This window comes from Tiliqua scincoides, chromosome 1 (assembly GCF_035046505.1).
Source record: "Tiliqua scincoides isolate rTilSci1 chromosome 1, rTilSci1.hap2, whole genome shotgun sequence".
Taxonomy (NCBI): Eukaryota; Metazoa; Chordata; class Lepidosauria; order Squamata; family Scincidae; genus Tiliqua; species Tiliqua scincoides.
In genome coordinates, this window is record NC_089821.1 from 283,413,112 (window position 1) to 283,466,003 (window position 52,892).

The 52,892-nt window shown below is 42.4% G+C and overlaps 2 protein-coding genes across 11 annotated transcripts; one reads left to right on the forward strand and one right to left on the reverse strand.

The window, feature by feature from the left end:
• Positions 1-1,169: 1,169 nt before the first annotated feature.
• Positions 1,170-38,844, reverse strand: AREL1 (apoptosis resistant E3 ubiquitin protein ligase 1). 9 transcript variants are annotated; one of them, XM_066627137.1, is made up of 20 exons: positions 38,728-38,844; positions 28,904-29,149; positions 27,838-27,897; positions 26,885-27,111; positions 25,642-25,879; positions 24,890-25,059; positions 24,620-24,800; positions 22,202-22,449; positions 19,061-19,138; positions 18,455-18,596; positions 13,222-13,343; positions 9,918-9,993; positions 9,181-9,290; positions 7,734-7,913; positions 7,492-7,617; positions 6,718-6,847; positions 6,572-6,630; positions 5,035-5,124; positions 4,613-4,788; positions 1,170-4,193 (listed from the first exon to the last, which is right to left on the reverse strand). In XM_066627137.1, exons 3-20 carry the CDS (start codon positions 27,851-27,853, stop codon positions 4,091-4,093), a joined length of 2,472 nt encoding a protein of 823 aa, XP_066483234.1. In that variant the 5' UTR covers positions 27,854-27,897; positions 28,904-29,149; positions 38,728-38,844; the 3' UTR covers positions 1,170-4,090. The 9 variants fall into 9 exon arrangements, with proteins under 9 accessions (XP_066483234.1, XP_066483244.1, XP_066483272.1 ...); XM_066627147.1 differs by lacking the exon at positions 38,728-38,844 and adding an exon at positions 38,557-38,712; XM_066627175.1 differs by lacking the exon at positions 38,728-38,844 and adding an exon at positions 38,539-38,712 and having other exon boundaries at positions 29,037-29,149.
• FCF1 (FCF1 rRNA-processing protein) lies at positions 38,766-50,302 on the forward strand. Of its 2 annotated transcripts, none has more exons than XM_066627221.1 (8): positions 38,766-38,924; positions 40,788-40,855; positions 41,892-41,963; positions 44,252-44,400; positions 46,059-46,131; positions 47,408-47,495; positions 47,865-47,959; positions 49,892-50,301. In XM_066627221.1, exons 1-8 carry the CDS (start codon positions 38,922-38,924, stop codon positions 49,938-49,940), a joined length of 597 nt encoding a protein of 198 aa, XP_066483318.1. In that variant the 5' UTR covers positions 38,766-38,921; the 3' UTR covers positions 49,941-50,301. The 2 variants fall into 2 exon arrangements, with proteins under 2 accessions (XP_066483318.1, XP_066483310.1); XM_066627213.1 differs by lacking the exon at positions 38,766-38,924 and adding an exon at positions 38,932-39,032 and having other exon boundaries at positions 49,892-50,302.
• Positions 50,303-52,892: the final 2,590 nt, after the last annotated feature.

A 52,892-nucleotide genomic window follows, 5' to 3' on the forward strand; every position in this document is an offset into this window, starting at 1 on the left:
TCTTCTCCTTTTCAGGGGCAAGATGGCCAGGAACCCACATCAAGGCCCTCTCAGTAGTTGCATTGATTCTTGGAGCTTCCCTGGGCAGGGAACATCATCTCCGAACAGCTTTGTAATATTTTCATCACTTAATTAAAAGCTGGTTCTTTTGAGAGCTTTCTGGCAAGCTGTGCTTGTCATTAAGTTCATCACTGAGTTATGATGTATTTCTCTTACATTTGAGTTACTGGCTTTATTTTTGTTTCTATTCCAGCACTGATTTTTTGATAGAAAATAATTTTATATAAATTTTAAGGGCATTATTTGATCTAGTACAACAGAGTCTAAAACAGATGCATTGTTTTGAAAGTTTAAAAAATGTTAATGACCTAAACTTTAGGGGTTTTAAACCACATAATCAAGAAAATTTACTGGGAATTAAACTGTGGAGTGGTGAAACTACATATGGAATTACAGGTGACAGTTATTCCAGATTAAGCACGAACAATAACAACTCCTTTTTAGTCTGGAGCATCTGCACTGCCCAGGTAATTGCTGGAATAATCCCGATTTATTGCACAAAGCGAGTTTTTAACTTGAAACTTAGCAGACAGAGGTTCAACAACTCTGAAAAATTCAAGATGTGCAAGCATAACTATCTCAAAATCAGTTACAAACAATTTGTGCTCATCAGTCTTTGGAAAAGCATCTATTCTGATTGTTTTAGAGTACCACAAATGACCCTGCATGCGTTGTGGACTAGTGTTCTCCTCTCTTGCCTATTTTCCCCCTTTGAGTGCAGGAAGAGAGGATCAAAAACTTTTGCTTTTGAATTACATCACAGCTCTGCATGTTGTCCAAACTCAAGGAACAGTACAGAGTACACAAAGAGCTGTGGTTTAGTTTAAAATCAAAGGCAGAAGCTTTTGGTTCCCTCTTCTAGCCACTTGAGGAGAAGAGGAGTGGGTGTACATGAACCTCTGATTCTCCAGGGCTCATTCACAATCACCTGAACTGTGGGCTTACATGGTAGTATGAACCTACCCCTCAGTGTGTCAAGATACCAGTATTAAAAGACTCTGAGCAACAGTCATCACACCTCCAACAAAACCAAACCTTGTCAGAGCATGCCTGTAGGGGGGAAAAATGAAAAATTCAAAATGTCATAATTATGTGACAAACACACCATATTTTAAATATGTTATTTATTGTACAAACTATTTACAGAATAATCTATTAGAGATTTACTTACATAATCTTGCTGAACTCAGTTGGGAACTGGCTAGCTAGAAAAAAGCCCTGGCCTAGCTAAATTAATAGGTCTTGGTTCTAAAACATGCAAGATTGTTCTCAGATGCAATCCAAGTCGAAGTCCTGTGGTATCCATGGCAGCTCCAGGGATAGAGAACTATTCAAGAAAGTACCATTTGCTGGAAACTGATCCATCTAATGTAGGTGCAACAAACAAGGGCCAATGAAAAGGAAGAAACCTCTTCAGAACACGCACGCACGCGCACATACAGTATAGATGATTAAAGCAAAGCCTGTACCATGTTCCCATAATGGACTCAGGACAACATACGAGGTTATGGGGAGAACAAGCAATATTAAGGAAATCAAATTCTCTGCATTGAAATTATGAAGCCTTGTGAGAAAATGGAACCTGCTAATAACAGGGATGAATAGGAGAACATACTCAAGTGTATAGTTGAGCTAAGAACTAGCAGCATCCACCACTGTTCCAACTGTGCTTGTGTAAAAAAAGAAAATCCTTGGCATCTGTACAGCTGCAAAGAGGCAAGAAATGCCAAATACATTTTATTAGGAGAGTGGTTTCAAGCAGAGGATGCCTGCTGAATACCCAGCCACTCAGTCCTTAGTATAAAAACAGCTGAGCACTAGAGAGGATTCCTGAGGAAGATGTAGCAGAACCAACCTTGAGCTATGGCTGGAAACAAGACAAAGGACTGGAACAGCACCAAGCAGTACCCTCCACCCCGACTCCAACCACCAACTGGCTGTGCTACAAAGCATTGTCTCCTTTTGGTCCATGGATGGGTGTCAGAAGCATTCAGGAGTCCTAACTGCAATTATTTCAAAAGCCACCTTTTGTGCAATAAGATGGCATAAATTCACTTTTTCAAGGAGTAACTGCTTGAAGGAAGAAAAAAGGGTCTGCCATGAAAGAAAAATACAGTGGTGGTCTCTAAACATGTCTCAAAGGAAAAGAATCCCTGAGTTGTCCCAATACTCAGAGCGCTAACATTTTTGGCAAAACAATGGCTTGTACAGATGCATATCTATGCATTCAGGTAAAGATATATCACAACGGACCAGTTTAATTAAGTAAGTTTGCAAACCTTTTTTACCTTCTATTTTGCAAATAATTCTGCTTATGCTAGAAAAGAACACGGCAATTGGGGAGGGAGAGAAGAAGAGAGTCCTATCCATCCGTCATCTCAAGAAAGCTACATTACCAAACTATGGCAAAATTATCGGAAAAGCTGGCACAACTGTATTTTTCTGAAACACCCAATTGAGATTCCAGCCCTGGAAAAAACTCCCTCAATCCAGAAAGTCACACTATAGGCTCTTCTCACTAAGAAACCAGCCACCAATATCTTTTTCCTGACCAGGAGAAATGCACTTGGGGTGCCAACAAAACATTCACTTTTACAATTCAATCAGATTTTGGCGTTGCTGACAAAAACTGGCTCAATTGTCAGTAGGAATCCCTGAATTTCCACTCCTTTATTGCCAGGAAAATGGGAGTGGTAGAGAGGACAGTGTTAGAATTAAGAGATATTTAACACTTTCACAATGACAGCTCACACCATCTTCCACTTGAGATTAAAGAATGTGCTGTGTGGTATCTAGTAGGCCTACTTTGATACCTCTGCATAAGCAGCTCCAATTTAATCTTCAGCAAAATTCATGGAATGCTTAGGAACCAGAATGCAAGAGAAGGTACCAATGCCTTATTAACCATTTTCTGCCTGAAATATGAGACTTTTGATGCCATGTGGTAGAGGTAGACACCAGACTCTGTGGAATGGGAGACAGACTTGAAGTACATGGCTTTGTCCAATACTTATCACCCCACTGTACTTCTATACACATGTAGACTTGATGATCACTCCATTGCACTTTTAAACACATGTAGACTTGATGTACACAATAATAGCTGCCTCTTGGCCTACCTCCGTTGCTTCCAAAGTACCCTAAACGATAAGTGCTGGAACAGGCATTAGACCTAGACACATATATCCATCCTCTCTGAGAAAATAGCATTAGGATGGGTGGGCAACAACTAGTGTTTGTTAAGTTAATGAGCACTATCATAAAAATCGTTGCAGAGGAAGCTCTTTTTCTAGTTCTGTCATAGCCACTACAAAAGGACATCCTATTACCAGCTCCTGGTGGAGGTAGTACATTGTCACTGCCAGGGCCAGCATTTGTGCTCCAAAACAGAAATGCTGCCTTCCCTTTCCAGTAAGAACAAGTACTGGCAAGAGTGAGTTCAAAGTAACTAAGAGAGCTAAAAGCCCTAAAGGATCAGGTACTAAAAAAGAAAAAGGAGGAAGAGTGAATGGTTTTATGTTCTCCAGTAACAAACAAGTTAAAGGAGCATTATCTATTTGAAATGTTGGGCCAAGGCATGGAAAGGTATTAAGGCTTCCCATTTTCTGGGGATTCAGAGCTCCATACTCATCCATTTAACCCCAAAGTAACCAGAATACTGTATAAAATATTTTCTTGTACCAAATGGCAATTTTGTTTATGAGCTTCTTCCCTTCAGAGAATCAGACATGTCATGTCCTATGAAATGCAAGTGTTAGGCATTAGGCACCATAACAGATGCATCCCGTTGCATTCCATGTACCATGCTGAACTGAACCAGGAAGGGAAAGGGGCAAGATGGGCTCCCAATAAAGCACTAAAGACATGGGGAGGCCTCCATGTTACATCATGGATTGACTACATTCCTGTTGGCATGGTGCTCCCTCCTCTGTCTCCATTGCTCTTAGATGACTGCAAGAACGGAGCAGTGAAGAGGTTCTAGGCCTTAGCTGAGGAACCAAGGAAGCTAGATCGGCTCCTTCTGCTGCAGTCAGAGCATGCCAAAACCCTCACAGCCTTCACTGATGGCCAGCTGCAGCATCTTGTGCACCTCTTCATAGGAATCGTAAGTGGGGAGGCACAGCTGGTTAAAACTGAAAGAAAAAACAATTACCATTACATACCATGAAATGCTTGCTGCTCCTCAATTGGTTGGTTTATGGGTAACTTTATTGTATGTACATTTACCTTGGTTAGCCACCTTGAGTACCCACAGTAGTGTGAGAAAGGCAGGGTAAAAATATTATAAAGCTAAATAAATGCCCACACATACCCTTTTCCATTGGCTAAGAAATTATGAAAGCATGTGTGTTTTACCAAGAAACTGTTCAGAAACTGTTACCAGTGTTACTGTTTGGTCACCACTTATCTACAATGAGCAGCACAATAGCCTTAACAGAGTCTCAAAATACTAGAAGATAAATTAAGGGGACACTGCCCATAAGGGAGACTTGCTACAGACAAGTGAATCACACTCACTTATGCAGTTCGATAGTCCTTGATAGAAACTCACCAAGTATGAGCTGTTGGCAGTGTACTGTGTGTTGGAGCGGCAATGATCTGGAAAGATGGACAGAGTGCAGCAAATCCTCCAGGCGGCAGCTGAGAAGAGCCAGTGGTGAACTGCAACAGCCGGGCCAGTTCCTCCTGTGTGAAACTGGAGACCACAGTCCAAAACCACTGCATAACCTTAAAAATACAGTAAGAGATCAGGGAAGCAAAGATAACATTTTAGGGTGGAAAGTCCTACTTAAGCCCTTGCAAAACAAGCAGTATAGGAACATCACAGGCACCCAGTTACATGGACATAGCACAGAATGAATTAAAAATTGTATTTACTTAAATGATATATATCCTGCCTTTCCCTCAAAATATACAGAGCACTCAAGGTAGCGTACAACACAGGAAAAAAAGCCCCAGTAAAATTCTACTTACCTTCTCTCGGAAGTGCCAAGAACCACCCACTACCACAGCATGTGCTTTGAAATCACAGACACTGATGTCTCCAGTACCACACATAAGCAACTGCAAGAAAAGAAGTGCTGGGTTCTAGTTTTCCCTTCAAACCAGAAATCAGTTAGTTAACATAGTCCTGCACCCCTAGCCAGTGCTCAGAAATCTGAATTAGGGGTGTGGCTCTACAGTTCAATATAAAGTATGTCCTACAACTAAGTGTTTAAGTTACAAAGTAAAACAGCAGTCTCCTATTATCTAAAAAGGATACAGTGGAAAGAGAGCAGCAACATATTACTACAATATAAAATGAAAGACAACATCATTTCCAAGTAGCTGCCATTTCCACTGGTACTACCATACACTGGCTTAGGTGATAAAAGTCTAACAAACAGTTCCTCTGTACTGTCTGAGAGTATAGACTCAATGCAAGCCAAAAGTACCTAAATTAAACATTTGGGCAAAGCACAGCATAAACTTTCAGTTTTCTAGCTAAGAAATCCTTGCTCAGAAGCTAAAAAGAGCAGAAAGATATAGTACAGTGGTTCCCAAAGCTTTTCAGCTTCTTGCTCCCTTGACCTGCTGGGCCATTGGTCACAGTTTCCCATTAGGGCTACAATCTTATACACAGTATAGGTTTTTTCAAGATTCTGTGGCTCCCGAATTGGTTTCTGCTGCTCCCCAGGGAGCCACGGCTCATAGTTTGGGAACCACTAATATAGTATATGAAAACCAGGCTACTTCTTAAACAATTAAGCTTCACAACAAAAGCATATGCAAGTCTACTCAGAAGTAATTTCCATTTACCTCACTCCCAAGTAACTGTATAGAATTCCAGCCACAGACTTTCTGCTATAAAGCAGGATTAGGCATTTGGTGACTTGGAAAAGACATTTGAGTTGCCCTCTTACAATATGCAGCTTTTTAAAAAAAAACCCATTGGCTTGAACACAACGCAATCTAAGATATATCTCGAAAATGGCATATCTTCTACAGCTGTGCCTTCATTTTCAACATTAGTTTTATAAAAATCACAGCAAGATGACTGCTCCATACAACAACCCTATGAAGGCATTGCTTCCAGATACCAGGCTAGAGAAATAGTAGAGAAAGTGAGTAGTGATAATGGGTAAGGTAATCTCAGCTGAAGTAGTAACTTTAACAGGATTGGGAGGGAATTTTTGCAGTCCTGGGGCCATTGAATCATCTAATGGCAGCTTCCTTATAAAGAGGAGGAAATGAAGAGCAAATGTTCAAGGGGTTGGGGAGGCATACTGCATTCCAAACTGCTCAACAAAGCTTAAGTACCACCAAAGGATAGGTACACTCTTCTGAATCAACATTTGCCTTTGCTGTTGTTCAAAATGCTTCACCTGGTTTATGTGGGAGTCCCGTAACACTTTACACACATGTAGAGTTCAAGAAGAGGAATTCCAATTTGCCGCAACTATCTCACAATTAAGTATCCGAGAAAGAAAGAAGGCACAGCAGTCTTGAAGACAGCAACATCCAATCTTACCTCAAGTTCATTTTCATCAAAAATAGCTAGAAGGTTTTCAGGTACCAGTTCATTAAGACCTGAAAGAGAACAGCAGGATATATAAATAAGGCTCACAACAACCAAGAAAAGACATAGAACAAAACAGAAACCACAAATCACGTTACCTTTCAAGAAATGATCCACTTCCTCTCTAACCTGATTGGCCAGTCTGTATTGTGCAAGCAGATTCAGGTAGAAAATTTTATTCTCATTGGTTACTGGCACTTGTGCACCACCTGTTACCAGTTCAACCACCTAAAAAAAAGAAATAAAAACAGAGAAAGTTACTGTGGAGGTTGAAAAATTACACCTTAAATGCACAGAATAAAGAACCCTTCACATCTCTCTCATACTATTTAGTACAGGGGTCCTTAAACTCTGGGGTCTGCACCACAGATAACCTCAAGCTCATTTTTATCAAAGTCAAGCACTTGAGGGTGCATGAAATTCTTTTGTACAATGTAATCAAGTGCACAATGTATAATTTTTTTTAAAATTGCCTTGATGCATATTTTTTGGGCTGGTCAGGGACCATTTTTAAACATGTTTGAATTTGGCCCTGACTACTATATTTGGCCAATATATTTTCTTATTGGTCACAATATTTATTGCTTTTGGCCTCCTTATTGATTTTTCTTATGAAGTTTTTTGATATCGTCAGAAGGGAGCAATTTTGTTAAAGTTCCACTTTTTCCCATATATGCTCAAGGCAATTTCAGGAAAGTAGCACATAAATAAAATAAAACAAAAGAAATATGGGGGATACTTGAGCTGTTCAAAATTCTCCTGGAGGTGCACAATGCACAAAAGATTAAGAATCATTTATTTAGACCAGGCTCTTTTTCACATTGGACGGAAGGAATCTAAACTGCACCAACCCTACTAATAATATCTCTCACCTTCTCAAGCTGCCCCAATTTGCTGTATTTTTCTTCAGCAAATACTAGTTCCATCTCACTCATATCATTGTTCAGAATGAAGCATACTTTAGATTTATAGAACTCTGGATCATCTGTTTCAAAATACTGACAGAACAAACAGCACGGGAAAGAAGAGAAGAAAAATGAAATTTGGTTCTTGCTGTGGACCAATGTTTTGTAACACTGAAAAAAAACATAGTAAAAGCCAAGGGTGATGCTACCTTATAATGCATTCGCAGTCCTATGATCTGAGCCAAGAAAGATCGAGTGAAACGAGCTCTCACCAATTGTTTGTAGGCGCCTCCCAATGATGATTCGTAAAGACACTTTCCAACCAAGCGCCCTGCAAATTCATACACTTTCAGTCGCAGATGAGAAGGTCGGTTGGGATTTGGATGTACCTGTAAACAAGGAAGTTAATATCACAGCTATGGCCACAGTAATTGCTTTCAACTGGGGGTGAGGGAACTTGCACACTTCTTATACATTATATTTACATGCCTTCACATCTCTGGAATAGTGCTCTTGATCTAAACAAAGTGCAGACCTCCGTATAGACTAGAAGAGACACCTTTTGTATGACCATATTCATAAGAAAATAGGATAGGCTGCCCAATCCTATGCATGTCCACTCAGAAGTAAGTCCCATTAGAGTCAATGGGGCTTACTCCCAGGAAAGTATGGATAGGATTGGGCTGTTAACCATCTGAAAGCTGGGTTTCTGCACCCGTAGAGGCATAATATGTATAAATACATTCATGAAGTGCAGCCACAGAAGCATTCATGCACATTATGAGGACATATCATAGAGGCTTTGGCACAACAGTTTCGTTTAAAAACTGTAAAATCTGAACAATATCCTAGAGTCCAATCCCATCCAACTTTCTAGCCCTGATGCAGGTGCGTTGCAGCCCAAAGTAAGGGAACAAATGTTAATTTGAGGAGGCTTCTGTGACTACCCCCCAAATCACAGGATGCAGTGCATGCCCTTTTGGCAAGGCTCTATCACTGCTAGAAAATTGGATAGGACTGGACATTAAATCAATCAATGAATAGACTGTACATCCTGTATTGAAATTCTGTCTAAAGGACAAATACAAAAGAGGATGGAGAAGAGTGTAAATACTCCCACCATAAACCACGTTAATAAGAAAATATGATTTAATCAACTGATAAATGATTGTCTGAAGAGACGACACAAGCAGCCTAGGATAGTTAAAAATTTTCCTGCTTGATGATGTCACTTCTGGCCATGACATCACTTCTGGTGGGTCCTGACAGATTCTCATTTTGTCCTGGTGGGTCCCATTGCTAAATGTGTGAGAACCACTGCTCCAGCGGGATATCAGAGTGGCTCCCTTTCTGGTCGTATTCAGGTACAGACTGAAGACCTTCCTGCTTGAGATAGCTATTAGCTTTCTTTTATCCTGATTTTAGAGTTACTGCTGCTTGTATGATACTTTTTTATTGCTTGTATGATACTTTTTAGCCGCCCTGGGTCCCGTTAGGGAGAAGGGCGGGATAAAAATAAAGTATTATTATTATTATTATTATTATTATTATTATTATTATTGTCACTTTGGTAACTTTGAAAAGCAGGGCATAAATCTCATGAATAGTTAGATACAATATTTTATATTTCCACCAATGAACAGAAAAGAAACTTACCAGTGCTTGGTTGTTATCACTGAAGCGAGTAAAAAGTTGATTGGTAGTGTCAAATAAAACTTTACAGATCAATTCAAACCATTCTCTGCGAGGACCTCCCCAGTCCAAGGCTACAAGACAGAAAAGGTACAAGATCAGATTAGATCTTGAGGGCACTGTATATTCCAAGACAGTGGCAGGAAAACCACCATTTTCTTATATGGAATAATACCACTGCATACAGTTCCTGTGGAACAGTACTTGTCAAAGGAGCAATACATTTGTATTCATTAATCTTCCCTTGCCTGTTACTCTTTTGTATTGGGAGTCACTCTCTGTATTCAGGCAATTTAACAAAGACTGTCAGCTATATTAATTGGGTCAGAATCCTCCCCCCCAAAAAAACCCTAGACAAGCATATTAGTTTTTCTACATCGTTATCATACTTTGGGTTAGCAATACAAACTGTGCCCATGCTTTTTATTTGTAAAATAATTTTGCTTCAGAAAATAAATTTGTGAATGCTTGAGAGATAATATGCAAGATTTCAAGGCTTCCATAAAAGCTGTCAAGCATCCTTAAATTTATTTTCTGAAGCAAAATAATCATTTTACACATAAAAAGTGGGCACATGTTATATTGCTAATGAATGCCATGAATATTCGAGTCAGTCATGAATAGCACAGCACAAAGCAGAATAGTCTTTTTTTTAACATCATTCTCTCTAACTGCACTGATGCAATGACAAATTAGCTCACCTTCTTCATCCTGGAAAATCACTTCAAAGTTTTTGCTCCAGTCAGAAACAGAAAAATTCCGTGTTGCTTTCAGAGACTGGGAATAGGATGAAAAGTATAGCATCAACTGATGTTTGCGACTCTGAATGTAAATGAGACTCCGTAAATGTAAATGAGACAAGGTAAATGAGACTCCGAATGGGGACATGAGCAAAGAAAAGGATAAGAAATCTTGCTCTAGAGCTCCAAAAAGGGAGTTTATATAGCACTACTTGGTTTTATATCATCTATAAACCTTCTCACTCCACCCAAATCTTATCAAACCCAGTTGAAAATTTCTGACTCTTGCTCCTTCTAGATTTCCAGTTTGTTCTTGCGTCATACAGGCCAATGGGGATGACAAGGATGGGGAGCAGGGCCAGCACAGCCAAGAGGTAAGATGAGTCAAGCTAGCTGAAATGGTGGATGGGCGCAGGCTCCACCATGTGCCCACTGTCCACCTCCAGAGCATCCAGCCACCCCTGATCCCATCTCTTCTTCTTTCAGTACAGTGGGGAGGGGGGAGGGTCCTGTCATTTTGCTTCTGCCACTGCCTCCTCTTCTGGCTGGGTAGGAGGAGCTCTAGTCAGCTTAGCAGTGTTTCTCAAACTGTGGGTTTGACCACTAGGTGGGTCAAGAGCTGATATCGGGTGGGTCATTTCACTCATGGGTGGGTCATAGACACTCATTTCAATATTTTATTTTTAATATATTAGACTTGATGCTAATACGGTATGTGACTGCATTTGGGGGAATGTGACTCATCTGTACATTTAACAGGCTACCAGGTATATGCTTTTAACAACGATAGTAAATGGGACTTACTCCTGGGTAAGTGTGGATAGGATTGTAGCCTTAAATTGTTAAAAATTTTCCTGCTTGATGATGTCACTTCTGGTCATGACACCACTTCCGGTGGGTCCAGACAGATTCTCATTCTAAAAAGTGGGTCCCAGTGCTAAATGCGTGAGAACCACTGGCTTAGAGAAAGTGGCCATGGAAGTGAATGGCACTGGTTGACACACACTCCAGCATACAAAAAGGGGGAGGCAATTTTGTTTGTGTGCTTGCTGTTAGGAATACGGCTGTATGCAGGGAGGGTGATGAAATTTGAGAGATGGAACTGAACAGCCATTGCTGTTTCAGGTGGCAGATCAACTGGGACTGCCTTGATGGGGAGGAGGTGAGAGCTGTCCTCTTGCAGGCTGCTGGCTCAGTGTTGGACCCACAACGGGAGAGAGGTGATCCATGTACCAACCAGTCTTTCAATCTTCAATCAGTTCTTGCAAGATTTATATTCCTTATTAATTATCAGCCTGCTTGCCTTACGAATAAATTGTTTCAGGCTTATGTTCATTATGTATATTCACATTTTTAATGCACTGATCCCACAAGACTACTTTAGACAAAATTTTGGAAGTAACTAGAAGTACCTAGGCATAGTCTTTAGCATAGGTATTGTTGCATGGTTGGAGTCACAACAACAATCAGTGGGTTAGAAATTCCAGGCGGCCACCCTTAGCTCAGACTTTGCAAAATCAAATGATTTTAAGCCTTTTGCTGCTCACTAATGAGAGCCTACTCTCTGGCCACATTCACAGTAAGCTACAACTTCCACATCAAGAGTTTTAATTTCCACACTAGAAGTTTAATTCCCCTGATCTTAGCTGTCAGCAGCACTAGAGTTAGAACTAATTATTTTGTAAGACTGCATAATGACAGGGAGACTGGGATTCAATGGAGAATTATTTTAGGAATTAAAAATGGTTTTCACAATGAGTCACTGGCAATAAATATCTATTCTGAGCTGCATGAAGCAGTTACACCAACATTACTGTTCCAATTTGTGTTAAAGATAAATCCCTCTTGCATTCAAAGTACATCACTATTCATGATAGGATGATAGGAACTGCATAGCCACTCAAGGGTAAATTCTGCCAGGACTAACAGCCCAATCCTATCTAAATCCCTGCATAGAAATATAGTGGCGCCTGTGCAGCTACTGCTGTTTCCCACAGGAAAATTTTTGGCTGCTGGACATCTCAGGGTAAGTCCCAGCAAGTCACTATGTGTCAGACCCATGGATTCGACAGATTTATGGAGGAAAGGTCCATTGCAGGTTACAAGCCATGATGGGTATATGCAACCTCCTGATTTTAGAAGGAGACTATCTCTAAATGCCAGATGCAAGGGAGAAGGGAATAGCAACAGGATCCCTGAGGCATCTGGTGAACTACTGTGAGATATAGGAATTTGGGCTAGATGGGCCTTTGGTCTGATACAGCAGGGCTCTTATGTTTTTATGAACGTGTGCCAGCTTGATGTGGGCACAAGTCCATACTGATCTGTGCAAGTGCATTTGGATATGGTGTGCTAGTGCTGCAGATCCCGCCTCCTCCCAGGTCCAATCCACCCATCCTGTCCCATCTCCGCCACATGCCCATGGTGGACTTATCTGAGCTGACAGGTGTCCTGGCCACCAGTAGGATGGCTCCGGTCTTCCTGCCTGTGTGCCTGGGCCTTGCACTGTTGCAAAATGCTTTACAGTACGTTTGCAGCGGCGCATGCTAGTGGAATGAGTATTCTGCTGGTGCAGTGTTTAGGACTGGGTCGTAAGTGACCCTCAGTGTAATATGAATCAAATTAACTATTTCATTTATCAGTTTATTTAAAAGATTTATATCCCACCCTTCCCCCCACCCCGATAATGGGGCTCCCAGGGCAGCACTAAGAATGAGTCACCCTTCCACTGAGGAATGAGTAACCCTTTCCTTCTCCACTACTGCTGAAGTACAATTGATCCACACAACCAGACATGAGAGCGGAGTCTCTTTTGAAGAATAATTCCTTGCACATTAACCTGAATGAGAGACAATATCCTAGAGAAATATCTTAGTGGGGAAATTGTGAAAATGAGACACTGTTGAAGCCTTTGAGCTCAATTGGTTCATAAGCAGGGAGAACAGTAGCTACACAAACACAAAAATTCTACAAAGAACTACCACCACACAGACCAACTTCCCACTAGTCTTTGCTGAGATACAAAGAACAAATGATCTGCTTATGGCAGACTTCTTTGGCTGCTTTCCATGCCATAAGCTTAAGAGGATGGTACACAATTACATGCAATTAAGAATTATTCCCCTGACCCCATCCCATTCTCATCCCTCTGAAGCTAAGTGAAAGAACAAACATATACCCAGAAAAGAAACAATCTAGTCTCCTCAAAAATGAAAAACACATCATCTGCTACCCTCCAAGGGTTCTGCATCACAAACACACTCACCGATTCCAGAAGGGTGTGGCGGCTGACTTTCAGGGTTACTTTGGAGTGGAGTCTCTTCATGTGAACCTGACGCAGCTCCCTCTGAAAGAAGCTGACTTTGTCTTGAAAAGTCTCTGAGCCTCCTGAAACCAACAAGGGCTATAGGTTAGTGATCACATGCTTTGCAGGCAAACAGTTCCAGGTTCAATCTGTAGCATCTTCAGTCAAACAGGCTGTTCAATCTGTTCTAGACAGGGTCATATTCCTCCTAAAAGGTCAGATTCACAGCTTTGGGATGCTTGTTGCTCCAGGGCTTCTTCTAAAGACCCAGATGGCTACAGCCATCAGGAACACTTTGTACCAGCTTTGACTAGTATATCATCTGTGTTCTTTTTCTGAAAGGTCTGACCCAACCACAATTATTCATGCTCTGGTTACTTCTTCTGCAGTGCACTTGTATAGGTGTGTCATTGAATAAGTTTCAGAAACTTTAACTGGTCCAGAATGCTGCAGCCTGTCTATTATCAGGGACTACTGCTTGGAACTGTATTATCCCAAAGTTATAGAGTTGCATTGGCTACCTATTCATTTCCAGACTCATAAGAACATAAGAACATAAGAACAGCCCCACTGGATCAGGCCATAGGCCCATCTAGTCCAGCTTCCTGTATCTCACAGCGGCCCACCAAATGCCCCAGGGAGCACACCAGATAACAAGAGACCTCGTCCTGGTGCTCTCCCCTACATCTGGCATTCTGACTTAACCCATTCCTAAAATCAGGAGGTTGCGCATACACATCATGGCTTGTACCCCATAATGGATTTTTCCTCCAGAAACTCGTCCAATCCCCTTTTAAAGGCATCTAGGCTAGACGCCAGCACCACATCCTGTGGCAAGGAGTTCCACAGACTGACCACGCGCTGAGTAAAGAAATATTTTCTTTTGTCTGTCCTAACCCGCCCAACACTCAATTTTAGTGGATGTCCCCTGGTTCTGGTATTATGTGAGAGTGTAAAGAGCATCTCCCTATCCACTCTGTCCATCCCCTGCATAATTTTGTATGTCTCAATCATGTCCCCCCTCAAGCGTCTCTTTTCTAGGCTGAAGAGGCCCAAACGCCGTAGCCTTTCCTCATAAGGAAGGTGCCCCAGCCCCGTAATCAGCTTAGTCGCTCTCTTTTGCACCTTTTCCATTTCCACTATGTCTTTTTTGAGATGCGGCGACCAGAACTGGACACAATACTCCAGGTGTGGCCTTACCATCGATTTGTACAACGGCATTATAATATTAGCCGTTTTGTTCTCAATACCCTTCCTAATGATCCCAAGCATAGAATTGGCCTTCTTCACTGCCGCCGCACATTGGGTCGACACTTTCATCGACCTGTCCACCACCACCCCAAGATCTCTCTCCTGATCTGTCACAGACAGCTCAGAACCCATCAGCCTATATCTAAATTTTTGATTTTTTGCCCCAATGTGCATGACTTTACACTTACTGACATTGAAGCGCATCTGCCATTTTGCTGCCCATTCTGCCAGTCTGGAGAGATCCTTCTGGAGCTCCTCACAATCACTTCTGGTCTTTACCACTCGGAAAAGTTTGGTGTCGTCTGCAAACTTAGCCACTTCACTGCTCAACCCTGTCTCCAGGTCATTTATGAAGAGGTTGAAAAGCACCGGTCCCAGGACAGATCCTTGGGGCACACCGCTTTTCACCTCTCTCCATTGTGAAAATTGCCCATTGACACCCACTCTCTGCTTCCTGGCCTCCAACCAGTTCTCAATCCACGAGAGGACCTGTCCTCTAATTCCCTGACTGTGGAGTTTTTTCAGTAGCCTTTGGTGAGGGACCGTGTCAAACGCCTTCTGAAAGTCCAGATATATAATGTCCACGGGTTCTCCCGCATCCACATGCCTGTTGACCTTTTCAAAGAATTCTATAAGGTTCGTGAGGCAAGACTTACCCTTACAGAAGCCATGCTGACTCTCCCTCAGCAAGGCCTGTTCATCTATGTGTTTTGAGATCCTATCTTTGATGAGGCATTCCACCATCTTACCCGGTATGGATGTTAGGCTGACCGGCCTATAGTTTCCCGGGTCCCCCCTCTTTCCCTTTTTAAAAATAGGCGTGACATTTGCTATCCTCCAATCTTCTGGTACTGTGGCCGTTTTGAGGGACAAGTTGCATACCTTAGTCAAGAGATCTGCAACTTCATTCTTCAATTCCTTAATAACCCTTGGGTGGATGCCATCAGGGCCCGGTGACTTATTGATCTTTAATTTATCAATGAGGTCTGAAACATCTTCTCTTTTAACCTCTATCTGACTTAACTCCTCGGTTAGGAGGGGCCGTTCGGGCAGCGGTATCTGCCCGAGGTCTTCTGCCGTGAAGACAGATGCAAAGAACTCGTTTAATTTCTCTGCCATCTCTCCTTTTATCTCCCCTTTCCCTCCCTCACCATCCAGAGGGCCAACCGCTTCTCTGGCGGGTTTCCTGCTTCTAACATATTTGAAGAAGCTTTTATTATTCCCCTTAATGTTGCTGGCCATGCGTTCCTCATAGTCTCACTTGGCCTCCCCTATCACCTTCTTACATTTCTTTTGCCACAGTTTATGTTCCTTTTTATTCTCTTCATTAGGGCAAGACTTCCATTTACGGAAGGAAGCTTCCTTGCCCTTCACAGCCTCTCTAACTTGGCTGGTTAGCCATGCGGGCACTCTCCTGGATTTAGTGGAACCCTTCTTTCTTTGCGGTATACACCTCTGCTGGGCCTCTATTACTGTTGTTTTAAGCAGCCTCCATGCACTCTGGAGAGACTGGACTCTTTTTACCCTCCCTTTCAACCTCCTTCTAACCAGCCTCCTCATTTGAGGGAAGTCTGCCCGTCGGAAGTCAAGGGTTTTTGTTAGAGATTTGCCTGGTATTCTTCCCCCAACGTGCACGTCAAAACGGATCGCAGCATGATCACTGTTCCCCAATGGCTCAGTAACGTTTACATCTCTAACCAGGTCCTGCGTACCGCACAATATTAAATCCAGAGTCACCTGTCCTCTGGTGGGCTCCTTGACTAGCTGATCTAAGCCACAGTCATTTAGCACGTCAAGAAATCCGGTTTCCTTATCGTGACCAGAACACAAATTGACCCAGTCAATATGAGGATAATTGAAGTCCCCCATGATTACAACCCTGTCCTTCCTTGTCACCTCCCTGATCTGTTTCCTCATTTCAAGGTCCCCATCAGATTTCTGGTCTGGAGGACGATAGCACACCCCCAGTATTACATCGCTGCACAAGCCTGGTAATTTAACCCACAGAGATTCTACGGTGGAGTCGGACCCACCTTCAATCTCTACTTTGCTGGATTCTATCCCTTCCTTAACATAAAGGGCCACCCCACCTCCAACACGCCCCTGCCTGTCCCTCCTGTAGAGTTTATAGCCCGGGATTGCGGTATCCCACTGATTCTCCGCATTCCACCAGGTTTCCGTTATGCCCACTATGTCAATATTTTCCCTTGTCACCAGACATTCCAGTTCTCCCACCTTTGCTCGTAGACTTCGGGCATTCGCATAAAAGCATTTATACACGGAATGCCCCAGGATGGGCTGCTTATTCGCTCCTTTGTCCCCGCATCCTCTCATTGTGCCAAACCGTTTATCACATCCCATCACCCTACCTTTCCCAATTTCTTCTCCTACCCTGCCTTTGTCTTGTTGTTCTCTAACCTCCCCATCCTCATCCCATAGGGATGAGGAGTCCCGAACCGGATGCCCCTCGGCTCCTGTCGGCCTTCCCCCAGGGATCAGTTTAAAAGCTGCTCTGCCACCTTTTTAATGTTATGCGCCAGCAGTCTGGTTCCATTCTGGTTCAAATGGAGCCCGTCCCTCTTGTACAGGCCCCGCTTGTCCCAAAACGTTCCCCAGTGCCTAACGAATCTAAACCCCTCCTCCCTACACCACCGTCTCATCCACGCATTGAGACCCCTGATCTCCGCCTGCCTAGCTGGCCCTGCGCGTGGAACAGGTAGCACTTCAGAGAACGCTACCTTTGACTCAATTCTAGCTGTTGGTTTTTACCTTTAAAATACTAAATGTTTTAGACCCAGGTATTTGAAGGAGTACTTTTGCAGATCTGTGCCGTCTTATAACTGCTTTGTGAATTTTTCTGTTGAAAAGTGGCATATAAATACTGTTAATAATAATAATATTTTCTATCACCATCTGAGGCCCAGTTCCAGGTGCCTTTGTGTGGCAGGCATCCATTAGGATCACAGCCTTTTCAATAGTAGTGCCAACTTTGTAGAATGCCCCACCATTGGAGGTCCATCTAGTTCCTACATTGTCTTCCTTCAGGTGCCATTAAGACACTTTTTTCCAATTAGCTTCAGAGAAGGCCAATGTCAGAAAAGGTTTTTTTTGCTGCTTGATAGTTCTCTGGCTAATTTTGCCAACAACTTTGCTTGTATTGCTGCTATATTTTGTTTTGCTTTGCTTCAAAAATAAAGACAAATAAAGCAAAGTAAAACAAAATATGTTTTGTTTATGATTTTAACTTAGGAAGCTGCCTTGGTTTGCTTTGGTTGGTATTGGGGGCAAATAGTGGACTCCTGCTTGATGCCCTGGCTATTGGTTTAAAAGGGTCCTTCAGGATTCCATCTTGTCCCTTTTTCCCCAGCCCTTTTAAACATATACATGAAATGACTGGGGGAGGTCATCCACAGTTTTGGAGCTGGGCATTACCAATATGTGGTTGACACGCAGCATTCTCTCTCTCTCTCTCTCTCTCTCTCATTTCCATCTTTAGTCAGGGAGGCTAGAAAAGTTCAGTATCACTGTCTAGAGTAAGTGATGGTGTGGATGAGCGCTAACAATTTGAAATTAAACTTGCACAAGAGAGATGCTATTAGATAGCAGATCTGCAACTCACACTTTATGTGGGGCTGCTTATGAAGGTTGTTTGAAACTACAACTGGTACAGAATGTATCTGCCAGGTTACTGACTCCACACACAAAACTGCTTGAGGAAGGAGAAGAAAGCTCAGGGTTGCTCTACAATCACAGTTCTAAGACAAGCTAAATTACTCTGCATTTTAGTTCCAATGTTCTCATGGAGTACAGAACATGGATGAGTGGCAGTCTCTGATGAGAATGCTTGCAGCCTGTACTACAAAAGAATGCCCAGCAGTACTTTATTTTATGTTGACTGGGCTATATTCTGGGCCACGGAATCTTATATCTGTGACACTTTTACCTATATTTTTATGCAGAGAGCGAATGAAAGTGGCTGCCAAGATGTTCCTCTCCTTGCAACTGAGTTCCACAGGAGGCTGAATTCCATCATCCACCACCAACGTCAGCAGCTTGTGCACAGGATCAGGCCCATGATAAGAAAACTAGCAGCAAAGAGATGGGGGAAGAAACCATCATTCACCAGAAAAAGCAGAGCACATAGAAAAGATGTAGCAAGATTATCTGCTGTGCGCATCCCCTTGGGTCTCCACCCACATACAGCCAATTAGTAGAAGAGCTGCTATCAAGCACCCAGCAGAGATTATGGTTTTATGAATTCCACTGCATGCAGAATGAGCCTCAGTACATGTTTCACCAGGAGAGGCAGAAAGAATTACAAGAAACAGAAAATTACAACTAGGAGCAGGACACAATGGAGGAGAAAACCACAGTGGGCTCACAAGCATCTTCTATAATTATGACAGATTATCGTAAGCTTCTGTGATTTCAGTTAGTAAATGGGAATAACTCTTTCCAGATAAGAATTTTCCTGAATAAGAGAGGGAGAAAGAAACAAAAACCCGAACAAAAAGAAAAAACCTACCCCATAAGACGTTCAACAACTTACCTTGGTGCCAGGACATACTCTAAAGGTAAAGAGGCGCCAAGGAATGATCTTCAAGTAGAACTCCTTCACTGAGAATTGCTTTTGAAGTCAAAGAAAACAGAAACCCATTAACAGTAATGTTTTCATGAACGCACTACCCTGAAAAAGCTCAACAGTGGACAAGTCCAAGGGAAAAAAGGTGTTTTTTCCCCCTAAAAAAAGGACAGTGAGCTCAGTATCATTCCAAACATAGAATTTTCATGCTCTAGTCCCCTGTTAAGCAATAAAATAGAAAGGAAAAGGAAAACTCTCTCAGGACACTTCTGGTGCAAAACAGTGAAAGGGCATAGTCTTCAGTTCTTCAAACAGATAAAAAGAGAAAATACTGTGATGAATACATGAAGTATGGATTTTCATAGAGGAGATAAAGGCATATATTATTAATATTAATTACAAACATTTTGCTAATATGGGGGCTACAATTTATGGAAGTGTGCTGCCAAGGGGTATGCAAGTGAAAAAAAGTTGGGAACCACTGCAGGAGAACCAAATTCTTCTTCAAGGTGCCTTGTATGTTAAGCCAGAGGCTCTACATGCTTCTCTTGGTTCTGACTTGCTTGAAGAACTCTGACCCCTGAGTGACCTCACAGATAAAGCGATGATCTAAGCTTGATTTATTGGCAGAAATTTCTCACCCTATAGGCCTGTATCTACAGTAAGTTAGAAATTTCACAAATAGAGGCTCTGCCTATATTCTATCTTCGAATCTGGCTCAACAAGGGTCTAGAGGACCAGCGTGGAGCCAGACTTGGCCTCACCTGAGCCCTCTGGAGGCGACTGGAGCTAAGCTCCAGTCGCCTCCAGAGGCTCTTCTAAGGCCAGTGGAGGCCGTGCACAGTCTCCACAAGCCTCAGAAAGGCCCCCAAAGGTCCAAGAAAGGCACTTCAGGCAAAAACTGGAAGTGCCTCTCTAGGACCGCTGGTGGCCATTTTGAGACCTGTGGAGGCTGCACGCGGCCTCCACAGGCCTCAGAACAGCTCTGGACACGACCGGAGGAAGGCTCTGGTCGCGTTCGGAGCTGGTGGACTCCGAATTTTGCATGACTTGGTTTCACGCGAAATTCAGTATTTGCGTGGGTTCCAGGAACGGAATTCTCGCGAATAATGAGAGTCCACCTGTAAATGAGAAAACTGTTTATAACACTGAAAAGAATGTATACATACTTAGGGTTACTGATACTGGGTTCTATCCTAAGGAGCACACAAGGAAAATAGACATTTTTGTGGTGTTTTGTGAACAGTTGCACAAATGCATGCAGAAAAAATTGCATAATAAAGATATTGACAATTTTGGATGTGACTTTTTTTTTGCAATGGACTCCAAAACTCAAAGCTAAGTAAAGACTCCATTCTGATTTCTGTGAGCAATAACTTTGTGCGATTGTTCACACGGGCAAGCCTCCTTTCACAAGAGGGACAACTTGGGATACGAGCCATTGTATTTTTGCTTCCAAAATTCAAGATCCCAAATCTTTCCCAACTTTTTTGTGTTCTGCCTACTCTCTCAATCTTACAACTGTTAACCTTTCAGCAATACTCCACATATTAGTCATCCGGGTTTTTTGGCAGTACAGGTGGAACCTATTTATCCACTGATTTTTTATCTGCAGATTGTCTCAATGCGAATGGGGTGGGGGAACCAAAAGTCACGCACACCTTTGCCTCCTTTGCCCTACACTAGCTCCTCGATCCATTCCCAGGCAGCCCAAAACACTGCAAAAAGGCTCTGCCTTGCCCAGGCAGGGAAATAGCCCTGGAAGAGGTTCCCCTTGCAAAGGAACAGTAACACTCCTGGAGCCCCTGAGCCAGCAAAGAGGCTGAAGAGGGCAAGCCTTCCCACCAAGCAAAGCAAGAGATATAGCCTACAATCCTCTCCACACTTTCCTGGGAGCAAGCCCCATTGACTGGAATGGGGCTTACTTCCGAGTAGAAATGCATTAGGGCTGGACTCTTAAAAAATCAGCATCCCAACTGTGAAGGAAGCTGGGCAGCTGGCAACAGGGAGGGCTGAGTGCGGAGGGGAGGGGATTGTTAACAGCTGCCTTAGTTTCCTTCCATCCGGAAGTGTCAGGCTGCAGTGTATTTGCGTAACTCTATGGAATTTAGCACAATGTATTTTTTGTTAATCACGCCGAGTCACGGAACGGAACTAACGTGGATAAATAGGCTCCACCTGTATATGTGATTAAAATAAACCAGTTCCTGCAGTTACAATTTTTGCTGCAATTCAAGCATTAGTTATTTATTCATGTTATTGTGCCCTCCTGCTAACACATTCTGTTGCAGATTTGTGAGCTGAAAAGTTGTCAGCCCAAAAAAAGGAATCACTTTAACATTTCATTCTCAGTTTCAACCATCACAGACTAAACCAGGGGTGTCCAAACCTTTTGGCAGGAGGGCCACTCATATCTCTGACACTGTGTCAGGGGCCAGGAAAAAAAAGAATTTACATTTTAAATTTGAAAAAATTTACATAAATGATTATATTAGAGATGGAATGTATTTGAATAAATGAAGGTCTCACTATAGCTCAAGGCCTATAAAAGGCCTTGTGCAAAGCAAGGCTGGCTTTTCCTTTGCTTCTGCTTCACAAATGTGAAGCAGCAAGCAGCGGAGGGAGCTCTCGGCCCGGAGCTAGCACAAGAGGTCAAACAGTTGGCCCTCACACTAAGAGCAGTCGCATTGGATCAGCGTGGGCTCCAGAAAGTCTGTGGTGGGCCAGAGGCACATTGGAGACTGGGGGCTCCCCCAGGCCGGATTGAGAGTCGCCAAGGGCTGCAAATGGCCTCCAGGTCAGGTTTTGAGCACCCGTGGTCCAAACCATTAAACCAAATTCAGCCATAGTTCAAATCAAATCTCTGGTTAATACAGTGAGGACAAAGGATGGCCTGGACAATTTGATATTCAACATCTTTCTGCAGATTTACCCTATACTTCTCTCCTAGTTTTGACTCCCAGCACAATGCATAAGTCAAAACAGTAATAACAGCCAATGGCCAGGCTAAAGTGATCCTTGAAGGTGAGCAACAACAGCAGTCATACATAATGGGTGCCATGCAAGAAAGGTTTCATATTGTTTGAAATATAAGCAAGGCATTCTTACCTTGGGTGAAACATAACAATACACCTTTTTAGGTTTCTTCACTTTCTCAGGGGTCTGGCTGTCAGAGGGAGAGTCTTCGTCTTCATCTTCGGTAGCAGTGGAAGGTCGACGCTGAGAAGAACCCAAATGCATGGGTGGAAGATGCCACTGAGTGTTGGTGTAGCTACTAGCATTGTAAAGATAGGCCTCAAAATAGATACTGACCCCTGAGGTAGAAACATTTCGCTCTACAATATTCTTCTCATTCTCTACAAGATACAAGAAAGATTAAGTGTAAAAGACAAATGTAGTCTACACACATAAACACAAACACATTCGAAATAGGTCATAGCAGCTGGGTGTTTAAAACCTGCTAGTTAAGGAGGCTGGACTCAATGAAATAAATACATGATTCATGAATTATGGGAGGACAATCCTTCATGACAGAGGGAACCAACACTAATTTGTGCTGCACTGGGAAGGATCCAACTGTGCGAAGGATACACAGTTGTGCATTGCTCAAGTCTGAAAAATGATCAAGACTTAATAAAATGTGGATAATGAAAAGAAGAATCGTATATTTGCAATGTGTGAAAGAAACAATGCACAAAAAAAACAGTTCTCCAATAAATGTTTGAAAATGCATAAACATTTGCCCACAACTGTGTACGTCATGATTCTGTGCACAATATCCAACAGGATAGGAATAAAGTTTCTCTTTAAAAAAAGTAAACATGTATTAGTGAGCCTCAGTGACTACATATAGGCACGAAGGGCTTAAAAGCAGAAGTTCTGCACAACTGTTGAGAGTAAGAAAGACTCTTTCTTAATCTTGTAGAAAAATATGTCCACCCCAAGCCCATTCCAAACAAGACTGCTACCACGAAAAATCCCTGGCAGCAGATGGCAACATGTTGATTCTTGCCCTTCTCTAGAACAACTCTCAATTGCAAGAATAATTTTAGTAACTGTTAAAAACGGTAAGAGCTGTACCTGACTTGGGAAGATAAAATCCCTTCTAACTGAGCTGGTTTTTATATTATTTTAGATTTTTATTTATCATGTTAAGCAGAACATTCTAGTTGCTTTTAAATTAAATAAAGATTATTCTTCTTTTAGAGTCTACTATTTTTTTAAATTTGCCTACAGTGCAAAATCCTATTACTTTATCAGCCACTTTAAACTGGGTATGTATGGAACTCATGCTATTGTAAAGAATTCCTTTCTTATTGCCTTATCATCTGTGATTGAAAGATTAGATTACAAATAGTAAGATAAATGCAGAAACATTTAACTTTAAATTCAAATATGCACTTCTACTGTTTTGACAGCTGCTTTTCTTATAAAAAACTAGCAGTGATTTTTTTTAAATACAGGTTTATGTATAATGTATTGTTAGTCAAATGTACTTAAGTTTCTTTCAATTGGACCTATTGTATGCATACGGAACCAGAAAGCTGGAGAACATATGAAAGTGCCTTATCTCTTCATATCATTGATCCATCTAGTTCAGTTCTGTGACTGCTAGCAGCTCTCCAAGATCTCAGCTATCTCAATTCTTTTTAACTAGAGATGCCAGGTAGTGAATCTGGGACATTCAGCATGCTCTAAAGGTCACATACTATTCTGCATAAATAAATCCTTTATCATTTTATGCCTGAGTTATGCGAAGAGCAAAGTGAACATAATATTTGCATATACACAGTTTAATAAAGTGTGTATAAAATAAAATAAATAAAATATAATTTTCACAGGAATTCTCCATCTGACTTCCTCTGTCAGTGATTCATGAAATTAACAAGAAGACAGTGATGAGCTATTTCTCTTTTTGGCACCTCTTCTTAGAATGACAATCTGTCAGGACCCACCGGAAGTGATGTCAGTAACCTGGTAGTGATGTCATGGTCAGAAGTGACATCATCAAGCAGGAAATTTTTCTACCATACAACAAAATCACCTACCATACTTAATTCATTGGATTTGATTTTGTTGTAAGTAAATTAAAAGTTTACAATAAGTTTAAAAATTTATTTAAAATAAAGAACGCTCCAAAGCTGATCTGTTGAAAAAATATACTAAAAATAAAATACACATTGAATGAAATGAATGGGGACCCATCTGAAATTGGCTCACGATCCACCTAGTGAGTCCCAACCCAGAGTTTGAGAAACACTACTTTAAGGCATTGGGAAGGCCCTGCTTTCATGAGTAAAAGAGAGAGCCTGGGTGGTGAAATGGTTAGACTGATAGGTTTGGATGCCAGAAGCTCAGGTTCAATTCCAGAACAATAAAATTCACAGTGCACTTGGTTAAATTACTATATCTCAGTTTAACCACACAGATTTATTGTGAGGCTTAAACACTGAACTGAGCTTCTCAGACAAAAGATTAGATACAAATGCAATAAGTACATCAATTTTTAAGGCACATTTTACTTACCACTCAAAACAATTATATCAAACTCTCCATTACTAATAGGCTGGTTTCGGTAGGAGATGCAGGCATGGAAACACCCTCTACGAAGTAGAGTGAGTCTCAGGAAAACCTGACAAGTCTGTCGATTGGACACCACAGATTTTTCAAATAAAACATCAGAAGGCTCTTCTTCTTGGGGACCAAGCTAGACAAAACAGATTATATACATTAGAATATAATATAATATATTCTTGAATATCTTTCTGCAGCAGAGATACATATACTCTGACTTACCTCATGGATGGACAGACTGTAATCATGCTCATCTATCAGTGATACTGAGTTACTCGTGGGGTTATCATACTCATCTCTAGGGACTATCTGCAAAGTGTGTGGCTGCCCCCAAGTCAACACCAGAGTGGAGAAATGGCAAACAATTTTGGTTTTGGAGGGAACCACCATCCCTACAATAAAAGAGAAAAAGTTTAGATTTACATATAATACTGCAAGGAAGCAGTTGCAGAGAATTAATAGAAAGGGTTACTAGGAAAACAAAATGACACAAAAATGAGATGGATTTTAAACTTAGCAACCCAACAATGGCAAAGAAGCAAAACTCAGTGCTTCTGGACAATGAAATACATAAAGAGATAGAAACAGAGTGCATCATGAGTGATAGCTCCACTACTGAAAATTTATTGGTTTTCAGTTTTATTATCGATTAACAGTGATCATAAATTTGGGTTAATTTCCATAGCTGGGCAAAAGCAGCATAGGTCAGTACTCTATTCTAGATAACTAGAGTGCAAAACCTAGCAAGGGGCTGGTGCCAAATGTCAGTCTCAGGGCATTGTCTGAAAGCACATAATGCAGGTATTTCACTGAACTAAGCAGGGTTTGATTTGGTCAGTGCCTCGGAACCCCAAGTACACTGCCTTGAGTTCCATAATAAATGAAAGGCAAGATATTGCTGCACATAGTAAGGTAACAATAATAGTACTGGGTCATATAATCTTACATATTCTCCCATCTGTGTCTTAGTTTACCTGGCTGAAAGACTTTGTAGTAAGGGCTATAAGCCACATTCAAGCCTCCAAGTTTTATGCTGATTTCATACCGGCCAGCCTTGCGCACTGTGAATGCCACCTTCACCACATTGGAACTGGGATCCTGAAGTACTTCCTGAGTCACAGGAATATCCATTGCTAGCTCCATGTGACAGATGTGAACTCGTAGCCCCACAGGGCGATGGGCAGGGAAGGGTTGGCCATTCTTATAGAATAACTGCATGGGGAATTAGGAAGCCCAGTGAGCAGTAAGCCACACATTACATAAGTTCGTGTATTGTTGATAATAAAAATGATGCAGTAAGTACAATGCAACATCTCAATTTTCCATTATTAGTATCCAAAATGAGGTATGGAACTGCAATCACATCTCAGCTTACAACATGCTTGGCAGAAATCTTTACATTGTTAAAAAAAATTACCTCCTCCAATCATGCTTCAATAATAGATAGCCTTCAAACTGTAAGTCCATATACAAGCAAGTTCTATAAAACTTAAGCTCAGAAGGTCCGTGTACAAGGTTACATCCTTAGAAAGCAATCACTAAGCTTGACTTGCTTGAACCCAATGGTCAGAGGGCCACATAAACTCATTCCAAAACAAGGGCACAAGAGATACCCTCAAAATACTGCCAAAATCTGTGGCCACAATTTCTATCAGGATGAAAAATGTTCAGCTTATATCATGAAGGATCTCCTCTATGGAGAACTCGTGCAAGGAAAGCGCCCTACAGGTAGACCACAGCTGCGATACAAGGACATCTGCAAGAGGGATCTGAAGGCCTTAGGAATGGACCTCAACAAGTGGGAAACCCTGGCCTCTAAGCGGCCTGCTTGGAGGCAGGCTGTGCAGCATGGCCTTTCTCAGTTTGAAGAGACACTTTGCCAACAGTCTGAGGCAAAGAGGCAAAGAAGGAAGGCCCATAGCCAGGGAGACAGACCAGGGACAGACTGCACTTGCTCCCAGTGTGGAAGGGATTGTCACTCCCGGATTGGCCTTTTCAGCCACACTAGACGCTGTACCAGAACCACCTTTCAGAGCGCGATACCATAGTCTTTCGAGACTGGAGGTTGCCAATACAGATATCATGAAATTGATACAAAAAGGGAGATTCTTATAATAGTCCTACATTCTCTAAAAAGGGACTTTCCCCCTGTTCTGCCTTGAAATAAAACATATACCCAATCCCCAAATTGTCTCGGAAACAGAAACATTCCCTTACATGCACTCGGAAGGCCATGCTGTGGCCCACCTCATAGGGGTCCTTCCAATCCCAAAAGACTTTGCAAGAGCGGGGATCCAAATAGTTGCCTCGCACGTAGTCATAAATGGTCCGCTCCCCTCGGCGCTCCCGGTCCTCATGCTGGAGGAAGCTGACTACACGTGCGGCAAGCTCAAAGAGGAACTTAATGGTGAAAAAGAAAGCAACCACAGATACTGTGATTCCACCTGTCATAGGAACAAAATGGTGATAAAAAGATTTAGTAAAGTGGTAAAAATCCATCATCATGGAGCTTCAGAACTGCAGGCAGCCCAGAGTCACTCTCAGTGGGAATTCACAACATTTACATAATCTTGAAGTGGAAATCTCTTATTAGGAAAAAAAAAAAGTCATGAGGTAGGAGACATAGGAAACTGCTTTATGCCATGTTAATCCATTGGTTCATATAATTCAGTATTGTCTACTGAGTGGTAGCGGCTAACTTGTGTTTTACAGAGGGGTCTTTGCCAGGCCTAGCTAAGATGCCAGGAACTGAGGCTGGGACTTTCTGCATGCAAAGCTTGTGCTCTACCACTGAGCAATGGCCGTTCTCTATTAGACTAGCACTATCATTAGCTGACTGAGGCAATAAATTTTTGGATTCTATTAAAGGATAGGAAATTATTAATTTATTTAGCACATTTTTATCACAATGGCAAATAGCAATATGGATGTTCTGTGTCAGGCACCAAATGTCTCAGGCAGCTTCTGTCAACACAGTAAGGGACAAATGAAGGAAGTGAACAAAGCAAGAGGGAAATTATATGTCACAAGGGGGAGATATGCAAGTTCTTAAGCTTAGTGTCTAATTAAACAGACTCTGAAGTTCGCATGACTGAGTGAAAAATAATTAATACATCTTGTTTGAAGGATCCAGAAACAGCTTTCAAAGTCTAACTGCAACACAAACTTACCAATAACGTAAAACATCAGGTCCCTTCAATGAGACACACAGCCGAGGATCACAGCTGCATCTAGAACACAAAAAGCAAGCCAAATCAGTATCCCACCTGTTGCATGCTGATTCATACGTTTTAATAACCGTCTTTTCTTTTACAAAGGAATCCCAAAGTATTTAACAGGAAAATGTCATCAGATGTCTGCCCTACCAAACAATGTCAACCACTTGCTAAACCTTTTTTTCCTAAATCTACCCTTTCTTTAAAGAAAAAAGTGATAGTTTTAGATCAATAAATCATAAAGATTTATGTCCAGTTATAAGAACTAAGGTATATTATTTGTGTGTTACTCCAAGTGTCAGAAATCTGAGATCATCAGTATCTCCAGCAAATGCTGACAATCTCTCTGCTTGATAATTTCAACCAGAACATTTTAAAAAGTAAAACACTGACAACTTTCACTTGCCAACATTCACAGCAACAATATAACAGAATAAAACAATATTCCACTTTGATAATACTTAGTGGACTGCAAAACTTTCACCATGTGTTCACAACAGAGCAGAGATAAAAGGGTTGCTCATCTTGAGTTGGTTCCACTATTGGTTCCACCAACAGTATCTTCCCAGCTGGAATGGTATATTTTATGCATAAGTCTGTTTCTCAAAAGACAGGTAAACAGAGCAGATTTCAACAAACATGCTAAAAAAAAAATCATGGATTGTTATATAGGAAAAGGAGACACAATTGTACTCCTTTTCACTTAAATCAAGATAAACAGGTTCCACCTGTAGAGAGCATGAAAGCAAACTGGCACAAGAATCTATGAGAAATAGAAACTAATGCCTTATTACAAAAAAAAAATTGTGTCTGTAAGTACTAATTAAGAGCTAACTGGATACGGTAATATATTTTATAAGAAATATATCATTATACAGTATGGACAACTGAAAAAGGTTGCAAATTCTGCTCTGCTGAAACCAAATTGGACTTTGTTTTCTGACTGGCAATGCTCTACCAAGATGTAATTCACAGCCAGTTCAGATTGTTTCCCACCCTTCCAGCCAATGGAAAAATATACCTTTACACAAGCTCCCATGCCCTCAAAGACAATAGGGGACTGCCCATTCCTCAGCACTTCAGAAACCAGGAAAGTGTCCACAGGAGGGAATGAATGCCAGACCATCATGGAGAAAAATAATCCTGGAACTCACAATACAGGTTCACAGCTGTGGAATCAAGTACAGCAAAGAGTCCCCCATCCCAAAGAGTGGCACTCTGCATTGTCACACCATAAAGCCTTCAAGAAACCTGCTGGCAGATCTTCCTAAAAAGAAAGACAGAAATTATAATCATTACATTGAACAAATAATGAAACAGACAAGTAAGCAAATCAAGAACAATGCTTGCACCTAACTCTCCAACTGTCTGAGGGCCCAAACCTATCCAACTTTCCAGCACCAGTACAACCTCAATGTAGCCCTGAGGTAAGGGTGCAAATTTTCCCATACCTTGAGGAGGCCTCTGCGGCTGCCTCCCCATCACAGGAAGTAGTGCATACCCCATTGGCACAGCAGCACCAGCACTGGAATACTGGATAGGATTGGGCCCTGAGTCAAATTCCATGAGATCTGTGAAAAGTCAGGCAATATCAAATAACAGCATGATAGCTAGAGTCCAATATCATTTCAGTGTTCTTTATAGATACTGAATTTTACATTCTGAAGCTTAGGTCACTTGCATACAAGATGGTGTGCCTGCATAAATGTCATTTTGGTGAAAGAATCTCTACAGTATGGCATTCATGCTAAACAAATGCATCAGGTGCCTCTTTCATAGCACACCTGGCAGGAATCTGCACTTGAAGTGGATTCCTGTCACATGTACACACAGCTAATCAGACATGTGCATTTGTCACTCGTTACAGCATACACTTAGTTCTCCAACATGGACATTACTCTCACATAGGAAAATTATTTCGGGTAGATTTTCGGGAACTCAGGTCTCTTGTAGCCTCCAATTCTGAGACTCAGAACTGCAAAATAAAGGGTGGTGCTGGCAGATTAGAGGTGAAACCTGGTAGCAGGAGGTGGAGCCTGGTGGGTTAAAGCAAAGAGATTAAGAACAGTGTGGGAGGGGAGGGGAGGACCTATGTCACTCATTACTAGGGATGTCATTGACATTATCCAAAACTACACAGCAGAAGTCCATGGCATATGCAGTACTCCACTGCATTATATAATCAAGGGGGAAATTCAAGGGAGAAAATAGATCACACGTTGGGAGATGAATGCAATATAGGACATCTAAAGAAATACTGTGGTTTGAATAATGAGATAACAAGGTTATTGGTTTGTGTTTTTTTTTTTAAAAACACAATCTCTAGAGTTTGTGCAAGCAATAAGTGAGCATTCACTGTGTGAAACAAAGCAAAGTGAAGACAGGCCCATGGATACACCACCTCATACAAAGAAATAGTTGGAAAAGTACACCTCCAACCATGCCTGCCAAAGCACACCAGCTAATATCAAACCACAAATAGTAAAATCTAACCTTCTATATTAAAAAGCATCTACAGCTCTATCCTCCACCAAGTCTGCAGTGTTAATATTCCTATACTCACTAAAACTCTTCAGAGAAGTGAAAAAGACAACTGCTTAGAAGACTTGTAATTGTTCTTTGGAAAATAACCCCCAGTGAGGTTATTTCAGAGGAAATCCCACCTGCCCAGGCACTGCCTTTTCTGATAAACAGGAGATTCCAGATAGACAATTTATGTTGGTGAGAGATTAGCTAGAAGTACTACAACAACAACAACAACAACAGTATTTATATACCGCTTTTCAACAAAAAGTTCACAAAGCGGTTTACAGAGAAAATAGCAGGGGTGCACAGAAGTGTTCATCATGCAGGTTAAAAAGTTCTACCTATTTTAAAAACACTACCTTGTGAAACAGACTTTGCAGTGATCTCTAAATTGTCCTTAATAAAACCTCTGTGATAGAGGGATGATGAAAAATCCCCATCACTTAAGTTTCAATCAGCTTCCATAAAAGAGACCCACAAGATCAAGTGGCTGCTACCTCCATAAACTCCTTTGGGCTAGGAAGTTCTCCAGGCTGGAGATGGTATGTCTGGGACTTTGGGAATGACTGGAAGGAGCATGTATGAAACTTCTTGTCATCCCCTACACCAAAAGCAAGAGCTGCTTCAAGTTATGCATGGTGTTGCAGGGCACCATCACTGTTCTAGATGGACTGGGGAGTGAATGGTGGTCTTCTCGGAGAGGGAAGAGTTACAAAAGGCCACTCTCTCTCAGTTTAACCTACCCAGTATCCCAGCCTACCTCTTCATGTGCCTGTGCTAGTCCCAGCTGTTGAAAGAGTATGGTTTCCAATATTGTAAAGTTCTGAAAGGATTGCTCTCTCCTCCTGCCCAACCATATCTACAAACTCCCCCCGCCCCAGCCTTGCTTGGGCAACCTACAACAAGTATGCAAGGCAATCTATACACGGAGGCAAATGTTCTCAAACTGGGGCATCACAATGCCCTAGCCTGAGAACCTCTGCCTTTAACCCTACAGCAACGCAGTATCACAATATCACAACACAGTATCACAACCCTTTAGCAATCCCTAGTATCACACTGCTGTCAGGGGGTCAGGGGCTTTCTTTTACTTACTTGATACAGCAGCAGGCTCCTGTGGGTGCGGGGAGCCCCACAGAAGCCTGCACAGAGATCCCCAAGCTGCAGAGCATGTGAAAATAACTACTGTGACCGACTTCCACTTACCATACAGCTAAGAATACCATACGCTCATTTTAGAGCTAACAGTAAACATTCCCATTCAGGCGATTATAGCCACACAAGTAACATTATTTCTTCATCAACCACAGTTTACACAAATATGGATAACAAAATTGTATTAAAACTGAAGCCTACCATTCTAATGTGGCTATGATGCGTCATCTTGCCACATATTGTGGCTCCTATAGTCTGTAAAAATAAACTTTGCATGCATCAAAACAGATACAGTATCCAGCAGTGACACTCACTTCCTTTTTTCATCTGACTATGTGTGATGAAACTTTAATCCCCATTTGCTGCAATGCCTCTTAGGAAGTACTACACTAACCTATGAAAGTGACAAACAGCAATCTGACAACAGTTTTATTTTTTTTAAAAACCCTCAAGGGAACATTGGAACAATTTGCAAACCATTAATTTTTTCAGAAGCAGCACCCAGAGCACAAGCAGACATTATTTGCTATTCATGCTGACAAGCCTGTGCAACAAAAATAAACTCATCATCTAGAAATTATGTGACTTGCAGCCCAATCCTAATCAACTTTCCAGTGTCCATGACGCTGCAGTTCAGCCTGAGGTAAGGGAACAGGTATTTCCTTACCTTGAGGAGGACTTTTGATTGCCCCCCACCACTACAGAATGCAGAACACACCCCACTGGGCTGCAGCAGCGCTGGAAAGTTGGATAGCACTAGGCTGTAAATCAATACATGGGACAAAGGACAGGTCAATCATAAACAATCTCATCACTGTCTCTTCTTGGAACTATCATAAGGTTGCTAAAAGTACCAATTGTAAATAAGGATTATTTTTAAAATGAAAATGAATTATTTGTTTATTTATTTATTTATTTATTAACATGTATTATTATTATTGCATGTGTTAATAATATTATTAACATTTATTATTATTTATTATTAATAATAAATGGTTAATAATTATTTCAGAACTACCTCTCATGCAACTATCTGTGTACTCACTTCCACTTCAAATAAAAAAGAACAGACAAAAGAGAGGTCAATCTTGATTCACGTACACAAAATTAACTTCATAGTCCAGAATATATGTCTGGCAGTCAGCAAAGTTTCCACTGAGATAATAAAGCTAAAGACTGCAAACACAGATCTGTGTGAAACACTCCAGACATTTCTCTTTCTGCTTCCATAGTTTCCAAAGCATGTACAATATTTCTTTCAACTTTGAGTTCCTTTCTAACACTATCCTTCTCTTTTACAAGGACCACCATTTAAGTAGTATCACAGCTAATATGCAGTTTGTGCAACTGTGCGTGAATATCTTCAGAGGGGTATTTGTATTAATCTGTTGCAAGAACAAGGGTAAGAACAAGGGTGCTTTTTTTTTGTTGTTCTTGTTTTCCTGTTGATAGCTAGTGATCAGGTCAGGAACCATGGATGGCTTCATTCAGGACAGTTTCCTGCACAGAAATCTGTTCCACGTGGGAAACTGAAGGATTCTCACTTGTAGTTTATGACATGTGATGAATGCAAGCACATCTACCGTATTTATCGGCGTATAACACGCACTTTTTCCCCCTGAAAATAGGGGGCAAATGATGTATGCGTGTTATACGCCGATGTCCAGGGAACGGAATCCTCTTTAAGGGATCCCGTTCCCAATAGTGCCTAGCGGCGGCGCAGCATCGTAACGTGATGTCAGCGCTGCGCCCGCCGCATATTATCACAGCCGCTGGCAGCTGATGAATATGGTAAGTGGAGACCCTTTCTTTGGGGAGGGGAGGGGGAGGGATTGAGGTGAGGTGAGGTGGGGTGGGGGAAGAGATGGAGGTGAGGTGGGGTGGGGGCAAAGAAATACTGACGTTTGGGAAATGCCTCACTACTTATGATTGGCGTTGTACAGAATGCAAATTTACACCCCCCTGATACTACGGTACCTTACTCTTTTTTTTTAATTTAAACTTAGGTAAAAAGTTTTGTTAAAACAGTTGCTTTTACTGTCCTTTTACATTATTTACCTTATATGTGGTAATAATATTAATAAAAAAAAGTTCTGAGCTACCCTTATTTTTTTCCTGAAATTTCCCTCTTAAAATGAAGATGCGTGTTATACGCCTGTGCGTGTTATACGCCGATAAATACGGTATTTCAGCAAGAATGCTGGAAAATCAAAGTCAATTGTGGCTTCCCCCTGTGCTTGCAGATGGTGATACTGGCATGTGTGCATAGTCAAATGCGATGAACACAATGCAGGTTTCATGCAGTCTGCTACATGGAAATGACTTTCATGTAGGAAATTCATCTTGTGTGAAGCAGCCCCCATATAAAACTAGAAACCACATGAGATTAGCACAAATAGCTCCAAGTTAACAAGCATAGGGTCTGAATGGAAAAATTAGTCAATGACAAGAACTTTTCCTTCTTCTAAACAATGTACATGACAAGTGCATACTGATTTGCATAAGGGGGAAGGTATGGTATATCCCTGGATAGTTAAGAAAATTAAGCAATTAACACACACACCAATTCAGATTAACCACAAGGTGACTTGAAAGCTAAATACAGCATGTTAATTCCAAAGGCTATATGGACAGTCACATAAAACAGGGCTTTTCAAACTGGGGCATCACGATGCCCCAGCCTGTGGGCCCTGGCCTCTGCCCCCTTAACGGGTGGGGGCAGCCTGGAGGCAGGGAGGAGGCAGCGACGCCATCCCCAGGATCGCACCACTCAGGGGGCTGCAGGGGCCTGGGTGCACTTACCCAAGCCTCCTGCAGCCTCCCGGGGGTGCAGGAAGCCCGGTGTGATCTTCAACAGGGCTCCCCGCAGCAGTGAAAGTAAAAACGGAGCAATTGCGCCCCGCCTCCGCTAACACGGAAGTGGAGCGTGATCACCACTTTCACTGCTGCGGGGAGCCCTGCTGCAGATTGCACCGGGCTCCCCACACTGCCGGGAGGCTGCAGGAGACTTGGGTAAGTGCACCCAAGCCCCTGCAGCCCCCTGAGCGGCGTGATCCTGGGGATCCTGCCGCTGCCTGCTGCCTGCTGCCTTCTCCCTGCCCCCACTGCCTCTCCCCGCCCCCACAAGCACTTACAGTGGCTCAAACTCTCCATGAGAGTTTGAAAACCACTGACATAAAGTGTAATTATGAGCTCTTAAATGATTAATTTGACAAGACACAGAGTTCTGCTGAATTTGTAGAATAAGACCATGCATCAGCTGCAAAGTGCTAGCTAACTTCTAGTAATGCCCTAACACAGTCACAACCCACCAGTTCGTATAAAGGTTCCCCTTTCCCTATAAGGGGCGGGGGAAGGGGAGAGGCAGGGAAGTGATTCCCAGGATCGCACCCATATTGGGGGGGGGGTTGCTTGTGACTTAATTTATGAAGACAGGGCTGCTGCAGGAGGTGCAGGGAGCCCTGTGCAGCCCTCTGCAGCACTCCCCGAGGCTTGGAACGTTCGGGGAAAGCAAAGCAAAGGTGTTTTCCACACCTCCTGCTGCAGCCCTGTCTTCATAAAGTAAGTCACAAGTATCCCCCCTTGCCCCCTTAGCAGCGCGATCCTGAGGATCGCATCACTGCCCTAGCCCCTCCCCAAATAACTTACTGAGGGAGTAAAGCTCCCTCAAAGTTTGAGAACCACTGCCCTAACGAGATGACCTGAGAAAGAACAAAGACATTTTCACTAGCCAGGTTTCACCGTAACCATTTCAGAAGGAGGTTAGGAAATACTGGAACAGTCTTAAAAATAAGTCAGCAACCCAAAACCTTTTAACTTGCACTGTTCCTGTACTAATTATATGTTGCCTTAAAAAAAGCAAGTTTTGTAAAACTTATCTTCACAGTAACTGAAACGTGATCCATATTCGCTACAATTACAGGTTCAGCCTATTTATATGTAGGATTTTTTATGCACAGATTTGACTCAACAGGAATGGCCACTGCAAATGAGAAGGAATGTGCTGATCCCTGGAGAAGGGGAAAAATGCATCCATTTAAAATCAGTTTAAAAAACTGAACAGTCTTTTAACAATAGCCTCCTTAATGAGAGGGCAGCTGGCTGACAATCCATCAATCCTTCTCTCTCCAGGCGACCCCTCCCTTCCCCCTGAGCAGGTGAAAGAAAGGTGATGCTCTGCATTGGTGAAGGGAGGGGCTGAGTGAAGCACCTTTGTAAGCTCTTAGAGGATGACTGATTGATGGATTGTCTTCTTAATGACTCTTATCTTACATCACAAAGGTCAGCAAGGTTGTTTTTAAATCACTGGAGCAAAGAAACTTTGTTTTTTAAATTGATTTGCTATAGTTTTTTTGCCATCCATGGAATAATTAGTCTTATTCTCATCCTGTATTATGCTTGCAATCCTATGCACATTTTCCTGGAAGTAGCCCCATTAAAAACAATGGGACTTAGTTCCAAATAAACATGCATAAGATTGCATTGAAAGCAAGCAGTTAATTACAGTGTGTACCACAAATTGTTCTTATTGATAAGAACAATTTAACAGATTGCCTGGATCTTGTAATGTGTTTCAACAGGAAAGCTAATTTCCTTAAAAGTATGGTTATTTGCCTCTCACACTTACTTAACTGCTAAGTTGTACCTTAAGGTAGCAAAAATAAGTGATCAAATTCAGAGGGCTCAATTCTATCCAATTTTCCAGTGCCAGTACTGCTGTGCCTATGGGGTATGCACTACTTCCTGTGTTGGGGAAGCACTCACAAAGGCCTCCTCAAAGTATGGGAACATTTGTTCCTTTACCTCAGGCCTGCTTTGCGGCTGAAAGTGCTGGAAAATTGGATAGGATGAGAACCAGAGTCATTAAAAATCATCACTGAGTGAGAAATGATCTGAGAGGTTCTCTAATCTAACTTTCAGTATCTTACATGCAAGCTTCCTTTTTAGATGCCTATTTAAAAAACAAACAAACCAAGATCAGCATGTCACAGGTTTGAGGGCCCAGTCCTATCCAACTTTGCAGCACCGGTGCAGTTGCAATTCAGCCGGGAGGTAAGGGAACAAATGTTCCCATACCTTAAAGAAGCCTCTGTGACTGCCTCCCCACAACAGCACACCCCATTGGCACAGCTGCACTGGCACTGGAAAATTGGGTAGGAGTGGGTCCTGACTTGTTAGAAATATTTTATGGCATGGATTAAAACATTCTATTGTGAATTTCCAATCTTTCAACTGGAATTAGTTACTTATGGGGTGGAGGGAACCTTCTGTAACTGTTCTGATAGCAGTTTCCATGCTTATCATTGCTAACAGCACACAGGGCAAATTTAACTAATTTTAACAGCCCAAGCAGAATGTACATTATTAAACAAGAAGCACAAGAAAGTTTCCTGCCTGAAAAAAAGTCTCCTGAAGTTGAATTCTTCTAGAACAGCAGCATAACCAGGACTGAAAGTTATCCATCAGAACAATGGACAACAAATACGCCACTACAGCACAATATGCAGGATACAAACAATGCAGAATTAGCATCAATGTCACAGCAAGAAAGCTTCTAAACCTTGGGTGGATCCCAGAATGGGGCAACTGAGAATCCCATATGAAAACAGCCAGAAAACCAGATAGGAAAAAAATGCTTAAATCAAGTGATCAAATACTAACAACTTTTAGGACAAATATAAGCTAGGAATGGGGGGAGGGCTGTTTAACAGAACTTGGAGGCACCTGGGTTGTGGTGGTGAAAGAGACAGAATGCCAAGTACATCCCTTTAGGGTTATGCTCAGAGAAAGTGCATCTACTATACATAAGAACATAACAAGAGCCCCCCTGGATCAGTCCAAAGGTCTATCTAGTACAGTATCTCACAGTGGCCCACCAGGTGCCTCAGGGAGTACACAAGACAAGAGACCTGCATCCAGGTGCCCTCCCTTGTACCTGGCATGTCATAAGAACATAAGAGCCCTGATGGATCAGGCCAAGGCCCATCTACTCCAGCTTCCTGTATTTCACAGTGGCCCACCAGATGCCTCAGGGAGCACACAAGACAACCAGAGACTTGCATCCTGGTGCCCTTCCTCGCATCTGGCATTCTTAGGTCGCCTACCTCTAAAACCAGGAGGTTACACATACCCATCGTGCCTTGTAAACCATGATGGACTTTTCCTCCAGAAACGTGTCCAATCCCCTTTTAAAGGCATCCGGGGCAGGTGCCATTACCACTTCCTGTGGCAGGGAGTTCCACAGACTAATTACACACTGGCTAAAGAAATATTTTCATTTGTCTGTCCCAATTCCCCCAACACTCAACATTAGTGGCTCTCCCCTGGTTCTGGTGTTGTGAGAGGAAGAAGAAAATCCCACCATACCACTCCATGGCAAGGAGTTCCACAGGCTAATCACACGCTGGGTAAAAAAATGTTTTGTCTGTCTGTCCTAACTCTCCCGACACTCCATTTTAGAGGATGTGCCCTGGTTCTGGTGTTGTGTCAGAGGGAAAGAACATCCCCCCCCCCATCCATTCTATCACCATATCCTGTGGCAAAGCATTCCAGACACTCCATTTGAGCGGCTGTCCCCTGGCTGTGGTGTTGTGCGAGGGGGAAAAGAACGTCACTCTATCCACCCCATCCTTCAGGCGCCTCCTTTCTGGGCTGAGGAGCCCCAAAGGCTGCAGCCTTTCCCCATAAGGGGGTGCCAGGCCCAGTATGCTGAAGGTTCCGTTTCCAAATGAGCCTAAGGATCCTTGGAGAGTTCAGTGCCTGCAGTGGGTCCAGAATCCCCCCCCCCGTCTGACAAGCCCCTGAGGGGCACTGGCGGGAAGGGGGTGTCAAGCAGAGGGAGGGTAGGCAGGGAGGGTCTGCACAGGCGAGGGCTGCAACAGTCCAGGGGTGCCCCTCCCCCGTGATGGCACTGCCAGGCCCGAGCTTCCCCCCGCCCCAGGGGGAGGGAAGGGCTGGAGCGGGTCCACTTTCCACCTGCAGACTCGAGCCCACCGCACTCGCGCCTCGCCCGCGCCAGCTCTCCTCATGCCGTCCCCGCAGGCCTCGGACACCGCCCCTTCCTCGCTCCGGGGAGACTTCCCAAGAGCGCCGCCCCCTCCCGGCCGCAGGTGCTCAGCTTCCTCCCCCGGGGAGGGCGAGAGGCGGCGCCGAGGAGCCACCCACCCGCCCGCAGCGCCGGCGTCGCTAACGGCCCTTCTCGGCTCCGCCCGGGCGCAGGCAGGACGGGCGCCCGCTCTCCTCAGCCCGCCTCCCCGTCCCAGGCTCCGGAAGGGACGCGCGACGCGCAGGGCCTGCCGGCGCCGGAAGTCGCTGCGGAGGAGCCGCGCGCGGAGCAGTTGTGGAAGGAGAGGCCGGAGATGGTGAGTGGGGCGGCTGCTCTGCGCGCCTGGCTCCGCCGAGGGGCCGGCTCGCTCTGGAGGGTGTTCGCGGGACTCCTCTGACAGCAGCACTCGATGCTCTTGGCACAGGTGGAAGGGGGTTGCTTGCTATGGTCCTCTGTGCGTTTCCTGAGATGCTCCTGCGTGCGTGCGTGTGCGTTGCTTGAGATGCTCCTGCGTGCGTGTGTGTTGCTTGAGATGCTCCTGCGTGTGTTGCTTGAGATGTGTTGCTTGAGATGCTCCTGCGTGTGTTGCTTGAGATGTGTTGCTTGAGATGCTCCTGCGTGTGTGTGTTGCTTGAGATGCTCCTTCGTGTGTGTGTGTGTGTGTGTGTGTGTCGGGCATTATTTGATATGTTCCTGCCTTGCTTACCTGGTAGATCAGTGTTTCTCAACCAGTGGTACTTCTACCAGTGGTGGTACTTGAGGCAGGGGTGGATCTAATGTTTGTGTTTGGGGGGGGCCATGAGCACTACCTTAACCCCAGAGTTCAGATCAACCGGTTGAACATTTTGGCCTCTGTGGCTGAGGTTTGCTGGGTGGCTAGACCTGTGTTCCCAGTCAGAATTGGAGCACAAATCTACCTGCTGGGTAGACCCAGCTCCATTGACTGAGTGCAATTTCACTGGCACGCCACCCAGTGGACAATCATCTAGCGCCTGATTTTGCTCCCCATCCTGGTGGGCGCCATTCCCCGCTGGCTCGACATTTGGGGGTCACGCACCCATGGTCCCCCCCTGAATCTACCCGACTTGAGATGGTGTCTGGTGGTACTTGCAGGACCCCCAGACCCCTGCCACCTGACAGCAAAACCAGCAAAGCAGTGCAATAAGCAGTAGCTTGAAAAAGCTCTCCTGTCCACCTTGAACCTCTTACCAGTGTTTGTCACATTCCACCTGGCCTCCCAATCCAGATGACATCATCACCAGTTACTTCCGGTGGGACTTCCAGTAGGTGGACTGTGCAAAGTGGTACAGCGAGGGACAAACATTGAGAAACACTGTGGTTGATCATTTGAGTCTTGGGAGGGAGATAAATGTCTAACTATGGAAATGAATTGCTGAAGTTAGGTGTTACTGGGCCAGAAATAAGTAATTCTGTATGTGCACAATGGCATTTCTGGGGCTGCGATTGACTGAGGATAGCTTCTTAAAAACTATTCCAAAATTAGAAAGCTAATTTTATGATGACTAGGATGGGAGCTTAATTTGACAACAGATTGGCTAAGCCCCTGCCATGTTGCTTATTTTGGTACTTTACCCCTTCTCCAAACATCTGAAATCCAGACCATTCAAATGTTCAAAGCTTTAAAAAAAACTGACTGTAGTGTGAACACTAGAAGGTCTTATGCTCATTCCCATGTACAGTGTAGGTACAGACTGTAAGTTCTATTCTTTGCTCTGTAGTGCGTACCTGTACAGATATTGTTGAAAAATATCAGAGGCCAGCAGATACTCATATGGGTGACAGTGAAAAGAGCAAGAGAGAGCTTTTCTCATTATATTTATGCAGTTATTCTGAAATCCAGACATATTCAAAATTCAGACACATTACTGTTCCAAGCAGTCCAGATAAGGGATACTCAACCTGTAGGAACATACGATAAAGAACAAGTATGTTACTCCTTTTCACTAGTAAGTAGCCTACCATAACTAATTGTGCCTGCCTAGAATTAGGGAACAGGATTTTTGTGTCTGAGTCTTTTTGTGTCTGGGCATGATTTTTATGTCTGAGTCTTGGTACCTTTCTGTTTAGAAATCAGTAAGCACTGATGAAAGTATGAAAAGAAGTATAGATGGGGTTCTACAATATTTTTGCAGAACACTTATTTGTTTTTCCATTTCAGGGGAAACAGAAGAAAGTAAAGAAATATGCTACCATGAAGCGCATGATCAGCCTTCGTGATCAGCGCATGTGAGTCCCTTGGTATTACTTAGTAGTGGCAATTTGTGATAAACCCTAAGTCAGAGCTTTGTGTAATTACTAGGGCTGCAACATTTGGGGGCAATCCTAACTCACTTTTCAGCACCGACATAAGGACAATGCAGCTCTAAGGTAAGGGAACAAGCATACCCTTACTTTGAGGAGGACTCCATGAGTGCCACCCAACTGCAGGATGCAGCACACGTCCTATTGGCACCACTATGCCAGCATTGGAAAGTTGGTTAGGATTTGGGCCTTAATTGATTAGTCTTAATTGAAAACTTTTCTGACAGATGCGAAGAGAACATAGGTATTATTTGGCTAAAATCAATGCTGAATACTTGCAAAGCACTGTTTTAGTGTTTAGTGTATGGCTTGTGCAGCATTCCACAATTGCTGGCTGGCTTTAATCATCCTGCAGTTGTGGTTGTCTCAAACAAAAACAAAAAAAAACCCCAAACAAAAACCCATGCCACCCTTACTTCCTGCTGTAGTCAAAGACACTTCAGCTGAATGCAGCACACACCCCATGCATATTGCTGAGGGCAAAAATCTCTTGCATTTCTTCCTTATGCGTTAATTCTTAATAGATTGAATTGTCAATTTAATAGTCCTCAGTTTAATAGACTTTACAAATAACAGATATAATCCGCTTCTTTAAAAACTAGTCATTTGTTCTGTGTGTGTATGCTGTCATAAATGCATTAGAATTTAACAGACTTTCTGCATTAATGGACACCCCATCCCTCCACTGGTCCGTTAAATCGAGGGTTCACTATAATCGAGGGTTCCATTTGGTTATGTGGAGGAGTGGGCAAGAATTCTGTCACCTAAAGCAGTAATCTGCTTTACTATTTGGAGAATCATCTTAAACGTTTGAATTATATATTTTTTTCTTGATCTTCATCTGCCTCTTTACTTTTGTATTCTCAACTTTAATGTTATGTGCCTGTGATATCTTAAGAGATTTGCTAATGTTACATTAGCTGGTGTACACAAATGCTTTAAAACTTTTTACCATTCTTAGCAAAGAGGCAGACAGAGCAAAACCCAAAAAGAAAAAGAAGGAAGATCCCAGTGCAATCAAAGAAAGAGAGGTGTAAGTACCAAATCATGTTTTTTGAAGCACTCACAGGAGTGTTTGTAGGAAGACCAAATCCTTTCTGTTTGTGCAATGTTAGGAATTATTTTTTGAAAGAGATGAAAGGGGTCATGCAGGACAGCTTAATCCTCAGTTATGTAAGTCCTATCATGGGACTGCACCACATCTTGTGGCAATTTCTAACTTCCCAGAGGAAGCAGAAGGTGTGAAACTTTTTGGTTCCAGTGGGTCACTGCTTGGACATTAGCAATGTCTCTGATGTTGTTTGTTTCTTACTGTTACATATATCCTATCTTTCTATAATAGAACTGTTCTTAAGTAGCTAACAATTCAAGTAGTAACATAAATTACAGACATGAAATTTAACCATTAAAATTTTATATAGTAATCATTAGTAAATAAAAACATAAGGCATCTTAAAGTAATTAGCATGTGGAGATGGATGCACAGGAAGTAAAAATACACTTGAGTAGGATAGCATTCACTATCCTACTTTCACTGCCTTCTGAAAGTGATGACAACTGGTTTACCTCATTGAGCAGGGTGTTCCATAGCCTGAGCACCTCTAGTGAGGAAGTTTGATTTCTGTAAATTCCTAGCAGCCCTGAGTTATCCAGATGTATAATTAGAATGTTACATTGATTTCAGTAGCTATTCACATTCAAATGCATTTCTTTAGGACTGTGGCCTAAAGACTTGGTTGTATTGGTGGTCAAGGAGACATGAACACATGTGGTCATGTGAGCCTTTCACAATCTTGGCTGATCAAGCAGGTAGCTGGGCATGCTGCATTTGTAGCCAGCGTACTCACTGCAGTCAGGAGTAACATAACCAGATTTTCTTTATTTTAAGGAAATTTTAATTTATGGTATTTTATTTTAAAGAAAACTTATTTTAAGTATTGGCCATTGCTTCTAAATTGTATTGCTAAAAGAATAAGAATCAAAGGTTTTTGGAGTGTACTATTTTGATCAGGATTAGGACTTTCATGTAGTTTCACACACTAATCAAAAATTATTCTAAAGAGCCAGTTAAATCGAAGAGTGGTTAAATGTCTTGCATCTATATAAGGTTTATCCTATGCTGCTTTATGTTACATGGAACAAGAAGTCTAATCTTGCCTTAAAATGTTAAAACAATTATGAACAGTCTATAAGGAGATTTCTAAGAAGTGAATAAGGATCTATACCTTTCTAAAGTGGCACAAATAATTTCTTTGCTTTTCTCAGTAACTTCAGTCCTCCAGTGAGTTGAATCACTTGACCCAATCAAAAGATACCAGACGTCAGTTGTAAGAGTCCTTTAAACATGCAGAAGTATACAGGTGAAGCCTATTTATCCGAATTAGAGTTAAGCAAATACACTGCAGCCTGACACTTGGGGCTGGAAGGAAACTAAGGCAGCTGTTATCAGTCCCCTCCCCTCCTTAGCCTCCCCCTTTCACAGGTGGGAAGCTGAGCTTTTAAGAGTCCAGTCCTATGCGTTTCTATTCAGAAGTAAGTCCCATTCTAGTCAATGGGGCTTACTCCCAGGAAAGTGTAGATCAGATTGTAGCCTAAATCTTATGCTTTGCTTGCTGGGAAGGCTTGCCTGCTGGACTTTTGTTTCCGTAGGCTGGAGAGCCTGCACCATGGGGGGGGGATGGGGACTGGGCAAACACTCCCTGGATTTTTTTAAAGCAATCCCCTCTGTTGCTACCGCACCTGCCCCTGTGTGTGTGTGAGTGAGAGAGCTCCACTTTGCTGCACATGCTCTGGCTACAGAGGTTTTCCACCCCCCTGCCCCTCCTCAGCCCCTTTGCAGGCTCAGGGGCTCCAAGAGTGTTACTGTTCCTTTGAAAGGGGAACCTCTTTCATGGCTCCAGGGCTATTTCCCTACCTGGGTGAGGCAGAGCCTTTTTGCAGTGTTTTGGGCTGCCTGGAAACAGAGAAGCCAGCAAAGGAGGCAAAGGTGTGTGTGACTTTCAGTCCCCCCCACCTGATTCATGTTGAGACAAATTGGAAGATAAAAAATCTGTGGATAAATAGGTTGCACCTGTATGTTTAAATGTTTTCAAAGAAGTAACAGTTTCACTGATTCTGATGTTTACCTTCTGGGTATTTTGACAGTCATCATGATTTTCCAAATACTTTCCATAGCAGTGCTGGTTAGCAAATTATTCTTCATTAAAATTCAGCAAAGTTATTGAGACATTAAAAGGTGCTTTAGAAGTTGCACACAGTGGGTGGACAGTATATTTTTATATCCCTGTTCTGAAGTAATTTATCCTATTTCTGTCTTTTCAGCCCTAAATATCCTTCCTGTTTGTTCTTCCAATATAATACACAACTTGGGCCTCCCTACTACATCCTGGTTGACACCAACTTCATTAACTTCTCCATTAAAGCCAAACTTGACCTGGTACAGTCAATGATGGATTGCCTCTATGCTAAATGTAAGTATCCACGAATGTGGCACCTTGTTTTGGAGTAGCATCACAGTGCAATAAGCAAACTATGAAAATGCTGCATTGATGGAGATGCATTGCTGGGACTAGCACAGCAGTGGTACACCAGGTTCTGCTTCTTTATTCTTAGTACTTGCTACTAGATGTTTTCTTTATTTTGAAATGCATGAATGAAATGAAAATGCATGCCCCAGCTTTCTCCTAAGATTCATGGTGGCTTGCAATATATACAAAACATAGAAATCAAAATACTGAGTGGTGATGGTGAAGATCTTAAAAAGCAAAAGACCAACAGAGACAGTAGCATTTCAAACACATCAAAATCAGGTGGCATCAAAGCAAGTCTACCAAGATGTGCTGAAAGAGAGAGGGCTTAACCAACTGATTGGCACTGTGGGGCCACACATGCCTCACAGGGCAAAGAATTCCCTTGAGTAGGAACAACCACAGAGAATGCCAACCGTGCCTCGAAAGGAAGGGGAACCCACAAGAGAATCTCCCTAAAATCTATACAAGCTGGGCAGACTAGGAGAGGGGGATAGGGTGGAGACAATCCTTGAGATAGTTTGGTCCTAAGCTGTGTAGTAATTTGAAGGTCATCACTAGCACCTTGAATCATACCCAGAAACACACTGGTAGCTCACATAGCTTCATCAACAGTAGCATCACATAATGCTTTATTACCATTAAGTTTGCAGATGTGATGTTAAAAAACAGTGGAATTGATTATTTTTGTACTAATCTTGATTAATTGAAATTAAATGTTATCATTTCTTGACAAATAAGGAAAGCACAGCCAATTACAGAGATACCACTCGCTTTGCTCAATTTATTGCGATATTGTTGTTGCAATAAATTGCAACAATTGCAATTTCCCTGGGGGCTGGGGATAAGAATAGGCCCTCAGTTTGGCTGTACTTGTCGTAAGAGGCGACTAAACAGTCACCGGGTAGATGGGACTCGTCAGCCTGGGAAGGCAGCTCATCTGAGAGAAGGAAAACTCTGATCCCAAACCTCCACTGCCTTATGGCTACATCCAGTTATGGAAAAGGCTTCAGGAGTCAACCTCGAGGCAAAATCCAGAGCCGGGGTCCCTGAGGCAGTTCATGGCTGAACACAGTCACATTCTGGCAACTCCTGCGACGTCGCTGGAACCAACCGTATTGGCCTCTGCCTTTCCATTGGACCATTTCAGCGACGTGGAGAGGGGGGATTTGCTGTAAGGGTAACAGCCTATCCTCCATACCTACTTTATCCAGGCTTTGCGCACTGGAGAGGACACTCTGTTCCAGAACCACCATTCAGAGTGTGACACCATAGTCTTTCGAGACTGAAGGATGCCAACAATATGTTGTTGCATTATTGAAAGTAAAGAACTTACATAAATGATCAAATAGGGTCCTCTGGCAGATATCATCTAATAGGCCTCTATTAACATTTTTTCTTCTAATGGGATATATACAAAACATCCGTTAGTGTATATACTGGTGTAAATTGAGATGAAAAATCAGTTAGAGGAAGAGTGGGCTGGTAGTTGTCCATTGACTGTCTTCTAGTGGGATTGATGAAGTGAAAGCATGATTTAGAGGCTTGAATCCTAATATTTTTTGAATTAGTCAGGTTATGGTATTTATATATTTCCACAGGTATTCCGTGTATCACAGATTGTGTCATGGCTGAAATTGAGAAACTGGGACAGAAGTATCGTGTAGCACTAAGGTAGGACCTAACCCCTGTACCTGTTAAAGCAGGGTAACTGGTCACCCTTTTCCCTTTGTTCCCCAAGGGAGAACAAAAAATGTAAGTTTTGGGTATATGATACTATGGACGAGATATCTATGAACAGGATAAGGTGTCTTATCTATTGATCCATGTAGCTCAGTATTGTCTGCACAGACTGGGAGCAACTCTCCAGGGTTTCAGACCAGGGTCTTTTCTAGCCCTATGTGGAGATGCCAGGGATTAAACCTGGAATCTTCTGTAAAGCATGTGCTAGCTATGCCATTGAATGATAGCTCCTCTGCAAAGCAGATCTTCTTCCTTTCTAATCTTATAGCATATAAGAATTCCCTATGCATGTGGGAGAAAGTTCTGGCTTGCACATTCAGAGCAAGTTTTCAATTAAGCAATTTGTTCTGGTATATAGAGGAAACAATTCAAAATTATCAGTACAAAATACAAGGCATTTCTATCTTACCTGTATATTGGATAAAGTAGGTTTCTCGCCTTAGGGCGCAAACCTAACCAACTTTCCAGCACTGATCTAACCGCAATGCAGCCGCAAGGTAAGGTAACAAACATGTCCACAGCTATGTCAGTGCTGGAAAATTGGTTAGGATTGCGCCCTTCAACTCACAGATCACCTTTGATGGAAACAGCTGCACATTCCAGAATGCCTGATAATTTTCTGTGGGCAGAAAGCCTGTTTTCTATGTTACTGCTTTGGGAGAGGGGTAGATTTCTAGTTTTATGTGTGCCTAACAATCTAGAATTTAAAAACATGTTCTTGGCATACATTGCTCATTTGAAATAAATATCGGGTTGTATCCCAAGGAGCACTTGCAGAAATCCAGTGGATTTTGTGTTCTGTGAGTGGTTGTGTTTGTATTAGTGCATGTAGACGAAATTGTAGCACAGTGAGTCACTGACAATTTTGTGTATGACGTACTGTGCAAATGCAAAGTCTAGTTTCAGATTTCTGTGTACAGGAACCTTGCACTATTACCTCCATGTTATCAAATCCCTTTAGCAAACTAAAGAATAACTTAGGATACAAGAAATAATTAGCTGATGCCTTTGTTAACTATAACACACTTTTTTGAAAATGATCTGGGACTAAGTTATGAGTCCTGGTTTCTAGTTCATATACAGTATTTTTAAAAATTGCTAGTGAGAAAAAGGCAGAAATTGTTGGTTTTACCTAGGAATTTCTTGATTTTAGTTTTTTCATCTTTGCTTGGATCTTTTCCTAATTTTCATATTTGGGATTCTACAGGATAGCTAAAGATCCACGATTTGAACGCTTACCATGCACTCACAAAGGAACCTATGCAGATGACTGTTTGGTACAGAGGGTCACTCAGGTACTTCCTGTTTTTAGAACTCTTTAGAAGAATTCTGTGTTGTGCTCTTAATAAGCAAATGTATCTAGATGTACTTGATTTCTTTTGGTGCTAATGTCCGGCAAAGAAAATTTCATTTAAGACTCTGCCTTGTAACATTGTCTACTTTGGCAAGTATCAGTATTATTGATTATAGGAGGTCAGATCCTGTTTCCTTGACTCTCCAGTACATGATCGTGTTAGTTCTAGATGTAAAGGAAGTGAGATTTGATTTTTCTGTAAACACCCAAGGTTTCTGCAAATGTGCATCCTTCGTGGCCAGAGAGCAAGTATTTAGTTTATTTTACCAGTAAGAGGCTGAATCCCCCCCATTGTTTTTTCAACTTGCAGCACAAGTGTTACATAGTGGCTACCGTAGACAGAGATCTTAAGCGGAGAATACGGAAGATCCCTGGAGTCCCAATAATGTATATATCCAATCACAGGTAGGTAAGCTTCCAAATATAAAAAATTATCTCATGTTCTACATTGTATATCATTAGTGTCTTCTGAATTTTGGTTGGCACGTACATCATGTATATAGCTGGCCTGTGTAAAAAGATTTATTAATAGTAATGAAAGGCACAACATGCTTAAATTTGCAATTATTTCATGCTAAACCCAATGAGAAAGTGAGTTATTAACATCAACTGATCTAGGTTCATATGCCATTGTTGATGGTTGAATAATCTTATATGGAACTTGGGAGACAGATCATCATAAGCCTTTTTCTATGGTTTTGCTCATCTTTGACAAATTAAATTAGATTTCTCTCAGAGCTTATGGAAGAGTGTAAACACATCTCAGGCTATGAGGCTTTTATTAACACTATAGTAACTACACTCCATCTTGTCAAATTATATATTGAATCAATGGATCACTAACCTTTTCAGTCCTTATCCTCAGCTGAAACAAAGCTTAAGTACATGTAAATGTAACCGCATTGCTCACATCCATACCTTCACAACAACCTGTAAATTGAATAAGTTTAATTATTCCCTTATTGCAGTTGAGGCTGAGAGTGAATGGCTTGCTTAAGGTCACCTAGTGAGTTCATGGCAGAGGCAAGGTTCAAACTAGGAAAGTCATATTTAGCAGCTCAATCTGTTAGCCATTTTTTGGAGCTTAGCTTCACCCTGCAAAATGAGAAGAGTTGCATGGGGCTGTTCACACCATCCTTTTTACTCCAGTGCAGCTGGTGATGATGAAATTGCTGGGTGCCATGGAACCAACAGGACTGAGAAGACTGGCCAGGAGGGAGGAAAAGGGCTATCATAGGTGGGAAGACTCAAAAGTGGAGAAAGTGAGACAGGGAGTGGAGAGAGCGAGACCAAAGGAAGTGGAAGGGGAGACCAGGAAAGAAACAACAAAAGAGAAGGGTGGAGGGGAGGATGGAAGAATGAAGAACAGGCTGGAGCAAGATACAGGTAGAGAGAGAAGGGGAGTGGTTGTGCTTGGGCAGAGAGGAAGACAAAGGTGAGAAGCCAGATAAAGGGGGTAAATGGAAGGAGAGAAAACGGTGACAAGGAAAGTGCCATAGTTATGGCAGAGAGGAACACCAGAGGCCGCAGAAGAGAGCAGGAGGGAAAGAGGTGATCATATATTTCAGGGGAGCCCCCCATCTAGAAAGCAAGAGGCCTCGTTAGGTACAGAAAGAGGTGGGCCCCACCTCGTGCTCCTAGCGTTCCCTGGAGTCCAGGCGTAATACTAAGCTATGGCACCAGAGCTAATCAGCCCATTAGAACTTCCTTGCTGGGTTTGTCCTTTTCCATCGGGCAGCCTTGGGGTCTGGATTCACCAGGATTTAGTGTGAGACTGAAGTCCCTTGCCTTCCCCAGTGAGGATAACTGGGCGTATAAAGATCAAGTATTGATGATAGACTGCTTTGTAACCTTGTTGACTGTTCCTTATCTGATATTGTGAAACCCCTTTCTGAAGCATATTTTGGTCACAGTGTGGTTCCTTGGGTAAAGAACAAATTCTGTCATATTTTACTTCACCCCATTCAGTGTAGACCTTCCCTCTTGGGATGAGGTGAAAGTGGTGGGGGCAGCTAAACCACTTCCTTCCCCTTTGTTTGTTGTGTTTCCTCACTATTGAACTTTCTGTTTTACATTATTCTGTATAGCACCATATAAATGAATGACACTATATTAATATACTGTATAGCTTTCAAAATTTCCTGTAGATAGTGCTAGTTATTGCTTGCCCTTTCCCATTTGTGTGCCTGTTTGGCTAGCTGGCACATTTTTTTTTAAATTTACTGCCCTTAGGGCTCAAAGTACAACATTATGCTAATAAATATTATAAAGCTTTTCACTGTGTGCTTGCTAAGTATCACAAAGGAAATAACAAAGGGTTGTTCTTTGTCATTCTAGGTATAACATTGAGAGGATGCCCGATGACTATGGAGCACCTCGATTTTAACCAGTTGTTGGAAAGAGTTCAAAATAAGCCTGCTGCGTCAAACTGCCCAATTCCAGAACTCTGAGCCTGTTATAAGGTTCCTGTCTTTCTGATTTGTGCTTTGTAGCTGCTCTGATGTTTGGGAGAAAAAAGCATATTGGAATTGTTCCTTTGCTTTGTGTTCCAGAATAAATATGGTTCATAAGTAGGCTTTTGAAATTATTTCCTTTTTGTATTTGAATCCTTCCTCATGTTGCAGCCAGTTTAATTAAAATTTCTAATAAGCCTTGTGTAGAGGATGTTAGAAAGGGCCCTTTAGGAGAATTTATAGAGAAGTTTGTTGACTTACAATAATAGAAGTGCAGAGTATTCTGAAAAGTTCGTGATCTGCAAAAATACATTTTTGGAACTCTATCAGATTCAAGTCTCTCATTTTCAATCAGCATTCTAGAGAAGCTAAGTCAACCACACAAAGTTCAGTTTGTATTTTTCAGGATATAGTAAGCTCTGAAAAACAATAGAGGAAAATATTGATGGCTTAAGATTGAGCTAAGCCAAATTCATGTGTGTGCATGTAGTCTGAGCGAAGCTCTTTGACTAGAAGTGACTTTCAGAAGATCAAATATGACACCTGATTCAAATTACCACATAGCTATACATTTACCAAACGCGAACCCTTATCACCACACATGCGCTACTTTTAATGTTAACTCCTTAACTTGCATTGATTACTATGAACTGTGTTATTGGTCTACTCAGCCTTTTGTTTGTGAAGTGTCTTCTCTAGTATGATCCATTTCTTTGATTTATGTCTTGCGAATGTTTTAAGAAATGGTTACCCTTCATCCAGATCTAAAGCATCCCTAGTTCTCGGATACATGTACTGGGTGTTGCTACCTAAAAACATCAGGCACACACATGTGGCGCCATCTGTTTGTATGTACCAACATGACAAGCTGACAGGTAACATTTTGTTAATATTTCAGTTTATTACAAATATTAAAACAGCAATTTTTTTAAAAGTCATCTAAAAATTCTTGCCACATACTTGCTTTCCTCCACCATTTTCCCTTAAGTAAAACCTTAAGTAAAGCCACTTCAAATGCCCACTTGGGAAATAAAGAGGGATATAAATTTGTAAACAAGTAGCCCATCTTCTCTCCTTGTCCTTAAGAACAAGCAGAGGCTAAGGCCGTGCTCCTATGATTTTCCATGTGCCTTAAAGAAATGGATTGCTATGCACTCTTCCTGCTTTCCCAAGAAGTGGAAAGTTCCAGAGGCAGCACTGACCAGATTCTAACTTCCTGTGGAAGAGGAATGACTGCAAGTTCATACTGACTAATAGTCGTTTCATTTACAAATAAACAAATGGAGCTTTAGATGCAGTAAACAGCAAAATATTCCTTCCAGCAACGGATTACACCAGTTAAGTAGGGAAATACTCCTCCCAGTGCTAGTACCAGTACCACTGCCTGTCCAAAGCCCCCCTTCCCTCCCAGTGCCCTTGCTTTGCCCGCTGATAGTACATTGGAAGCAGCGGTAACACCCAGAATCAAGAGTTGAGAGGTTTGCCTGCCCATGCCAGATGGCCCTCTGAAGGGTGACCAGGCTGTCTAAAACTCCTGCACTGTAAAGGTTTGTCAGCTCTTAGACAAAGAAAGCTGGGAGTCAACCTTGAGAGAGAGTGGAAAAAGAGAGAACACCCAAAGAAGGGGGGAGAAAGTAGGGGAAAATATAGGCAAATCAACAAAGGGAAAAGGCAGGGAAAGGAATACTGGACTAAGACCTCCCCCATAAAGTAAGGAGTTTTACAGCTGGGGAAAACAAGTACACAGTAGCCAAGGGGATAAAACAGGATGAGGGATCATAGTTCCAAAGCTTCCAGGGGATAAGTCAGATCCAGTTGCTAGGGATCTGTTTGTGGAGAGGGCCAGCCAGAGCCCTAAAGCAACCTAATCCATCTCAACAAATGAAGAGACCATCCAAGGAAGAACTGACTGAAATCCAAGTGACATAACTGTGGGATATAGTGAACCAAGTGACCCACAGGTGAGATGGGCCTGTCTTCATTAAACTTCTCTCTTATGATTGTACCAATTCAATAAATCTCTCCCTAGCTCTGACATAAGAATATAAACTCTTAAAAAGCAGCATAAACTGCTTCGGAGTACCTTGCTGTAACCATGTCCTACCCATCACCACATGATGTGAACCTTCCACCTTGGGAAGCCATGGGGAGGATACAAGCTGCCAGAAACCTCAGTTCCTTTTTACACAGTACACTTGGGGAGGAGGATGCACTGTTACGCTTTCACCTCATGCTCCTCCATCAATGGAGATAGTTGTAGCACTTTTAGCTTCCCCATTCTTTAGGGGATACTAAGCTAAGTGATAACTTAGGCCAGGGATGTCAAACTCCTTTCATACAGATGGCCAAAATTAGCATTCATGGTCTGTAAGTGACATTGAGCCCAATCCTATGCATGTCTACTCAGAAGTAAGTCCCATTAGAGTCAATGGGGTTTACTCCCAGAAAAGTGTTGATAGCATTGTAGCCATCCTTATGCAGGAAGTTATGTCATTAAGCAGATGACGGCCTGAAATAAGTGTTGGAGGAAATTAAAAATAGTTTCCTCTTTGGGGGGGAAGCAGAGTAGCTTAAGCAGCAGACACCCCCCCCCCTTTTGGGTATCACTCCAGGGAACCTCCCTCACCCGGCTGACTGCTAATCAATACCTGCTACCTGTTCCACGCGCAGGGCCAGCTAGGCAGGCGGAGATCAGGGGTCTCAATGCGTGGATGAGACGGTGGTGTAGGGAGGAGGGGTTTAGAGTCGTTAGGCACTGGGGAACGTTTTGGGACAAGCGGGGCCTGTACAAGAGGGACGGGCTCCACTTGAACCAGAATGGAACCAGACTGCTGGCGCATAACATTAAAAAGGTGGCAGAGCAGCTTTTAAACTGATCCCTGGGG

What these genes read in the sequence shown, in the direction of transcription:
- AREL1 (XM_066627137.1), bottom strand. An exon ending in AATTGGGGCAGCTTGAGAAG is followed by an intron (nt 6,848 to 7,491) that starts GTGAGAGATATT and finishes TCTTTTTTTTAG; the next exon opens with GTGGTTGAACTGGTAACAGG. An exon ending in CTGCCAACAGCTCATACTTG is followed by an intron (nt 4,194 to 4,612) that starts GTGAGTTTCTAT and finishes TTTTTCTTTCAG; the next exon opens with TTTTAACCAGCTGTGCCTCC.
- FCF1 (XM_066627213.1), top strand. An exon ending in AGCCTTCGTGATCAGCGCAT is followed by an intron (nt 40,856 to 41,891) that starts GTGAGTCCCTTG and finishes TACCATTCTTAG; the next exon opens with CAAAGAGGCAGACAGAGCAA. An exon ending in ATGTATATATCCAATCACAG is followed by an intron (nt 47,960 to 49,891) that starts GTAGGTAAGCTT and finishes TTGTCATTCTAG; the next exon opens with GTATAACATTGAGAGGATGC.